The sequence below is a fragment of the Bufo gargarizans genome, chromosome 7, assembly GCF_014858855.1.
Source record: "Bufo gargarizans isolate SCDJY-AF-19 chromosome 7, ASM1485885v1, whole genome shotgun sequence".
Lineage (NCBI taxonomy): Eukaryota > Metazoa > Chordata > Amphibia > Anura > Bufonidae > Bufo > Bufo gargarizans.
The window spans coordinates 84,377,571-84,449,659 of NC_058086.1; the positions used below are offsets into that span (position 1 = coordinate 84,377,571).

Below are 72,089 nucleotides of genomic sequence, written 5' to 3' on the forward strand. Positions count from 1 at the left end.
AAAAATGTGCGGGTGCGTTGCGGAAACACCCGCGATTTTTCCGCGCGAGTGCAAAACATTGTAATGCGTTTTGCACTCGCGTGAGAAAAATCGCGCATGTTTGGTACCCAAACCCGAACTTCTTCACAGAAGTTCGGGCTTGGGATTGATGTTCTGAAGATTCTATTATTTTCCCTTATAACATGGTTATAAGGGGAAAATAATAGCATTCTGAATACAGAATGCTTAGTATAATAGCGCTGGAAGGGTTAAAAAAAAATAAAAACGTTAACTCACCTTATCCCCATGATCGTGTAGTTCCCGGTCGGTCTCTTCTTTAGCTGTGGGCTTGGGCTGAATGACCTTTGGTGATGTCAGATCACATGCTCCAATCACATGGTCCATCACCATGGTGATGGAGCATGTGATCTGACATCACCACAGGTCCTTTAGTCACAGCTAAAGAAGAGACCGACCGGGAACTAGGCGATCATGGGGATAAGGTGAGTTAACTTTTTTATTTTTTTTAACCCCTCCAGCACTATTATACTATGCATTCTGTATTCAGAATGCTATTATTTTCCCTTATAACCATGTTATAAGGGAAAATAATACAGTGAATAGACTGTCACCTAGAACCCATGCGTGAAAATCGCACCGCATCCGCACTTGCTTGCGGATGCTTGCGATTTTCACGCAACCCCATTCATTTCTATGGGACCTGCGTTACGTGAAAAACGCAGAATATAGAACATGCTGCGATTTTCACGCAACGCATAAGTGTTGCGTGAAAATCACCGCTCATGTGAACAGCCCCATAGAAATGAATGGGTCAGGATTCAGTGCGGGTGCAATGCGTTCAACTCACGCATCGCACCCGCACGGAAATCTCGCCCGTGTGAAAGGGGCCTAAGAGTCAAACTATGGAATGCCTAACCCTAAGAGGTAGTACTGACAGATACAATGTCAGCATTTAACCCTTTCCTGATGCAGAGATTTTCAGTTTTTCACTCCCTGCCTTCCCAGAGCCATAACAGCTTTATTTTACCATTAACATAGCCATATAAGGGCTTGTTTTTTGTGGGTCAAGTTGTACTGTCTACAGAAATGGGTGAGGGCTCAATTTTTGCGGGACAATATTCCATTATGGGGTGCATCTCTCCTTTTGATCACTTTATATTAAATTTTTTGGGGCGATAAAGTGACGCCATTCACTGTATGACAACTTTTTCGATATTTTTATAGTACGGCCATTTTCGCACATGGCGATGCCCATGGCGTCATTTTTTAATTGTTTATTTGAACTTTAGGGAAAGGGATGTGATTTTAATATTTTTTTTTTTTTTTACTTTTTGTTAGGTCTCCAAGCAGACAACTTGCACTCATCAGATTGCAACTTGTACGGAATAGAATTTGCTCATTATTCTGTACAGAAATCAGGGTCCAACTTACATCAGCATTGCCAATCAGTTGGTTTCATAAACTGTGCCTCTGACACAGGACTACATATCTCCATCCACTGTGTACTGGTTACAGCAGCACCATTCCCATTCTGCATGGAAGTCCTAGATCTCGGTATCCATTTGGAAGTTACTTTAACACATACTATCAGCCAAAACACTGTAGAACAAGTAAACCAGTTCATGAAAACGGTATTACTTATTAGTATAATATCTGATCTGTTAAATTACAATACAAACTCAGAGCGAGGTGACAAGTGTTGAAGTACACTGGGAATACATAAAACTAAAACAAACAAAAAAATACCTAGTGTATTGCAGAAGAGCCTGGGAAGAAAGGGATGCAAATGATTTCTTAACAAGCTTTGCCTCTAAGGCCACTAGAAGTAAAGGAGTTATCCTATAAGTCAATGTTCAACCCTTTAAATAGGCCTTGAGACATGACTGATAAGAAATAAACCAGCACTTCATCTGCAGACAGCTGTTTCAGGGTGATTGTCCCCCCCATCAGTGCAGAGTGTACTGGCATAAGTGGGTGAGGCCTAAGTTAGAATTTGGGGGGTACAATCTCTCCTTGTGCAGAACGTCTTAAATCGGTACGAGGAGGCTTATATGCCACACATGCTCATCTGGTATTCTGGGAAAAAAGGGATGCAAATGAGCCCTTAGCAGCTCTGCCACACAGATGAAGGCACTCTCCCCAAGGAGAGATAGTACTCCCCAAGTCCTGACTCATGCCTCATGAGGTGCAGCTCTTTCCCTTATAGGCTCCAATCCTGCTTTTGGCTCACAATCACTGAACAAAACACTGATGAGTGGATGAGGCTTTAGGCCTCTCACTCAGTTAAGTCCATACTCTCTGCACTGATGAGGGGCAATCACCCTGAAACAGCAGTCTTAATTAATACCCAAGTCATGTCTCAATGCCCATTTAAAGGGTTGAACAATGACTTATAAGATAGCTGCCTTACATCTGGTGGCATTAGAGGAAGAGCTTGCCAAGAGGTCATTTGCATGCCTTTCTCCGCAGAATGCCGGAGGAGCACGTATCGCCTATAAGTCTCCTTATGCCGATAGATATGGTACCCCACAAAAAGCAGAACAGCTTATCATGGACTTGTAGCATACATTCGGGTGTTATGCTGTAGCAGTTACAATGGGTATGCAACTTTATAGCATATGAATGCATGTGGTGGTGTTACACATGCACCTCAAAAATGACATGAATAGAGCCTTACAAGATGATGAACCAATGTGGATAACGAAGAGGGAATTTTCTTATTGTGTGGAATTCTTAACTGTGAAGTATTTATTATACTCACTTATAGCTGTACTATATTCCACAGCTCTGTACAGACGTTAGCATCACGCAGTCCCCAATGAGGCTTACAATCTAAGGTCCCTATCAGTATGTCTTTGGAGTGTGGGAGGAAACCGGAATACCTGGAGAAAACCCACACAAACACGGGGAGAACATACAGACTCCATGCAGATGTTGTCCTTTGTCAGATTTGAACTTGGACACTAGCGCTGCAAGGCACCAATGCTAACCACTGAGCCACTGTGGTGCCCAGTATGAAGTAAACTACAACAGAACTGGAAGCTGTAATGATGGGTTTACTGTATAAACGTTTTATGTTTTGGAGAAGCCCCTTGTCAATTAAGGTCGATAATTAAAAAGTAATATGTCCGCTGGCATCTGCAGTCAGTGTGGAAGTTGTTCTTTGTGCCAGGTGGTGATACAAGTCTGTATGAGAACAGATATATTACAGTACACAAATGGATTTCAATAAGGGCGGAACTTTCTCTGAGCTCGCATCAGTGCAATCTTCTGCTTATCTTCTTCAAATTTTTTACGTAGTTCTGCCAGGTCTGCAAAACACAAAACCAGGATGGTTACATAATCAACCGAGATAGGATTTTAAACATGTTTAATTTCAACTTTATATTACAGCAAGATTTCAGATTATCATCATCAACAGTCATGTAATGCACATTTCTATGAAATTTAAAACGAAAAATATGCTGCTGTACTTGTCAGCCAAGAGAAAATTTAATTTTGTTTTCAAAAGTATTATGACTGACTGCTGTTAAAGGGGGTGGCAATGCAATTTGTCAAAATGCACTGCAAGCATCCATTTGCCATTCAGTGCCTGCGCTAACTAGAATATATCCAGCAACAACGAGAGGAAGTGGTCACCGTCATCTTGCAGCTCATGGGCATGGAGGACGTCAGGTGAGGTTTCCTTCACTGAAACAAGGGCAGTTGGGGGACAATGTATAGTCATGTATGTGTGTATGGAGCGTACATGACTGTATCTGGCATTTTGACAAGTTACACTGGAAATCGGCCAACCCCTTTAAACTAGTCATACTATCCATTTAACCCCTTAGGGACCGGGCTCATTTTCACCTTAAAGGATAACTGTCACATCTAGACCTTAAAGAGGACCTTTCACTAATTTAAAAAGTAAAAACTAACTATATCAGTGGGCAGAGCGGCGCCCAGGGGTCCCCCTGCACTTACTAGTATGTCTGGGCGCCGCTCCGTTCGCCCGGTATAGGCTCCGGTGTCTGCAGCTCCCTCTGTTGTACTGGGCGGAGTTTTTATATTAGGGTTGTCCCTTGCTGCAGCCCTGGCCAATCGTAGCGCACAGCTCATAGCCATCTTACATCACAAAAAGTGTAATAGCAAGCGATCAAAAAGTCACACGCACCCCAAAATAGTGCCAAACAGTCATCTCATACGACAAAAATGAGACCCTACCTAAGATAATCGCTCCAAAACGGAAAAAAAAACCTATGGCTCAGAAAATGGAGACACTAAAACATGAGCTTTTTTGTTTCAAAAAAAAAAAAATCATTGTGTAAAACTTACATAAATAAATAAAAAAAAAGTATACATATTAGGTATCGCCGCAATTTGGTCTATAAAACTACCACATGATCTAACCTGTCAGATGAATGTTGTAAATAACAAAAAATAAAAACGGTGCCAAAACAGCCATTTCTTGTTACCTTGCCTCACAAAAAGTGTAATATAGATCAACGTACCCTAAACTAGTACCAACAAAACTTCCACCCTATCCCGTAGTTTCTAAAATGTGGTCACTTTTTTGGAGTTTCTACTCTAGGGGTGCATCAGGGGGGCTTCAAAATGGGACATGGTGTAAAAAAAAAAACAGTCCAGCAAAATCTGCCTTCCAAAAACCGTATGGCATTCCTTTACTTCTGCGCCCTGCCGTGTGCCCGTACAGCAGTTTACAACCACATATGGGGTGTTTCTGTAAACTACAGAATCAGGGCCATAAATATTGAGTTTTGTTTGGCTGTTAACCCTTGCTTTGTAACTGCAAAAAAATATTAAAATTGAAAATCTGCCAAAAAAGTGTAATGTTGAAATTATATCTATTTTCCATTTATTCTTGTGGAACACCTAAAGGGTTAACAACATTTGTAAAATCAGTTTTGAATACCTTGAGGGGTGTAGTTTCTAGAATGGGGTCATTTTTGGGTGGTTTCTATTATGTAAGCCTCGCAAAGTGACTTCCCATTTGATGCACCCCTAGAGTACAAACTCCAGAAAAGTGGCAGGGTGGCAGTTTTGTTGGTACTAGTTTGGGGTACATGATTTTTGGTTGCTCTATATTACACTTTTTGTGAGGCAAGGTAACAGGAAATAGCCGTTTTGGCACAGTTTAGTTTTTTTTGTAATTTACAACGTTCATCTGACAGGTTAGATAATGTGGTATTTTTTATATAGCAGGTTGTCACGGACGCGGCGATACCTAATATGTATACTTTTTTTAAATGTAAGTTTTACACAATGATTTCATTTTTGAAACAAAAAAAAAATCATGTTTTAGTGTTTCCATATTCTGAGAGCCAGAGTTTTTTCAGTTTTTGGGCGATTATCTTGGGTAGGGTATGATTTTTGCGGGATGAGATGACGGTTTGATTGGCACCATTTTGGGGTGCGTATGACTTTTATCACTTGCTATTACACTTTTTATGATGTAAGGTGTCAAAAAAATGGTTTATTTAGCAGTTTTTATTTTTTACGTTGTTCTACTCCCCCTCCCCCCTATATTTTACCTTTTTTTTTTACTTTATTTGTGGGAAATGAAGTCTTTATTTGTTGTCCCACTTTGGGACTTCAACTTTTGGGGGTCTAATCCTTTACAATGCATTCCAATACTTCTGTATTGGAATGCATTGGCTGTATGAGTAATACAGTGTGTATTACTCATACAGCTTCCGGCCTTTCAGATCCAGGGGCCTGAATCTCACAGGCTCGTCACCGGAAGGCAGCGCCCGTGCCTCAGGAAGGCATCGCGCTTCCTTCCATGCCATTGGGTCCCCCCTACAGCCCCACGGGGACCCGATGGCACCACCGCCCGCCGCCCCATACGCCCTAAACAGGTTAAATGGCTTATCCCATGAATCATTTTCATAGCTGTATAATTGTAATATTCAATCTTTTTAGCATAAATACAAACACCACATTTTTGCCTCCATGCCTCCCTTGGTGCCGTTGCTAATCTGTGCTGCCGAGGATGGGCTCTAGGCTGAATCAGTCGCCTTCATCCACTTGCAGCTTTTAACTCTGCTTGTAGATTGGTAACATGGGATCCCAAGTGGATATATACTGTGAAAACCATAGTATGCAGTCTTTTGGTACCAATTAGGGATGAGCAAATAGACTTTGGATGAAACATCCAAAGTTGATTTGCATAAAACTTTGTTTCAATACTGTACAAAGAGCGCTCCGTACAGTATTAGAATGTATTGGAACCGAACCCGAGTGCGGGAAACGTTTTTTTTTTTTTTTTACAGTAAAAATCTACTTGGAGGCTTAAACGGGTTGTCTGGTTTCCAATACTGATGGCCTATCTTCAGGATCAGCAGGGTTCCAAAACTTAGCGCCCCTACTGATCATCTGTTTAGAGAGAACACAGCACACTCAAGAGCGCTATATTCTTTTCACCATTTACCTGCTCGCTGCCGACATAGACATTGTTTAATTGCAGGTTTAATTATAACTACAACTGCTCCTGCCCATTCAAATGAGTAGGATAGAGGAGCTGTAATTACACTGCTCGCCTCTGCAATGCCGAGCAGGTAAACCGCGAGAACAGCGTTTGCAGGAACACTGCATTATTTTCAAACAACTGAGCAGGACCCCCACCAATCTGATATGGATGACCCCTTTAAGCAGAGGCACAGCAGAGTGTACAGTTTGAACCACTCCCTCTATGCCACCTCATTGGGCATAGCAAGATTCCTCTTGGCTACTTTCACACACTCGTTTGGTGAGGATCAGTCATGGATCTGCACAAATGCATCCGTAGCGCATGTTTAACATAGCCTTGAACACCATTGAAAATCAATGGGGGACAGATCCGTTTTCTATTGTGCCATATTGTGTCAGTGAAAACGGATCCGTCCCCATTGACTTACATTGTGTGTCAGGATGGATCCATTTGGCTCCGTTTCGTCAGACAGCTGAGCATGGAAAAAATAAGACCCTTACGTTCTTTCTTTTTATTACGGTGCTGCCAAGCATAAAAGTTTAGAAGTTCTTTCTGGGCTCTCTTCTTCTTTTCCTTCTCTAACAGTCGATGATTCACTGCTTCAGTACGTGCTACACCTGGGTGTCGGCCCTTTCTTGTCACAGTTATCCAGCCATCCTCATCTGGCACCCCTTCTTTTTGCTTAGCTTTGTCCTCTTTCTGTTGAAGTAGAAAAAAAAAAAAAAAAGAGTTTTCCATGTACATTTTTACATACAAGTGTTCTGTTAATAATCTGGATGTTTACAATTAACATATATTACTAAACATATTGGGGGAGATTTATCAAAACTGGTGTGAAGGATAACTGGCTTAGTTGCCCTTAGCAACCAATCAGATTCCCCCTTTTAATTTCCAGAGCTCCTTTGAAAATTGTAAGGTGGAATCTGATTGGATGCAATGAGCAACTAAGCCAGTTTTCCTCCACACCAGTTTTGGTAAGTCTCCCCTATAATGTATCGGGTCCCCATGGGGCTGTAGGTGGGACCCGATGGCATGGAAGGCAGCGCGATGCCTTCCGGTAACGAGCCTGTGATTAGACCCCCAAAAGTTCAAGTCCCAAAGTGGGACAAAAATTAAAAGTGAAAAAATAGGTTGAAAAAATAAAGTTTTCCCCCCAAAAAATTAAAAGTTAAGTAAAAACAAACCAACCCAAATAAAGTTTAAAAAAAAAAAGGTAAAAAAATAGAAAAAAAAAAAAAAAAAAAAATATACATATTGGGTATCGCCGTGTCCGTATCGACCAACTCTATAAACGTATCACATGACCTAACCCCTCAGATGAACACCGTAAAACTTAAATAAATAAAATAAAAAAGTATACGTATTTGGCATCGCCGCGTTCGTATCGACTGGCTCAATAAAAACGGTGCTAAAAACTGCTAAATAAAACATTTTTTGTCACCTTACATCACAAAAAGTGTAATAGCAAGCGATCAAAAAGTCATATGCACCCCAAAATAGTGCCAGTCATCTCATCCCGCAAAAAATTGAGACCCTACCTAAGATAATTGCCCAAAAACTGAAAAAACTATGGCTCTCAGAATATGGAAACACTAAAACATGATTTTTTTTTTTGTTCAAAAAAAGAAATCATTGTGTAAAACTTACATGAATAAAAAAATGAAGTATACATATTAGTTATCACCGCATGCTTGACAACCTGGTCTATAAAAGTATCACATGATCTAACCTGTCAGATGAATGTTGTAAATAACAAAAACGGTGCCAAAACAGCTATTTCTTGTTATATTGCCTCACAAAAAGTGTAATATAGAGCAACCAAAAATCATATGTACCCTAAACTAGTACTAACAACACTGCCACCCTATCACGTAGTTTCTAAAATGGGGCCACTTTTTTGGAGTTTCTACTCTAGGGGTGCATCAGGGGGGGGGCTTCAAATGGGACATGGTGTAAAAAAAAAAAAAAAACAGTCCAGCAAAATCTGCCTTCCAAAAGCGGTATGGCATTTCTTTCCTTCTGCGCCTTGCCGTGTGCCCGTACAGCTGTTTACAGAAACGCCCCATTTGTGGTCGTAAACTACAGAATCAGGGCCATAAATATTGAGTTTTGTTTGGCTGTTAACCCTTGCTTTGTAACTGGGAAAAATGGATAAAAATTGAAAATTTGCCCCAAAAATGTGAAATTCTGAAATTTCACCTCCATTTGTCAATAACTCTTGGGGAACACCTAAAGCGTTAACGAGGTTTGTAAAATCTGTTTTGAATACCATGAGGGGTCTAGTTTCTTAGATGGGGTCACTTTTATGGAGTTTCTACTCTAGGGGTGCTTCAAATGGGACATGGTGTCAAAAAAAAGTCCAGCAAAACCTGCCTTCCAAAAACCGTACGGCATTCCTTTCCTTCTGCGCCCTGCCGTGTGCCCGTACAGCGGTTTACGACCACATATGGGGTGTTTCTGTAAACTACAGAATCGGGGCCATAAATATTGAGTTTGGTTTGGCTGTTAACCCTTGCTTTGTAATTGGAAAAAAATTAAAATGGAAAATCTGCCAAAAAAGTGAAATTTTGAAATTGTATCTCTATTTTCCATTAATTCTCGTGGAACACCTAAAGGGTTAACAAAGTTTGTAAAACCAGTTTTGAAATAACTTGAAGGGGGTAGTTTATAGAATGGGGTCATTATTGGGTAGTTTCTATTATGTAAGCCTCGCAAAGTGACTACAGAACTGAACTGGTCCCTAAAAATTGGGTTTTTGCTAATTTCAGAAAAATTTCAAGATTCGCGTCTAAACTTCTAAGCCTTGTAATATCCCCAAAAAATTAAATATAATTCCCTAAATTATCCAAACATGAAGTAGACATATGGGGAATGTAAAGTAATAACTATTTTTGGAGGTATTACTAGGTATTATAGTAGTAGAGAAATTGAAACTTGGAAATTTGCAATTTTTTTAAATTTTTGGGTTAATTTCTTATTTTTTTTATAAATAAAAATCTTTACTTCATTTTACCAGTGTCATGAAGTACGATATGTGACGAAAAAACAATCTCAGAATGGCCTGGATAAGACAAAGCGTTTTAAAGTTATCACCACATAAAGTGACGCTGGTCAGATTTGCAAAAAATGGCCAAGTCCTTAAGGCCTGCGTTACGTGAAAAAACTCACAAAATAGAGCATGCTGCGATTTTCATGCAACACAAGTGATGCGTGAAAATCACCGCTCATGTGAACAGCCCCATAGAAATGAATGGGTCGGGGATTCAGTGCGGGTGCAATGCGTTCAACTCACGCATCGTATCCGTGCGGAATACTCGCCCGTGTGAAAGGGGCCAAGCACTAATTCAGTTACAAAGTGATTTTGAGGGGCTTACGTAATGGAAACCACCCATAAAATGGTTTAGAAAACTACACCCCTCAAATTATTCAAAACTGATGTTACGGAGGTGAAATTTCATTTTTATTTTGTGGATTTTTTTTATGTCAATTTTCTTGCAACACAGGAAGGGTTAACAGCAAAATAAACCTCAATATACATTACTTTGATTCAGCAGTTTACAGAAATACCCCATATGTGGTAGTAAATTGCTGTCAGGGCACATAGCAGTGGTCAAAAGGAAAGGAGTGCCATATGATTTTTGGAGGCAGATTTTGCTAGAATGGTTTTTGGGCACCATTTTGTATTTGAAAAGACCCTGACGTACCTCTACAGTGGAAACCCTCAAAAAGTGGCCCTATTTTGGAAACTACACCACTCAAAGAATATATTAAAGGGTGTACTGAGCACTTTGACGCCCTAAGTGTTTCCAAATTCTGTAAAACACTTGGCTGTGAAAACGAAAAGTTTAATTTATTTTTCCATAAAATGTTGCTTTAGCCCCAAATATTTCATTTTCACAAGGGGTAACAGGAGAAAAAGCACCCTATAATTTGTTACCCATTTTCTCCTGTATACAGCAACACCCCATATGTTGTGGTAAACTGCTGTGGGGGCACATGGCAGGACACAGAAAGGAAGGAGCGCTAGATGGCTTTTGCAGCACAGATTTTGATGGATAGGTTTACGGGCGCCATTGGTTTTTATTTTTTCAATGATTGTCTTGTGTGGGGGTTCATTTTTTGCGGAATGAGGTGAAATTTTCATTCGTATCATTTTGGGGTATATATGACTTTGATAACATGCATTTTATACGGCAAGGTGACAAAAAAATTACTGTTCTGGCATAGTTTTTATTTATTTTTACAGTGTTTGACAGAATATATCAAGTGATATTTTTATAGAGCAGGTTGTTACGGACACGGCGATACCTAATGTGTGTATTTTTATTAAGTTTTACACAGTGAAAGCATCTTTGAATAGCATAAAATCTTGTTTTCGTGTTGCCATGTTCCGAGAGTCATGTTTTTTTTTTATTTTTCTGGCGATTGTCTTAGATAGGGTCTCATTTTTTGCGGGATGAGATGACGGTTTGATTGCTACCATTTTGGGATACATACGACTTTTTGATTGTGTGGTATTACACTTTTTGTGAGGCAAGGTGACCAGAAAATGGCTCATACATATATATATATATATATATATATTATGGCATTCACCTGACAGGGTGGATCGTGTGATACTTTTATAGAGCCGGTCGATATGGACGTGGCGATAACTAATATGTCTACTTTTCTTTTTTCCCCTATTTTTAAATTTTGGGAAAAGGACAGTTTTAAGTTTTTCATTTTTGATATCTGTATACACAGTAATACACTAACAACCTGCTTGCCTGTGAGACCCAGGGGACAAAGATACCTCACGGTCAGCCATTAGTGACTGCAGGGCCCCTGTCGCTGATCGGGTGGGCGCAGCTCCTGCACCTGCCAGATGCGTGCGCCGTAGCTATACGGTGCTGGGATTTAAAGGGATTCTGTCACCTCGTTTTCGGTTACAGAGCTGCAGACATGCACGGCTAGATCGTCACTAGCATGTCGGCAATATACCTGTCCTATAGGGCTGTGTCCTTTTATTTTGTTAAAAAAATTATTTTAGATATATGTAAATGAGCTTTGTAAGGAGCCCAAGGGGCTGCACTAACCTTCCTGGTGCCCAGCCACGCTCCCCTGTGAAGGAGCCCAGCACCGCCTATGTCCTCCGAATCTCCTTCTTTCGTCAGTTAGATTGCTGTAATCTCGCGATGCGAGAGCTCGCGCATGCGCAGTGCCGGTATAGTGTTCCTTCCCTGTGCTGGCATCAACTTCAGGGAAGGAACTGGTCTGATTGGTTCCTATAAGCAATTAAGCCAGTTTCCATAAATCTCCCCCAAATTTCATACAGACAAATGAATCACTTTGTATGAATCAATTTGTTCATCCCTAAAATAATTGTACAAGCTATCACAGGTTCAAATCCACGTCAGACCATACAAAAAAAAAATGTAAATAAAGAATTGAATGTCAACCCAACCATTTATCACAAAAATAAAAAAAATAAAGTCGACGGACTATGGCACCCCAAAAATAACATTTTCTATTAGAGCTGTCTTTTTTGTGCAGAGGAGCTAAATCATGACAAATAGTGCAAGGATGACTAAAAGGGGTATTCCAGTTACTACAAGTTATCCCCTAACAACAGGGAAAACCTAAGTGATTGGTGAGCTTCCGAACACTGAGAACCCCACAATCCCGATGGGACGGTAGGTCATGCCTGTACTCTGTATATTCGGCAGTCTCAGACATCATCAATCAGGACCGGGGAGGTGGAAGGTTACAGGACCCCTATTCTGCAGATCATTTGGCGTTCCAAACTTGTAGTAACAAAAAAAAAAATCCTTTAAGTGACAAAAGAGGTCTGGTCATTAAAGAGGACCATCACCTCTTCTGATATGCCTATTTTAGCAAATTCTTGTATTCTTCATTAAATAGTTCTACACCATAATTGTGTGTTTTAACTGTCACTCCTAGAAATTTATGAACAAACAGATAATTGAGTGTTACCATTTCCCTTATAAAAAAGGACATGCCCTACACAGTCTGGACTGCACTAATTGGTCAATTTGCAGGGACACACCACCACTGGTAACACAATTGTCTATTTATATTTCAGTTTCTAGGAGGAATAACAGAGGGATGGCACAGCATTGAGTTGTATAGAAAATATGCACTAAGATTGTAGTTTTGTGGGATATACAGTTACTAAACAAGTCCAGAGAGATGGCAGGTTCTATTTAAAAGGGGTTGTCTCACTTCAGCAAATAATACATAATAAATGCTAATACAAGGCACTTACTAATGTACTGTTATTCTCCATATTTCTTCCTTTTCTGGCTGGATTCGCTTTTCCATCACATTATACACTGTTTGTTTCCATGGTTACCATCACCCTGTAATCCAGCAGTGGTGGTCGTACTCGCAAACTATAGGAAAAAGCACCAGCCTATGTGAGCTACCACTGTCCCAGTCACCAGACATGCTGGTCCTTTTTCCTAGCATACAAGCATGACCACCTCTGGACTGCAGGGTGGCCGTAACCATGGAAACAAGCAGTGTATAATGTGATGGAAAAATGAATACAGCCAGCAAAGGAGGCAATAAGGAGAACAACAATACATTAGTAAGTACCTTGTATTAACTTACTCTATATAATAAATGCTATTTGCCGAAGTGAGACAGCCCTTTAAGGAATTAAAACAAAAATCATGAAAAAAAATAAAAATAAATCCATGTCTCCATTGATACATAAAACCATTATTAATCAGAACTGTTTTACCTTTGCCTCTTTCTTATCATATTCCTGCATATAGTGATCAATTTCAGCTTGAAGAGCAGCAACATCAGTAAAAGACTTTTCATAATCCTCTATCCACTCTGAGGGGGGAAAAAAAGTCTCAGAATAGGTAACAAATCCAGTGTTATAGAGCAGGAGGATCAGATATATAGTTTTGTGGAAATATTCAGCAAAACGCGTCATTTATATCATCGCTATTTCTCAAGTGACTGACAGTTAACTCTGTATATACAGCGGGATATCACCGATAAGAAGGCCCCCAGGTACAAGTGAGCTTAGAAAGATGAACAAATGACACGTTTTACTGACTTTTCCCACAAAACTATATGTCCATCTGATCAGCAACATGCTTCCTGTACAGCAAACAGCATTTTTTATTTTCAAGGCAGCTGAACCTGCCGATTTCGGCGGGGACAATCAATCATCTAATGTGTGGGGGGAGTGGCCTGACTGGGGATGTGAGTGAACGTGCAGAGCTAAGCTCCCGGCTAAACGGGGGGCGAGGCCAGACTGGGGATGTGAGTGGACGTGCAGAGCTGAGCTCCCGGCTGAACAGGGGAGGGGCGTGGCCTGACTGGGGATGTGAGTGGACGTGCAGAGCTGAGCTCCCGGCTGAACAGGGGAGGGGCGTGGCCTGACTGGGGATGCGAGTGGACGTGCAGAGCTGAGCTCCCGGCTGAACAGGGGAGGGGCGTGGCCTGACTGGGGATGCGAGTGGACCTGCAGAGCTGAGCTCCCGGCTGAACAGGGGAGGGGCGTGGCCTGACTGGGGATGCGAGTGGACCTGCAGAGCTGAGCTCCCGGCTGAACAGGGGAGGGGCGTGGCCTGACTGGGGATGCGAGTGGACCTGCAGAGCTGAGCTCCCGGCTGAACAGGGGAGGGGCGTGGCCTGACTGGGGATGTGAGTGGACGTGCAGAGCTGAGCTCCCGGCTGAACAGGGGAGGGACGTGGCCTGACTGGGGATGTGAGTGGACGTGCAGAGCTGAGCTCCCGGCTGAACAGGGGGGGGGGGGCGTGGCCTGACTGGGGATGTGAGTGGACGTGCAGAGCTGAGCTCCCGGCTGAACATCCTGTAATCCATTCTTCTCCCCATCCATCTGGGGCTGTAACGGCTCACCGATACAACAAAGTGCTTCCCCAGGGGTCCTGCTACCATACCGCTCCGTCAAAAGGCCAAAGAGAAGGAGGGAAAGGACGGTGAAAGAGCCACCCCAGCAAGGCAAGATGGCGCCGGACAGTCAGTGAAGCTGCTGGATGTGGCAGCGCGACTGGAAAAGTTTGCTCACACCACTGAATCTGTTCATCCTGCGCCAGCCCTGAACGCATACGCTGCCGCTGTTAAGAGGAATCCTCCAGTGCCTCCATCGCAAGATGACAACATTTCAGAGGATTCTGAGGTCAGTGATCTTAATGGCAAAATGGCCACCTCTGCGCTTGAGCCTACTATCAAGGATGTCTTTTCAGCGGTGATACAATGCAATAATGCAATCACTGCGCTTACTACCAATGTGGGTGGCCTGAAAGAGGATATAGGGCTACTAAGGCAAGACATGAGGCAAGTCAAAGAGCGTATGAGTGAAATGGCGGGCTGCTTAAGTGATTTGGAAGACCAAATGCCGCCAGTTAAAAGGGACATGCAGCGGGCGAGTCACAATGTCACTATGCTTATCTCCAAAACCGACGACCTGGAAAACAGGCTGCGGCGAAATAATTTGCGCATGATTGGTGTGTCAAAACGTACCGAAGGAACAGATGCTGTTACATTTGTGGAAAAGTGGCTAACAAAAAATAGGAAAGGAAAAGCTGTCTCCTCTGTTTGCACAGGGTGCCGTTTCACCCCCCCCCCCCCACCACCAGGTGCACCACCGCGCCCTTTATTGCTTAGAGTCCTCCATTTTTGTGACCGGGGTGCCATTTTGAGAGGAGCAAGAGACTGCAGTGATCTGACGGGATGGATGGGAACCGGATCTCTTTGTTTCCTGACTTCTCACCTGACGTCCAAAAGAAGAGTGCACGTTTTAGTGATGTTAAACGCAGCCTGCGACTATTACAGCTTCCATATTTTATGCTCTATTCTGCGAAACTGCGAGCCGTGGCGAAAGATAAAACGCACTTATTTGAGGATCCGGGTACGGCATGTCAGTGGTTGGAATCCACTGAAAAGGATTTAAGGGAGGGCACCTAATCTGCTGATTGCCACAAGTTATTCTGCTGTCACCTTCTCCCTTTTGTCTATATGGACAGTTGATAAATGCGGGGACATGTTGTTGGTTAGATGCCTGTAAATAATAATGGGGGGGGGGCAGACTGAGTGCTTGAGTCAAGGCTCTACCCAGTACTGGAGACGGCCTTTATTAATGTTTGCACTTTGTCCTTTTCATCAGTTGGGAGTGTTATACTAAAGGGGGAGATCTGATATATGCTAGCATAGCCGGGAATGTATGCCACTTGCTAGTCTTTAACGTTCCCCTTGTTTGCTATTGCATATTTGTTTGTATTCCCCAAGTTCAGGAAATTATTTTCTCCAGGGTTTCACGTGTATGTGAAATGTCTTTATTTGTTGTGTATGGGTTGGGACTGTGAGACCTTATTGACTAGACACCAGTGGTTCTATGTGTATGACCGGGGCGAGGCTGCTTACAGTCCTGTACTGCTATGGTTTAAAAACATAAATGAGTACCCTTAGAATAATTGCCTGGGATGTGAGGGGGCTGAACCAACCTGCTAAACGCAATGCAGTCTTTTATGCCTTGCAATCGTATAAACCGGCAATTCTGTGCCTCTCAGAAACTCATCTCACTTCTGAGAGAACACATCTTATTCATAACGCAATCGAGAGGGGTGAGCCTGTTGGTGCATAGAAAGGTTCCCTTCATATCAAGGGAGGTACATGTGGATGAGGAGGGTCGCTTTATATGTATTAACTGTTCTGTGTTTCATTACCAAATGATACTAGTGGCCGTTTATCTACCTCCCCCATATTCCTGTGAAGTTCTCAAAAAAGTATTATCCTTCACTTCCAAATTTCCAGATCTGCCAGTTCTCGTGATTTTAACATGTTCTTGGACAAATCCCTAGATAAATTCCAATCTTCTCTATCCTCATTAGCCAAGACGCTCGCTGAAATAGACTTGTATGATTTGTGGAGGTCCAGAAATCCCGGTGTGAAGCAATACTCCTGCTACTCGTCATCACATCGTTCTCTTTTTAGGATAGATCTCGCTGTGGGATCTAAGGGAGTGTTAGATAAGGTCCAGGATGTTAGGTATTTACCCAGCAGTATTTCTGACCACTCAGTTATCGGTAGTACTGGATTTAGGGAGAGAGCTACTGGGTCCGAGACAACCATGGCGACTAAACCCTTTTTGGATCCAGTTAGTTGATACTGGTACTGTGATATCTGCTGCTCTGACTGACTTTTTCTACCAATAATGAAGGTTCAGCTAGTCACTCAATTATCTGGGATACAATGAAAGCTTATATTAGAGGGCTATACATTAAACAGATTAGTTCCCATAAAACAAATCAGGGGACCTTACGACAGAACTACTGGATAGAGTTCAGACTATGGAAGCTAAATACATCTCTGACCCCTCCCTAGAAAATTCCTCGGACTGGACGGAGGCGCAAGATCTACTGAAGGAACATTTGATTAGTAGGGCTGGGGACAAAATTTTTTTAGACTCAACATTATTTTATGGAAGGGGAATGTACGGGCCACCTACTAGCTACTATTATCAAGACCCAATCGGGCCCATCTTGTATATTGGGAATCACTAATAAAATGGGCGTACAGGTACCGGGAGATGATAACAATGAACATATTCCATGAGCTCTATGCAGAAGTCTATAAGTCCAGACTAGGGATTGACTGTAGCGACAGAGCAATATCTGCATAATATCCAGATGCCCAGCCTGTCTGATCAGAGGTTACTACTTGATGGGGACATTAAAATTGGAAGAGATGGTATTGGCGGTGCAGTCGCTTCCTAACGGAAAAGCACCTGGGGGAGATGGTTTGCCTGGGGAATTCTACAAAAAACATCAAGAAGTTTTGCTCCTGCATCTCCTACAGGTGTTTAATGAATCTTATAGGACAGGTATTTTACCTAGCTCTATGAGAGAAGCATTGGTGGTGGTTATCCCTAAACCTGATAAGGATCCCAATATGGTGGATTCATATTAGGGCTGTAAAGATTAATCAACGTTATCGATAATATTCGATAACTGGATTCGTTGTCAACGAATCCAGTTATCGAAAAATCGGCCGATTCGTTGCTATGCGGGCGGGAGGTCAGGCGCTATGCCTGCGGGTCCTTGAACTTTAGATCACCGCATCTTTATTACCTTACAATGAAGCTCCAGTAACAGGCAGAGCAGGCAGCGGCGTAACGTCACTTACTCACGTGACGCGCATGCTCCGCCTGCTTCATTCATAAAGTGGGCGGAGCAGGCATGTCACATGAGTAAGTGACGTTACGCCGCCGCCCGCTCTGCCTGTTACTGGAGCATCATTGTAAGGTAAAAGAAGATGCAGCGATTTAAAATAAAAGTTACTGCCGGTTAAGGAATACTGCTGAGAGTGGCGGGATCGGGGCTGTTATGGGGAGGGGGATCTGTGTATGACACATATAGCATAAGATTCTTAATAGCGCCATCCACCGATCGATCCCAACCCCCCATAACGGCGCCGTCCACCGATCGATCCCAACCCCCCATAACGGCGCCGTCCACCGATCGATCCCTCCCCATAACAGCGCCATCCACAGATCGACCCCCCCCCCATAACAGCGCCATCCACAGATCGATCCCCCCCCATAACAGCGCCATCCACAGATCGATCCCCCCCCCATAACAGCGCCATCCACAGATCGACCCCCCCCCATAACGGCGCCGTCCACCGATCGATCCCCCCCCCCCATAACGGCGCCGTCCACCGATCGATCCCCCCCCCCCATAACGGCGCCGTCCACCGATCGATCCCTCCCCATAACAGCGCCGTCCACCGATCGACCCCCCCATAACAGCGCCATCCACAGATCGACCCCCCCCCCATAACAGCGCCATCCACAGATCGACCCCCCCCCATAACAGCGCCATCCACAGATCGATCCCCCCCCATAACAGCGCCATCCACAGATCGATCCCCCCCCCCATAACAGCGCCATCCACAGATCGATCCCCCCCCATAACAGCGCCATCCACAGATCGATCCCCCCCCCCATAACAGCGCCATCCACAGATCGATCCCCCCCCCATAACAGCGCCATCCACAGATCGATCCCCCCCCCCATAACAGCGCCATCCACAGATCGATCCCCCCCCATAACGGCGCCATCCACAGATCGATCCCCCCCCCCCATAACAGCACCATCCACAGATCGATCCCTTGCTAATAGGCTCCTGAATGTTATCTCCCACATTATACATGAAGATCAGTGCGGGTTTATGCCAGGAAAATCCACGTCATTAAACCTTAGGCGTCTGTTCCTCAATATTCAGATGGGGGGAACAGAATGGGATGTGGGATGCCCTGCAGTGGTCTCTTTAGACATTGCAAAGGCCTTTGATAGTGTTGAATGGGAATACTTATGGGCGGTTATGGCAAAACTAGGATTCGGCCCTGGAGACATTAATTGGGTAAAACTGCTCTATAGTCAGAGAGCTAGGCTGCGAATAAATGGTAAGCTATCCCCAATGATGACACTGGAGAGAGGCACCAGGCAGGGATGCCCTATGGCACCCCTCCTGTTTGCCATTGCTATTGACCCCTTGGCTAGTATTTTTCGTTCTACACCACTGATTCGAGGTATGGAGGGGGACGGTGGAGGAAAGAGTCTCGCTATATGCGAATGATATGTTATCATATGTGCGTGATCTGACATCAATAGACCCCATTATATTGTTAATCTCAGACTTTGGAAAACAGTCTGGTTTTACAAGGATTTTGTAAAATGATATTGTTTATTTTTACAAAATAATAAAAATGTATCCGATAAAAAAAAAAAAAAAAAAAAAAAAAAAGAACATCTAATGTGTATGGTGGTGTCCAGACTTTCCCCCACATCAGATGTCAGGAGAAAGATGGATAAAGATGTTAACTATTGAAATGTGGAAATGTGTATGAAGATAGAAACTCACTGTGAATTCCAGCTTTTACAAAATCGTCTCTTTTTGATATGACCGATGGTGTCCAGACTTTATTGGACTTGAATTTTTGAATTCCAGAGGCCTTTTTGAACACAACATAGGCCACTCTGAAACCCTGTAAAATATAACAGGTCGTAATTACTGACATTACCAAAAACAAAATGATATTCTAAAATGAAAAATGTACAATAAAGCAAGTTTTTAATCATTTAGACTAGAACTAAATATTATTGGGGTTGTCTCATCTGAGACACTGGTGGAATATTGCTAGCATATGCCACCAGTCAGATAGGTGCGAATTTTACAGTTTATTTTATAACTATTTCCCCCCTTAGGGGCTAGAACCTGGGATCTTTTGATCCCTTGTCCTATTCACCCTAATAGATCTCTATTAGGGTGAACAGGATCTCACACTCTCCCTGCTGCCCTGTGCATAGTACACAGCAGCAGGGAGATTACCATGGCAGCCAGGGCTTCAGTAGCATCCTGGCTGCCATAGTAACCGATCGGAGCCCCAAGATTACACTGCTGGGGCTCCGATCGGAAGCTGCCACCAATGAGGGAGAGGGGACCCGACCCTGTGGCCACTAAGAATGAGAAGGGGAGGGGACCCTGTGGCCACTGCTACCAATTATTTTAATGCTGGGGGGAGGGTTGAGGGGGCGGGCGCACTGCGCCACCAATGATGATTAAAAATTGGCTGTCTCACAGTCATAAGCATCAGTTTTTACTATTCTATAAAAAACATTTCACATAGACGACCTATATAAAAGCAAACCAGCAGCTTCCCTATAGTTTGTTCATTCTGAGCGTGTGATTGATACTGTTGAATAGTATACTGTTGTACTAACTTTGTTGTTCGCTCCTTTTGTTCAGTAACATTTATTGCATCCTCTATTGCAGGGATCAGCAACCTCCGGCACTTTAGCTGTTGTGAAACTACAATTCCCAGCATGCGTCGTTCATTTCTACGAGAGTTGTGAGAAGAGCAAGTATGCACGCTGGGAGTTGTAGTTTCACAACAGCTGGAGTGCCGGAGGTTGCCTACTCCTGCTCTATTGAATGGTTAGATTGTGCCCATATGGGTGGTCTAGTCAGGCTACTTTCACATTAGCGTTCGGGGCTCCGCTTGTGAGTTCCGTTTGAAGGCTCTCACAAGCGGCCCCGAACGGATCTGTCCAGCCCTAATGCATTCTGAGTGGATGCGGATCCGCTCAGAATGCATCAGTCTGGCACCGTCTGTCCTCGTGTCCGCCTGACCGTACAGAGGCAAACGGATCCGTCCAGAGTTACAATGGAAGTCAATGGGGGCGGATCCGATCGAAGGTGACACAATATGGTGCATTTTTCAAACGGATCCGCCCCCCATTGACTTTCAATGTAAAGTCTGGACGGATCTGTCTGAATACAAATTGTACTTAGACTTTTTTAGTAAAATATAATGCAGACGGTTCCATCTGAACGGATACCATCGTTTGCATTATAGGAGCGGATCCGTCTGTACAAATACCAGACGGATCCGCTCCGAACGCAAGTGTGAAAGTAGCCTTAGATGAACACGCATACTTATAGACTTAACCACCTCCGGACCGCCTAACGCGCCGATGCGTCCGGAAGGTGGTTGCTTTTCTCCTCCTGGACGCATCGGCGCGTCATCTCGCGAGACGCGAGATTTCGCCGCAGCCGGCCCGCACATGCGCATCGCGGGCCGGCATTTCTTCGAGAAGCATTTCGTCAGGACCTGCCAGCCAGCGATCATTGGCTGGCAGGTTGCTGATTTTCAAAAAAGCCAATCACAGAGCAGTATAGCAGATCATATTAGTAAATATGATCTGTTATATGGCTGCCTGCTCCTCTGCTGGTTCTTTTCGTCGGTTGGATCCAGCAGAGGAGCAGGCTTCACAGTGAGTACACCAACAGTACATACTTAGCCCCAGATCACCCCCCTGAACCCCTATTAACCCTTTGATCACCCCTTCTAGCCCCTGTCAATCACTAGTGAAAGGAAAAAAAGTGATCAGTGCAAACTGTCACTTTTTTTTTTCACTGGTATTGACCGTTAGGTTTTAGGTATAGTTTAGGTCCCTTGGTTAGGTAGTTAGGGATCAGTTAGCGCCCAGCCCACCGCACCGCAGTCCGTTATTCGCTGATTAGCGTATCGCTAATCAGCATTTGTACTTTTATAGTATCTGGAAGTGATCAAAACTGATCACGGTCAGATCTATAACTGTATTAGTGTCACTTTAGGTTCGCCCTCCACCCAAAACGCAGTGTTTGCCCGATCAGGCCTGATCGGTCGCCCACACGTGCGTTCGCCCACACCCGCCCCACCGCAGTGACAAAAAAAATTTTTTTTTTGATCGCTGCACATCCACTTTACACGCACTGCGGCGATAAAAAAATCACTTTTGATATTTTTTATCAACCGCAGCGGCCTCCGGTACTTCGCTAGCCTCCCCTTTGTAAGACAGGCTTGCTTTTTTTACCTGGGTAGTCTCAGGGAATACCCCTAAATTTAGTTGCCCACATGTCAAACAGGGGGTATTCCTCTGAAGAGGCCTACAGGCTTCTGACCCAGTCGGATGAGGAGTGGGAACCCTCATCTGATGAATCCAGCGGGTCAGAATACGAACCTGTAGAAAGCAGCGGCTCTCTGACCCAAAGTTCGGACGAGGAGGCTGAGGTCCCTGATAGAACCAGGCGTACCCGGCCCCGTGTTGCTAGACCGCAGGTTGCGCAGGATCCGCTTCAAGAGCATCAGAGTGGGGCTGGTGCTGCCGGATTACGTGGTGAGGCATACACCAGCAGCCCAGCCCATCCTGGACCTAGTACCAGCACTGCCGTACAACCTGGTGAAGTAGCGAGCACCAGAAGGGCAGTTGAAGCTGGTACGGTGGCACGAGCAGTAGTGACCCCGTCGCAGCCACCGCAAAGACGTGCCCGTAGAGCCCCTAGAATCCCAGAGGTGCTGGCAAACCCTGATTGGCAGCCCCCAACTTCAGCCGCACCTGTAGTTCCCCCTTTCACCGCCCAGTCTGGAGTTCGGGTTGAGACGGCTCAGATCGGTTCGGCCCTGGGATTTTTTGAGCTGTTCTTGACTGCGGAGCTTTTAGACTTAGTCGTGGCAGAGACAAACCGGTATGCCACACAATTTATAACCGCTAACCCGGGAAGCTTTTATGCCCAGCCTTTCCGGTGGAAACCAGTCCAAGTTTCCGAATTTAAAACTTTTCTGGGCCTCCTCCTCAACATGGGCCTGACAAAAAAACATGAATTGCGGTCATATTGGTCCACGAACCCAATTCATCACATGCCCATGTTCTCTGGTGCAATGTCCAGGACACGATTTGAGACCATCCTGCGTTTCTTGCACTTTAGTGACAACACCGCCTCCCGTCCCAGAGGCCACCCTGCTTTTGACCGGCTCCACAAAATTCGGCCCCTCATAGACCATTTCAACCAGAAATTTGCAGATTTGTATACCCCTGAGCAAAACATCTGCGTAGACGAGTCCCTAATACATTTTACCGGGCGCCTTGGCTTCAAGCAATACATCCCAAGCAAGCGCGCCCGGTATGGGGTCAAATTGTATAAGCTCTGTGAAAGGGCCACAGGCTATACCCACAAATTTCGTGTCTATGAGGGAAAAGATCAGACCCTGGAGCCGGTCGGTTGCCCTGACTACCTGGGGAGCAGTGGGAAGATAGTTTGGGACTTGGTGTCACCCTTATTCGGCAAGGGGTACCATCTTTATGTGGACAATTTTTACACAAGTGTGGCCCTCTTTAGGCATTTGTTTCTAGAACGGATTGGCGCCTGTGGTACCGCGCGAACTAGTCGCGCGGGCTTCCCCCAACGGCTCGTTAGCACCCGTCTTGCAAGGGGGCAGAGGGCCGCACTGTGTAACGAAGAACTGCTCGCGGTGAAATGGAGAGACAAGCGTGACGTTTACATGCTCTCCTCCATTCACGCAGACACGACAATACAAATTGAGCGAGCAACCCGTGTCATTGAAAAGCCCCTCTCAGTCCACGACTATAACCTCCACATGGGAGGGGTCGACTTCAATGACCAGATGTTGTCTCCGTATTTAGTTTCCCGCAGAACCAGACGCTGGTATAAGAAGGTGTCTGTATATTTGATTCAATTGGCGCTGTATAATAGTTTTGTTCTCTACAGTAAGGCTGGGAGAACTGGATCCTTCCTCAAATTTCAGGAAGAGATCATTGAGAACCTCCTGTATCCAGAAGGTTCCGTGCCCCCATCCACCAGTGTAGTTAGCCGTCTACACGAGCGACATTTCCCCAATGTCGTTGCTGGTACCTCAACCCAACCGTCACCCCGAAAAAGATGTCGTGTCTGTAGCAGGAGTGGAATAAGGCGTGACACCCGGTATTTCTGTCCTGACTGTCCCGACCACCCTGCCCTATGCTTAGGGGATTGTTTCCGAAAGTACCACACACAGGTACACCTAGCATAGGGATCATCTCACCAGGATAGGCACACAGGGCTATTAGGGCCCATTCACTCACACAGCTGCTGCAAACGTCTCCTTTCACATGGGACAAAGTGCATAACGCACTTCGCCACATCTTTGGGCGATTTGCGCTTTGCACATTGACCCATGGGGGAGGAGAGGTTTGTTCTATAAAGGTAAAAAAACAAAAAAAAAACAAAAAAAAAAAACAGGTAAGCAAACAGGTTAATGTTTAGTTCCAAAAGTTAAAGTTAAATGTTCTGTTCCAAAGTTAATAAAATTATTGCGTTGTGGCCTGGTTTTTTCTTTTTTTTTTTTTTTGTCTTTTTACCTTCCAGGTGGACCAACCGATGAACTAGCTGCAGCACCGATGTGCATTCTGACAGAAGCATTGCGCTGCTGTCAGATTACACGCAAGTCGGTGTATGCGGCGCTGCAAGACGGGATTTTCTCCTCTGCAGTGACAGATACGTTTGCCGAAGCATACGAGCTGAGGAGGAGGCGGCGTTCCTATGCTTTGGCAAGCACTTTGTATGTATATATATATATATATATAAAAAAAAAAATCCCGGCAATGATTTATTCATCCACATCGATTGATGCGAATGGAGAAATCTGGTTTGCCAGGGCATACGAGCTAAGTGGGTATGGATGTAGGGCGGAGCTCCTATGTCCTGGCAGACGCCTTTCCCCTCCATTTTTTTTTTTTGGCAGAGATTTTTTCATCCACATTGATCAATGCGAATGAAGAAATCTGTGCCGTTCATTTTTTTCTTTCAGCCCAGAGGCTGAACGGAAAAAAAAATCTCATTACCTGTATGCTCAATATAAGGAGAATAGCAGAAACTCCTAATGCTGGCCATACATGTAATGATTGCGGAGACCCTCAAATGCCAGGGCAGTACAAACACCCCACAACTGACCCCATTTTGGAAAGAAGACACCCCAAGGTATTTGCTGAGGGGCATATTGAGTCCATGAAAGATTGAAATTTTTGTCCTAAGTTAGCGGAAAGTGAGACTTTGTGAGAAAAAACAAAAAAAAATCAATTTCCGCTAACTTATGCGAAAAAAAAAAATTCTATGAACTTGCCAGGCCCCTCATTGGATACCTTGGGGTGTCTTCTTTCCAAAGTGGGGTCACATGTGGGGTATTTATACTGCCCTGGCTTTTTAGGGGCCCTAAAGCGTGAGAAGAAGTCTGGGATCCAAATGTCTAAAAATGCCCTCCTAAAAGGAATTTGGGCCCCTTTGCGCATCTAGGCAGCAAAAAAGTGTGACACATCTGGTATCGCCGTACTCAGGAGAAGTTGGGGAATGTGTTTTGGGGTGTCATTTTACATATACCCATGCTGGGTGAGAAAAATATCTTGGTCAAATGCCAACTTTGTATAAAAAAATGGGAAAAGTTGTCGTTTGCCAAGATATTTTTCTCACCCAGCATGGGTATATGTAAAATGACACCCCAAAACACATTCCCCAACTTCTCCTGAGTACGGCGATACCAGATGTGTCACACTTTTTTGCTGCCAAGGTGGGCAAAGGGACACATATTCCAAAGTGCACCTTTCGGATTTTGCAGGGCATTTTTTACACATTTTGATTGCAAGGTACTTCTCACACATTTGGGCCCCTAAATTGCCAGGGCAGTATAACTACGCCACAAGTGACCCCATTTTGGAAAGAAGACACCCCAAGGTATTCCGTGAGGGGCACGGCGAGTTCCTAGAATTTTTTATTTTTTGTCACAAGTTAGCGGAAAATGATGATTTTTTTTTTTTTCTCTTTTTTCATTACAAAGTCTCATATTCCACTAACTTGCGGCAAAAAATAAAAAATTCTAGGAACTCGCCATGCCCCTCACGGAATACCTTGGGGTGTCTTCTTTCCAAAATGGGGTCACTTGTGGCGTAGTTATACTGCCCTGGCAATTTAGGGGCCCAAATGTATGAGAAGTACCTTGCAATCAAAATGTGTAAAAAATGCCCTGCAAAATCCGAAAGGTGCACTTTGGAATATGTGCCCCTTTGCCCACCTTGGCAGCAAAAAAGTGTGACACATCTGGTATCGCCGTACTCAGGAGAAGCTGGGGAATGTGTTTTGGGGGGTCATTTTACATATACCCATGCTGGGTGAGAAAAATATCTTGGTCAAATGCCAACTTTGTATAAAAAAATGGGAAAAGTTGTCTTTTGCCAAGATATTTCTCTCACCCAGCATGGGTATATGTAAAATGACACCCCAAAACACATTCCCCAACTTCTCCTGAGTACGGCGATACCACATGTGTGACACTTTTTTGCTGCCAAGGTGGGCAAAGGGGCGCATATTCCAAAGTGCACCTTTCGGATTTCACCGGTCATTTTTTACACATTTTGATTGCAAAGTTCTTCTCACACATTTGGGCCCCTAAATTGCCAGGGCAGTATAACTACCCCACAAGTGACCCCATTTTGGAAAGAAGACACCCCAAGGTATTCTGTGAGGGGCATGGCGAGTTCCTAGAATTTTTTATTTTTTGTCGCAAGTTAGTGGAAAATGAGACTTTGTAAGAAAAAAAAAAAAAAAAAAAAATCATCATTTTCCGCTAACTTGTGACAAAAAATAAAAAGTTCTATGAACTCACTATGCCCATCAGCGAATACCTTAGGGTGTCTACTTTCCGAAATGGGGTCATTTGTGGGGGTTTTCTACTGTCTGGGCATTGTAGAACCTCAGGAAACATGACAGGTGCTCAGAAAATCAGAGCCGTTTCAAAAAGCGGAAATTCACATTTTTGTACCATAGTTTGTAAATGCTATAACTTTTACCCAAACCATTTTTTTTTTGCCCAAACATTTTTTTTTTATCAAAGACATGTAGAACTATAAATTTAGCGAAAAATTTATATATGGATGTCGTTTTTTTTGCAAAATTTCACAGCTGAAAGTGAAAAATGTCATTTTTTTGCAAAAAAATCGTTATATTTTGATTAATAACAAAAAAAGTAAAAATGTCAGCAGCAATAAAATACCACCAAATGAAAGCTCCATTAGTGAGAAGAAAAGGAGGTAAAATTCATTTGGGTGGTAAGTTGCATGACCGAGCGATAAACGGTGAAAGGAGTGTAGTGCCGAAGTGTAAAAAGTGGCCTGGTCATGAAGGGGGTTTCACCTAGCGGGGCTGAAGTGGTTAATTAGTCACAGATTTAGTTAGTCAGCAGCTTGTTTCACTGCTACACGCAATCGCGCGTTACTCACGGTCCCCGCTGATATATGCGCTCTCTGTGGCCTGCCAATTCGGCTCTGCCTCTTCCCAGAGCGTATTTGCTGGCACATGTGTCGTTTGCCCGCTGGGACGCCAACCTGTTACTGGAGTTCATCGCGGTATACTTTTGTTCACACCGTCCGTTCTTGAGCTGCTCACCATTCGCGTTTCGGAACTGTGCAGTTCCTTCCTCAGTGGTATAAAGAATGATGAATTGTGATGAATGTTGATTCATCATTCTTTAAGCTAACTAAATCTGAAACTAATCAAGTCTAGAAGCATGCATGTTCATCTAACGCAAATATAACCAGCCCACCCATATGGGCACAACCTAACCACTCACTAGAGGAGGCAATAACAAAGTTAGTACAACAGTATACTATTCAACACCATCAATCACACGCTCAGAATGAACAAACTATAAGGAAGCAGGTTTTTTTTTCATTCATTATTTTAAATCATTTTTTGCGTGAGCTCCGCTTTTAAAGGGCCAGTATATAAAATTGATGTCCATTTTGCTTTATATGGGTGGTCCATGTGAATGTGAAATGTTTTTTATAGAATAGTAAAAGCTGATGCAAATTACTGTGAGCCAGCCAATTTTGTATTATTTAAATCCCCAGAAACCCCTTTATACACAACCTGTCACCATAGAATGCTTTGCAAAATACAGGCAGCCTGTTACAGAGCAGAAGGAGCTGAGCAATTTATATCATTTTTTGTTTTTAGAGAAAAACATTCAGAAAAACTTGTAATTTATACATTTACATTTCTGCTCTGAGCTGGGCTGTCCATGTGGGCGGTCTTATCAGTGAGTGACAGTTATATCTATACATACACTTACATGGGGAAATGTCAATCACTGATTAGGACTGTCTACATTGTTACTACACTCTGAAAAAGCACAAATTTAAATTTGAGATTGAGTTTTTGCTGAATTCTTACCCGCTGCCATTTCCATATCCTATGAATCTGCTCTATAACATGCTGCCTGCAGATTGTTCACCGGCCACAGTGGTGAGGTGAGCGTACATCACTGCTGAGCCAGGAACATGTGGCCGCAGACAAAACATCACATCTCAGGGGTCAGACCACCCCTTTAATAAACTGCATCAATGTCATTAGCCTCACCTTAATTGTCTTCTGGTTAAAAGACATATTTCCCTCCATATTTTTTTTCAAATAAGGCGCTGATTTGTCAAGTAGTTCCACAGATTGCACATGACCACAAGAAGCGAAGATCTCTGATAAACCTTTCTAGAGACAATGATTGTAACGAAAATGTTATCCGAACAGTGCACCGCGCGCCCCGCCAGCAGACAGCTCGCTCGCGCGCGCCCCGCCAGCAGACAGCTCGCTCGCGCGCGCCCCGCCAGCAGACAGACAGCTCGCTCGCGCGCGCCCCGCCAGCAGACAGACAGCTCGCTCGCGCGCGCCACCGCCAGCAGACAGACAGCTCGCTCGCGCGCGCCCCGCCAGCAGACAGACAGCTCGCTCTGCGCGCGCCCCGCCAGCAGACAGACAGCTCGCTCGCGCGCGCCCCGCCAGCAGACAGACAGCTCGCTCGCGCGCGCCCCGCCAGCAGACAGCTAGCTCGCTCGCGCGCGCCCCGCCAGCAGACAGCTAGCTCGCTCGCGGCGCGCCCCGCCAGCAGACAGCTAGCTCGCTCGCGAGCCCGCCAGCAGACAGCTAGCTCGCTCGCGCGCGCCCCGCCAGCAGACAGCTAGCTCGCTCGGCCGCCCCGCCAGCAGACAGCTAGCTCGCTCGCGCGCGCCCCGCCAGCAGACAGCTAGCTCGCTCGCGCGCGCCCCGCCAGCAGGACAGCTAGCTCGCTCGCGCGCGCCCCGCCAGCAGACAGCTAGCTCGCTCGCGCGCGCCCCGCCAGCAGACAGCTAGCTCGCTCGCGCGCGCCCCGCCAGCAGACAGCTAGCTCGCTCGCGCGCGCCCCGCCAGCAGACAGCTCGCTCGCGCGCGCCCCGCCAGCAGACAGCTCGCTCGCGCGCGCCCCGCCAGCAGACAGCTCGCTCTGCGCGCCAGCGCACCCCCCCCCGCCAGCAGACAGCTCGCTCGCGCGCGCCCCGCCAGCAGACAGCTCGCTCGCGCGCGCCCCGCCAGCAGACAGCTCGCTCGCGCGCGCCCCGCCAGCAGACAGCTCGCTCGCGCGCGCCCCGCCAGCAGACAGCTCGGCTCGCGCGCGCCCCGCCAGCAGACAGCTAGCTCGCTCGCGCGCGCCCCGCCAGCAGACAGCTAGCTCGCTCGCGCGCGCCCCGCCAGCAGGACAGCTAGCTCGCTCGCGCGCGCCCCGCCAGCAGACAGCTCGCTCGCTCGCGCGCGCCCCGCCAGCAGACAGCTCGCTCGCTCGCGCGCGCCCCGCAGCAGACAGCTCGCTCGCTCGCGCGCGCCCCGCCAGCAGACAGCTCGCTCGCTCGCGCGCGCCCCGCCAGCAGACAGCTCGCTCGCTCGCGCGCGCCCCGCCAGCAGACAGCTCGCTCGCTCGCGCGCGCCCCGCCAGCAGACAGCTCGCTCGCTCGCGCGCGCCCCGCCAGCAGACAGCTCGCTCGCTCGCGCGCGCCCCGCCAGCAGACAGCTCGCTCGCTCGCGCGCGCCCCGCCAGCAGACAGCTAGCTCGCTCGCGCGCGCCCCGCCAGCAGACAGCTAGCTCGCTCGCGCGCGCCCCGCCAGCAGACAGCTAGCTCGCTCGCGCGCGCCCCGCCAGCAGACAGCTAGCTCGCTCGCGCGCGCCCGCCAGCAGACAGCTAGCTCGCTCGCGCGCGCCCCGCCAGCAGACAGCTAGCTCGCTCGCGCGCGCCCCGCCAAGCAGACAGCTAGCTCCGCTCGCGCGCGCCCCGCCAGCAGGACAGCTAGCTCGCTCGCGCCGCGGCCCCCGCCAGCAGGACAGCTAGCTCGCCTCGCGGCGACCCGCCAGGCAACAGCTAGCTCGCTCGCGCGCGCCCCGCCAGCTAGCCAGGCCGCTCGCGCGCGCCCCCGCCAGCAGCACAGCTAGCTCGCTCGCGCGCGACCCCGCCAGCAGACAGCTAGCTCGCTCCGCCGCGCGCCCCGCCAGCAGACACGCTAGCTCGGCTCGCGCGCGCCCCGCCAGCAGACAGCTCGCTCGCTCGCGCGCGCCCCGCCAGAAGACGCTCGCTCGCTCGCGCGCGCCCCGCCAGCAGACAGCTACCGCTCGCTCGCCGCCCCGCCAGCAGTACAAGCTAGCTCGCTCGCGCGCGCCCCGCCAGCAGACAGCTAGCTCGCGCGCGCCCGCCAGCAGACAGCTAGCTCGCTCGCGCGCGCCCCGCCAGCAGACAGCTCGCTCGCTCGCGCGCGCCCCGCCAGCAGACAGCTCGCTCGCTCGCGCGCGCCCCCGCCAGCAGACAGCTCGCTCGCTCGCGCGCGCCCCCGCCAGCAGACAGCTAGCTAGCTCGCTCGCGCGCGCCCCGCCAGCAGACAGCTCGCTCGCGCGCCCATGGGTCTCACCTCGGTGACGTATCCGGGGATGTTGATTACGAACAACATCCGATCCTGGGGATGGGCTTTCTCGGCCTCTCCTCTGAGCCGGGCTTCTTTGGCATACAGGCAGTGGTGTACCGGCCGCTCCTCCGAGAACTGCACCGGAATGGCTAGAGACAAGTCCAGTCACTCCATTAGTCACCCTCATGTGGAGCCTCCCAGTCAAACACTTCAAAAATGCAGAGTGGGATACATTTATCATGCATTGGAATAAAAAGGAGAAATGCAATTGCTTAGGGAACAACTCAACAGGACTCCAGCTGGAGCCACCGCTGATTCTAGTCCCAATAGCTGAGCCACACTAACAGACCATGCGGTACCGCACATAGGACCAGACGTCTCCTTACACAAGTAATACCTGTGTATCCAGTCGGGGCTGCAAACGTGGGTCCCTCTGTGTACGGCGCCATGTTAGAAGTGACGTCACACGAGAAGGGAGTTCTGGGAGCCGTAGCGCAGAGGATTATGGCGGTTACGTCAGCTGTGGTCACATGACCAGAACGGCGGTATTTAGATTTTACTTTCGGGAGATTGTACCTCTTCCGAGTAGGATCGTCCATCGCTAATGGACTGCACAGAGAAATCCGGTGTTCCGTTAGATTTCCCTACGGTAATGGCTAAATACTATATTCGGGCAGGACCTGCTGACGTCATAACATCACGTGGCACTCCTAGATCACGTGGTTTGGAAACAGGAGAGCCGCGCTCTTTTTCACATGTAATCATAGGTTGGGGAAATAGCCAGCTCTCTAAGAGCTACATGGTACGGACCTTTTAGCCCCCTAGTGGACGGGTCCGGAACAGAGCTAGTGTTTAATCAGCTCACATTGATTTTGTCGAACTCCATGCCCGGTACGGGCCTGGTCCTTACTAACTATGGGGAATAGCCACTCTATCGTTGCTGTCTATTCCCCATGCCTAGTACGGACCTCTCAGCCCCCTGGTGGTCAGGTACGGGACTATGATGGGATTTAGCTGATTCAAAGTGAATTGGCTAAACTCCATACTCCGTAAGGACCTTCTTAACCCTTTGTGGTATGTGATCCATTACAATTAATTTTGCCAAATAAAGTTGAACAGATGAGTGGTAGAAAATCAGTTTTTTAAAGGCCTCCTGCAGAAGACAAGGATGGTTTTGCGGTCCGTTTTAAACAGATCCGTTTTAACTTTTTTTGTTTGTTTCAGTACTGTCTCAGTTTCCATTCCGTTTTTCTGTTTGGTTTCCGTTTTTTGAGGAACGGAAACAGAAACAAGGCATATACAGTAATTACATTCTAAAATTCGTCTGGGCATAACATTTTCAATAGAGGGTTCCGCAAAAAATGGAGCAAATAAGGAAAACATACGGATGCATTCTGTATCCGTTCATTTTACAGCCCCATTGACTTGAATGGAGCCACTGGACATGATTTGCGGGCAATAATATGACCTGTTCTATCTTTGAACTGAAATGAAAAATGGAAACTGGATGCATACGGAGTACATTTCCTTTTTTTGCGGACCCGTGGAAATGAATGGTTCCATATATGGAACTGAAAAAGCTTTCTGCCAAACGGAAACAAAAAACATTTGTGTGCAGGAGGCCTAACTGTTCAATATCACCATAAAATATGAACCCATATCATGGAAACACTTCACCCCGAGTCCTGTGAGAACAGGGGGTAAGCTCAGATGATGCTGCAGATGAGCCTCTAATCACTGAGAAATGTCCGCCTTCCAGTGTACAAGAAAACTAAAGTATCGGCTCAAATTTTCTATTCATCAAGCGTTATCTGTGAAATGTTCCCATCAAAGCATACATTCAGATTGCAATACTCTGGCGGTAACCTGTGATCTCGCCATCATCACGGTCAAAGGAAAGCTCAGCATGTTTTCCCATCAGTTTTCCTTCAGGTGAAGTCCTCTTCAGGCATGGAGTTTAGCCTTCTAACAGTGTAACCTACAAAGGAGGACTTAGAACATTCGGTCTTCCGCCTCGAGCAAACTTACAAATCAGAGATGGAGGTACTGAAGGGGGAGATTGTACATTTGGGTCACCGGGTGGAGGCCTCTGAGAAAACGCAGGAGGCTGTCTTCGATCACCTTGCAGATCACCAGCAGGTGCTTTCTGCCCACTCCCTGCAGATATCCCAGATTTTATCTCACATTGACAATAGTCACTGTAGAAATAACCTATGGATAAGGGGACTGCCGGAATCCGTTACGCCGACCGACTTGGAGGCCTCTGTTCAGGAGTTATTCAGCTCCCTGCTAAAGGGCTTGAACAATACCCCCATCGAGCTGGACCGGGTCCACAGGGCCCTAGGGCCTAAATCGGCTGACCCTAACAGACCGCGGGACATTGTGTGCCGGGTACATTTTTTCAGAGTCAAGGAGGACATTTGGAAGGCAGCGCGCCAGTCCAAGGACATGTTCTATCAAGGGACCCAGATTCAGATCCTGCCTGACCTATCAAGGAGAACACTGCAGTTACGTAGAGCGGTGCGCCCTATTCTCGCCCTGCTGAAAGAGAGGGACATCATATACCGCTGGGGCTTTCCGTTTCAGCTACATGCCAGGAAGGACGGCAAGACAGCGACGTTCCGAGACCTGGAGGATCTTCCAAAATTCCTGGAGACTTTCTCGCTGCCCAAAGTTTCTCTCCCAGATTGGCCAGTGCTGCCATCCCCTGCACAGCTGCCAGACAGAGTACAGTGGACACAAGTTTCTCCGCGGTCCTCAAAGCCTAAGAAGACGCCGTGATTTCCGTGGCTAGTCTCCTTATGTTGGCCTATTCCTAGTCCATTTATTAAGTGGACCTCTACACCCGTTTTGTATTCTTTGGGCCCACGTACTCAGTTTTTCTGTCCATTGTTCCATCTAGTCTATTCTGACTGTTTTCGGTTCTCATTTATACTCGCCTATGAGTGTTTCCTGCAATATTGTTAGTGCTGGCCGCGCCTTGGCTCCCATTTGGGGACTAATACATGGGCAGTACTATGTTAACTATAATAGCTTTATGCCTGTTTTCCGTTTATTATGAATGGCGGGAGGGTGCCAGCTCACCCTGGGCTTCCACCGCTCCTTCCGACAGAGTTTGTGTGGCAGAGACTCCCCTGAGATGCCGCCTTCTCAGACTGTTTGCCACTGGTTCTTACCTTATGTGCTGAGTGTGAGTTTGTGTTGTCCACCCTGTTTTGTCCTGTCTCCCTTGTCGTTATTCCCCTCCCCCTTTTGCTCCTGACACTGGTGTACTTAGGTCTCTCATACTTACGAGTAGATGGCATCTGTTATAATCAGTTCCTATAATGTGAATGGATTTAATGAACCTGCTAAGCGCAATCAAATCTTGTATAGCATGCATAAACAAAGAGTCTCGATAGCCCTTTTGCAGAAGACACACTTTAAAACTGGTTATGTGCCCTCCTGCAAAAATAGGTATTACACGACCTGGTCGCATTGTACACATTCCGAGTCCAAATCTCGGGGCGTGTCCATTGCTGTCCACAAATCAGTACCGTGCAAAATTTTAGACACAGTTTCTGATGTCTCTGGCCGTTTCCTCTTTATTAAGGTGTCCCTATTGTCAAGAATCTTGATAATCGCTAACGTTTACTTTCCTAATGCAGGGCATTCTCGTTTTGCATCCAAGATGTTCTCCACCTTGATCGACTTCGTGGATGGCCTGCCGATCGTCCTGGGAGGAGATATTAACTTTCCCCTGGACGTATCCCTGGATGCCTCCTCTGGTAGGTCCTCTATCTCCCCTGGGGTAGCCCGTGGCTTCAAGAGACATCACAGATCCCTTAAACTAGTAGACGTGTGGCGAATTTTATTCCCTACCACGAAAGACTACACGTACTTTTCTGTATCTCATAACACATATCACCGCCTGGACTATATATTTATCTCCCACTCCTTACTCGACTCACGCCCAGTTGCAGGGATTGAACCTGCATTATTTTCGGATCATTCCATGACATGGGTGGCCCTTGACATTGGTGACCCCTCCAGGTCATTCGGTTCCTGGAAACTCAATGACAACATACTTAGAGATCCTGTCTGCGCTGCCGACATACGATCCGCCCTCACCGACTTTGCCTTAAACCACGAATCTGACCCTTCTAGTCCGACCATTCAGTGGGAAGCCCTGAAGTGTGTAATCAGAGGCAGACTCATCTCACACGCTTCCAGACTTAAGAAAATTAGAGCTGGGGAAGTTAAATCGTTATTGATAAAACTAGCGGACCTGGAGCAGAAACATAAGGGGTCACTCTCAAATGAGGCTTTCCAGGAGCTATGTGAGACTCGCACAGCTCTCAGGAAAATAATTGATCAAAAGTACCTGGGCGCTAGGGATAGGTTACAAAAACTCTTCTATGGTCACGGTGATAAAAGTGGCAGACTGTTGGCGAGGATGCTGCGGCCGAAATCGAATGCTTCTTATATTCCTTCCCTGAATCGCAGATTAGGAGGAAAAATACACACTACAGGGGACATACTCCAAGAATTCCGTTCCTATTATGAAGAATTGTATAACATTAAGGGGAAGTTTGCGGATTTACCCATGGAAACTAAAACTAAAAAGATCAGGGACTATATGTCCAATTTGCTTGGCCCAACATTATCCGCTGAACAGAGGGAGGAATTAGAAGGTGAAATAACGGAAATGGAGATCCATAAAACAATTAAGGGTTTGACGGTCGGTAAAAGCCCAGGACCAGACGGCTTCACGCCTCGTTTTTATAAGAACTTTCTGAACGAGATCTCATCCCCCTTTGCTAGAATGTGTAACTCCTTGGCGGAGGGCTCGTCTTTCCCTCCTCAGGCTTTAATGGGCCACATATGTGTTATTCCGAAACCGGGGAAAGACCCGTTAGTATGTGGCAATTATCGTCCTATTTCTCTGATCAACGTAGACATGAAGATCTACGCAGAAATATTAGCAGATCGAATGAAGCCCCTTATTCCATCTTTGATTCATGTGGACCAGGCGGGCTTTGTCCCGGGGAGGGAAACACGTGACAACACCATCCGTACCATGGCCATCATTGACTATGCTAGCAAAGGGGGATCTCCTCTGTGTCTCTTGTCGATCGACGCAGAGAAGGCATTCGATCGAGTAGATTGGTCCTTCCTATCTGAATTCCTAAAAGCGTTCGGTTTCAGCCCTGGCATGATCGATAGGATTCTAGCATTGTACCGTGACCCTAGCGCCCAGGTCCGTGTTAACGGATCATTATCGACTCCCTTCCGTATCCATAATGGAACCAGACAAGGGTGTCCACTTTCCCCTCTGCTATACATTATGGTTATGGAATTTCTAGCTAGAGCTCTACGGGCCAATGACTCCATCAAGGGCCTAAGTACGGGTGATTTGGAGTCAAAGATTGCCATCTATGCAGATGACCTCCTAATCTTTTGCACAGATCCGCTAGTCAGCTTCCCTAACATTCTGAAGGAATTCTCGACCTTTGGTGACCTCAGTAATTTTAAAGTAAACCTTCACAAGTCTGAGGTCCTTAATATTACTTTGCCCCAGGAACTGGTCAATAGCTTACAGTCCTCCTTCCCCTTTCGTTGGGCCCGCGGCCACATATCTTATTTAGGTACGGTCATTCCCTTTGACTTGGCCAACCTCTTCTCCTTGAATTTCATTCCCCTTATTGAGGAGGTCCGTAGGGATTTGAAGGACTGGAGGGGGTTGCCATTGTCCTGGTTTGGTAGGATTCACACATTTAAAACGAATATTCTCCCTCGAATACTATACCTTTTTCGCACCGTACCAATACCCCTCCCGAATACCCTTTTCAGGACTCTGAGATCTATGATCCTTAAATTTATCTGGGCAGGATCCTCCCCTAGGTCGGGGATGAGATTTTTGGTGCGCAGCAGGTCAAGCAGAAGGTGCGGGGGTTCCGGATTTACCAAATTACCATAAAGCGGCAATCCTTTCATACATATTGGATTGGTTCCATAACGGGCAATCTAAAAGATGGGTCCAGTTCGAGAAGCAGGTGGTGGGATTCCCATCCCAAAATCTACTTTGGATTTCTAAATCCAAGAGGCCCTCACGACTCCCCCTATTGACCTTGGGTATCCTGAAATTTGGGATAGAATAGCAATACCATTAGGTCTCACTCAGTCCCCCAGCCCTTTGGCTCCCCTTCTCAACAATCCTGACTTTCCTTTGGGCTTAGGTTGTACGTCCTTTCTGGGTTTGGACCGCGCAGACAATCCTACTGTATCTATGGTTTTGGTGAGGGGATCCCTTCAGCCAATTTCCTCCTTCCCAGGAGGGTCAGCTAGAGGGGCATGGCTTAAGTATATCAGCTTAAGAGACTTTTTGTCCTCTCTAGGCCCCAATAACCCAATAATGCACCCAAACATCCCCCCCCCCCCCACGCATTTAGTGTCTCTGATTTACGGGCTACTCCAGGGGAGAGATGATACCATCTCTGACCTTCCCTTTATAAGGGCTTGGGAAAGAGAACTGGGAAAATCTTTCTCTCCTAATATATGGGAGAAGGCCTTCGAGATATCTCATAAGTCGTCAATAAGCAGTAGTCTTCAGGAGAAGAATTTTAAGATTTTGTCCAGATGGTACAGGACCCCGGTCCTGCTGCACTCTTTCTTTCCTTCTTTTCCTAGCACTTGGAGATGCGGCCATGAGGAGGGTAGCATGTCCCATATCTGGTGGTTCTGCAGCAAAATCACTCCTCTTTGGGAGGCTATTAATGATCTGTACGACATGGTTTGCGGTAGTTCCTCCAGATGGACTCCTGAGGACGCTTTGCTCTCCATGTTCCCTAGCTCTATCTCTGCTCTGAAAAAGGGTCTTCTGAGATTCTTTGTTCAAGCAGCACGTCTGGTTATCCCTAGATTCTGGAAGTCCACATTCGCCCCTCTCCCTAGGGACTGGCTTACCACCTTTGAAAAAATTTACAGAATGGAGGAGCTCTGGGCGGAGGACATGGGCAACTCTACTAAGTTTTTGAAAATTTGGACTCCTTGGATCCTGTTTAAGGGGACTCCTGATTTTATCACGTGGCTGAGCAGAGGGGTCGCCGGTCCCTAGGGAGACTGCACCTTCCATTTAGAATTTTATTCTTTTTGCCTCATCGATGGTTGCGCCTAAGTTAGAGTATATTCCACCTGCATTCTGCACGCCTTAATAGGATATATTTTGCATTGTTCTTTTTATCTCTACTTGTCTTGTCAGGGATTCCCCTTCTCCTTCCCCTATGTGGTCCTGTCCTTGTTTGTCTTCTATTGTTGTGTAATTTAAGTGGGAGCTTTCTATACCTCCATACCCGTAACTGGGGCTATGAGATTCCTTTACTTTGGATGTTGGGATCACATGTTATTTTTTCCATATCCATGTCTTCAAATGTATTTGCTTGCAATTAATATGACCACCTATTTGTACGCTAATATTGTACACAGCCCCGACTTGGAATCGGGCTGTTTTCAATGTAAAGTGATAATTTTGGCTCTTGCTAATAAAAGTATTTGAACAACAAAGGTCTTATCGAAGGGCGGATCCTGGAGGCCGCTGAAAGAAACCTTTTTACCCAAGGATGAAGGACCAACTATACATCGAAAAAGTAACTCAAAGCCGCCAGCTGAACTCTCAGGGTGGAAGCCTTAAGCCCCTTGTCCAGACCAGCTTGTAGAAAGTCTAGGACTCTTGAAACATTTGGAGGAGAGAAAGGGTCAGGACTGATCTCTAAGAAAGAGGAGAAGACTTTCCAGATCTTATTGTATTTCCTAGCCGTAGTAGATGTCCTACTTCCCAAAATGGTGGTAACTACCGACTGGGAAAGGCCCCGACCTAACCATATCCCCCTTTCATTCTCCACACTGCCAGTTGCAAGATTTTTGGATTGGGATGCAGAATTGGGCCTTGATACAATAGATCCTCCCGAGGAGGCAGAATCCAGGAAGGGGGCTATCGCTAAGTTTATGAGGTTGGATCTTTTCGGCCATACTGGGGCAATCAGGATAATTATCGCTTTCTCCTTCTGGACTTTCTTTAGGGCCTGCAGAATTAGGGAAAAAGGAGGGAAGGCATAACCCTCCTCCTGAGACCAATCCTGTTCCAATCCGTCTAGGGCTGTTGGATTGTCCAAACGATTCAGGGAGAAGAATCTCTCTACTTTTTTGTTCTTCCTGGAGGCAAATAGGTCTACCGTGGGGAGGCCAAATTTTTTAGCTAACTGGGAGAATACCTCTGGGTTTAGACACCAATCTCTCTGTTTAAGTTGGACACGGCTCAGAAAATCAGCCACTATGTTCTCCTTCCCTTTTATGTGTACTGCCGACAGGGACAGATGTTTCTGTTCTGCCAGCTGGAAAATCTGCTGACAAAGTTTTGCCAGAGAGGGTGACCTCGTTCCACCTTGATGGTTGACATATGCGACTGTTGTTGAGTTGTCCGAGTATAGAATTTATTTTCTTGTGGGATATGCCCGGAACTACAGATTTTAACGCCATTTCCACTGCCTTTATCTCTTTGAAGTTTGAGGTGGCTTTCCTGGTGTTCAAATCCCACCTCCCATGCCAGCCTTTGTTCTCGGAGTGAGCCCCCACCCCCATGGGCTGGCATCCGTAGTTATTAGTATCGGATCCTGAAAAGACCAGGGTACCCCTGCTGAAAGATTCTCTGGCACCGTCCACCAAAGGAGAGACATCCTTGCTTCCGAGGATAAATGGAAAGTCTGATCTAACGACTGTTTGCAACCGTCCCATTGATGCAGGATGCTGGACTGTAGTTTCCTCGTATGGGCCTGCGCATATGGGACCGCCGGAATTGTTGCTGTCAGGTGGCCCAGTACTGCCATCGCCTTTCTGAAAGAGCAGAGGTAAGACCTGAAGAGATCCCAAATGTGTTCCCTGATGGAGATGATCTTGGTAGATGGAAGGAATGTTTTTTTTTTTTACCCGGGAATCTAATAGGATGCCTAAAAACACACAGGTCTGAGATGGTGACAGGCAAGACTTTTTCCAATTTATTTTCTAGCCCAGGTTTTTTAACAGGGAGCAGGAAACACTGATGTTTTGGTTTAATTTTTCTTTTGTTTGGGAAATAAACAGGAAATCGTCTATATATTGTAGCAACGGAACCCCTGACAATCTTAGAAAGGAAGCCACCTCCGCAATCACTTTCGTAAAGATTCTGGGGGCTTGCAAAACCCCAAAAGGTAGGGCTTTGTACTGCAGGTGTAGACACTCTCCCTGAACCCAGACCGCCGTTCTTAAAATTTTTGGGGAGGACGCATGAATTGGCACATGGTAATATGCGTCCGGCAAGGGGTTAGCCGTCTACACGAGCGACATTTCCCCAATGTCGTTGCTGGTACCTCAACCCACCCGTCACCCCGAAAAAGATGTTGTGTCTGTAGCAGGAGTGGAATAAGGCGTGACACCCGCTATTTCTGTCCTGACTGTCCTGACCACCCTGCCCTATGCTTAGGGGAGTGTTTCCGGAAGTACCACACACAGGTACACCTAGCATAGGGATCATCTCACCAGGACAGGCACACAGGGCTATTAGGGCCCATTCACTCACTGCTGCTGCAAACGTCTCCTTTCACCTGGGACAAAGTGCATAACGCACTTCGCCACATCTTTGGGCGATTTGCGCTTTGCACATTGACCCATGGGGAAGGGGAGGTTTGTTCTATAAAGGTAAAAAACAAAACAAAAAAACACCAGTAAGCAAACACGTTAATGTTTAGTTCAAAAAGTTAAAGTTTACATGTTCTGTTCCAAAGTTAATAAAATTATTGCGTTGCGGCCTGGTTTTTTCTTTTTTTTCTTTTTTTACCTTCCAGGTGGACCAACCGATCTACTAGCTGCAGCACTGATGTGCATTCTGACAGAAGCATTGCGCTGCTATCAGATTACACGCAAGTCGGTGTATGCGGCGCTGCAAGACGAGATTTTCTCCTCTGCAGTAACAGATACGTTTGCCAGGGCATACGAGCTGAGGAGGAGGCGGCGTTCCTATGCTTTGGCAAACACTTTGTATATATATAAAAAAAATAAAAAATCCTGGCAATGATTTATTCATCCACATCGATTGATGTGAATGGAGAAATCTGGTTTGCCAGGGCATACGAGCTAAGTGGGTATGGATGTAGGGCGGAGCTCCTATGTCCTGGCAGACGCCTTTCCCCTCCTTTTTTTTTTTTGGGCAGAGATTTTTTCATCCACATTGATCGATGCGAATGAAGAAATCTGTGCCGTTCATTTTTTTCTTTCAGCCCAGAGGCTGAACGGAAAAAAAAAATCTCATTACCTGTATGCTCAATATAAGGAGAATAGCAGAAACTCCTAATGCTGGCCATACATGTAATGATTGCGGAGACCCTCAAATGCCAGGGCAGTACAAACACCCCACAACTGACTCCATTTTGGAAAGAAGACACCCCAAGGTATTTGCTGAGGGGCATATTGAGTCCATGAAAGATTTAAATTTTTGTCCTAAGTTAGCGGAAAGTGAGACTTTGTGAGAAAAAAAAATAAAAAATCAATTTCCGCTAACTTATGCGCAAAAAAAAAAAAAATTCTATGAACTTGCCAGGCCCCTCATTGGATACCTTGGGGTGTCTTCTTTCCAAAGTGGGGTCACATGTGGGGTATTTATACTGCCCTGGCTTTTTAGGGGCCCTAAAGCGTGAGAAGAAGTCTGGGATCCAAATGTCTAAAAATGCCCTCCTAAAAGGAATTTGGGCACCTTTGCGCATCTAGGCTGCAAAAAAGTGTCACACATCTGGTATCGCCGTACTCAGGAGAAGTTGGGGAATGTGTTTTGGGGTGTCATTTTACATATACCCATGCTGGGTGAGATAAACATATATACAACTTTGTATAAAAAAAATTGGAAAAGTTGTCTTTTGCCAGGATATTTCTCTCACCCAGCATGGGTATATATAAAATGACACCCCAAAACACATTCCCCAACTTCTCCTGAGTACGGCGATACCAGATGTGTGACACTTTTTTGCAGCCAAGGTGGGCAAAGGGGCACATATTCCAAAGTGCACCTTTCGGATTTCGCAGGCCATTTTTTACACATTTTGATTGCAAAGTACTTCTCACACATATGGGCCCCTAAATTGCCAGGGCAGTATACCTACGCCACAAGTGACCCCATTTTGGAAAGAAGACACCCCAAGGTATTCCGTGAGGGGCATGGCGAGTTCCTAGAATTTTTTATTTTTTGTCGCAAGTTAGTGGAATATGAGACTTTGTAAGGAAAAAAGAGAAAAAAAAAAATCATCATTTTCCGCTAACTTGTGACAAAAAAAAAAATAATTCTAGGAACTCGTAGTGCCCCTCACGGAATACCTTGGGGTGTCTTCTTTCCAAAATGGGGTCACTTGTGGCGTAGTTATACTGCCCTGGCAATTTAGGGGCCCAAATGTGTGAGAAGTACCTTGCAATCAAAATGTGTAAAAAATGGCCTGCGAAACCCGAAAGGTGCACTTTGGAATATGTGCCCCTTTGCCCACCTTGGCAGCAAAAAAGTGTCACACATCTGGTATCGCTGTACTCAGGAGAAGTTGGGGAATGTGTTTTGGGGTGTCATTTTACATATACCCATGCTGGGTGAGAAAAATATCTTGGTCAAATGCCAACTTTGTATAAAAAAATGGGAAAAGTTGTCTTTTGCCAAGATATTTCTCTCACCCAGCATGGGTATATGTAAAATGACACCCCAAAACACATTCCCCAACTTCTCCTGAGTACGGCGATACCAGATGTGTGACACTTTTTTGCTGCCAAGGTGGGCAAAGGGGCACATATTCCAAAGTGCACCTTTCGGATTTCACCGGTCATTTTTTACACATTTTGATTGCAAAGTACTTCTCACACATATGGGCCCCTAAATTGCCAGGGCAGTATAACTACGCCACAAGTGACCCCATTTTGGAAAGAAGACACCCCAAGGTATTCTGTGAGGGGCATGGTGAGTTCCTAGAATTTTTTATTTTTTGTCGCAAGTTAGTGGAATATGAGACTTTGTAAGAAAAAAATAAAAAATAAAAATCATCATCATGTTCCGCTAACTTGTGACAAAAAATAAAAAGTTCTATGAACTCGCTATGCCCATCAGCGAATACCTTAGGGTGTCTACTTTCCGAAATGGGGTCATTTGTGGGGGTTTTCTACTGTTTGGGCATTGTAGAACCTCAGGAATCATGACAGGTGCTCAGAAAATCAGAGCTGTTTCAAAAAGCGGAAATTCACATTTTTGTACCATAGTGTGTAAGCGCTATAACTTTTACCCAAACCATTTTTTTTTTTTGCCCAAACATTTTTTGTTTTATCAAAGACATGTAGAACAATAAATTTGGCAAAAAATTTATATATGGATGTCGTTTTTTTTGCAAAATTTTACAGCTGAAAGTGAAAAATTTCATTTTTTTGCAAAAAAATCGTTACATTTTGATTAATAACAAAAAAAGTAAAAATGTCAGCAGCAATAAAATACCACCAAATGAAAGCTCTATTAGTAAAAAGAAAAGGAGGTAAAATTCATTTGGGTGGAAAGTTGCATGACCGAGCGATAAACGGTGAAAGGAGTGTAGTGCTGAAGTGTAAAAAGTGCTCTGGTCATGAAGGGGGTTTCAGCTAGCGGGGCTGAAGTGGTTAACTGAATTTGGGATAAAAAACTTCCTGTCAGGATTTTTCCATTCCTTTTTAATTAACGCTTGGAGGTTTTCATGAATGGTGAAAACCTTATGCTTCCTGGGGCCTAATCCCTGAAAAGCTAGATCTGCTGTTGACTTAGGCTGTTTCACATCCTCAAGTTGCATTGTCGCTCTGACAGCTTTAAGTAGGTTTTGGGTGTCCTCAGGTGAAAATAGGCAACTCCCTGCTTCCTCATCTTCTGACGATGTAGCGTCGTTAGAAAATAACTGACCTGCTTCCCTTTCTTCCACGTCCGAGAGGTCTATATCAGAATCCCTAACATCCGGGGACTTGTCTGGTGACCTATGGCGGCCCTTATTAACTGATTTTAAGGAGGCCCTGACCTCGGATCGTATTAAGGACCTCTTGTTTCTGGAGAGGCTCTGAGACTCCTCCGCCACCAATTTATCGATACACGGCGTGCATAATGGCTTAGAATAAGAAGATGGTAGGACCACTCTGCATCCCGCACACTCCTTATGCTTTGTTTTTGAAGCTGCTTTTTGGGGGGTCTTTGCAACCTAAAACAAGTCAAAACAACACCCCATTAATAAAAAGATCAACCTCACCACTGATCTTTGTCCCCACTCCTCAGGACCGGTACCGGACTAGCGGGCCTCAAGGGTTCTAGGGAATCGGTGCGTCCATCTGCTGGCTCTGTCGACTTAAAGGAATGGAACCTCTTCAGCACAGCACTGTGTTCTACATCAGCTGGCTGGATTCCCCCGCAGCCCCATTTATATTTTAAAAGACACGCCTGGGCTATTCCGGTGCTTTTTCCCCTGCTTCCGGGTTAAGCCCCACCCCGCCGCGCCGGAGGAGCGCGCAGACGCCTCCCTGACACCGACAGGAAACCGGGCAAAACGCCATACAGCATGAGGGAAGCCACTTGAACACGGCCACAGCAGCTCCCTCGGGATCGGCTCCGAAATGCAGGGGAAGGCAGACTTTAGACAGCAGCTCCGGAGAGCTTTCAGACGCCTGGGGAAGGCCTCCCACCGGATCAGAACCTGGGCCTCCCCCCAGCTGCAGGTGAGAACCATCTTCAAACTTCCCAGGAACTTCCTAACCGGAGGACAGGAATCCTGAACTGGTGCGTGGTGGGGGTGTGAACCTTTTATCTTCTCAGGTTTCCTGTCCCAGATGGGAGGTCCCTGCTCGCATGGGGTGCCGTCATGGGTGAGGGGAAAAAGTGATGCAGAGCTGGAAAATGGTTAAAAAATCAAAAAGGGCATGGACCAAACGGTGTCCGTAAAAAAAGGATGGGGGGGGACGGGGACAGAGGGATCTGGAACAGCTGCAAATGAAATAAAATATTGTGTAGCTATTCCAGATGTTGTTGTTCTTTCTTCTTTTCAGCAGCAAAGGCGTTACATTCGTAGTGGTGGTACAGCACAAGTCCCAGCAAGCCACAGCAGCACAGAACCTATCTGCAAGCAGTCACTAGCTAGAATGGCTGCATGCAGGGACGTTATGCCTCTTCCTGTGCAGCTATAGCGCTTCCATTGGCTGGAGCGTTGTTTCAGCCAATCGAAGCGCTGGCAGGGGACCCAAAACACTGGTGTCCCCTGCCTCACCTCGGATGTGCCACTGTCCCATGACCTCCTCCCGACCCTCCCCGCAGCTGCTGCCAGCTTCCTGTGCTGCGATGTGACCGACACATTGATCATCCAATCGCAGCACTTGGAGCTGCAGGGGAGTGGAGCTGCACCATGCTGCTCTTTCCCGGCATAGCTGCCTGCCGGTAAGAGCAGCCATGGTGCAGCGATTCCACCCCGATCTTCCCCCAGACCTCATGAAGTACATGTACGTCATGGGTCTTTAAGTCCCATCAAGATATGACGTACATGTACATCATGGGTCCTTAAGTGGTTAAAACAGCACCCAGCAGCTATGGTGCTCACGAGCGGCCGCCATATTTAAATACCCACCCACTGAGGTACAGTCCTGATCAAAAGTTTAAGACCACTTGAAAAATGGCAGAAAATCATATTTTAAATTGTTGGATCTTAACAAGGTTCCAAGTAGAGCTTCAACATGCAACAAGAAGAAATGAGAGGGAGGCAAAACATTTTTTGAGCATTCAATTAATTAAAAATAACGATTAAACTGAAACAGGCTGTTTTTCAGCTGATCCAATTTTTAGGACCACATGCCTTTAGACCTCTTTCACATGGGCGTTGCGGGAAAAGGTGCGGGTGCGTTGCGGGAACATGCGTGATTTTTCTGCGTGAGTGCAAAACATTGTAATGCGTTTTGCGCGCCCGTGAGAAAAATTTGGCATGTTTGGTACCCAAACTCGAACTGGATCGGTGTTCTGTAGATTGTATTATTTTTCCTTATAACATGGTTGTAAGGGAAAATAATAGTATTTTTAATACAGAATGCATAGTACAATAGCGCTGCAAGGGTTAAAAATAAATAATAATTTAACTCACCGTAATCCACTTGATCGCGCCGGCTTCTCCTCTGTCTTCTTCTTTGCTGTGTGCAGGAAAAGGACCTGTGGTGACGTCACTCCGGTCATCACATGATCTTTTACCATGGTGATGGATCATGTGATGACCGGAGTGACATCACCACAGGTCCTTTTCCTGCACCCAGCAAAGAAGAAGACAGAAGAGAAGCCGGGCTGCGCGATCAAGTGAATTAAGGTGAGTTAAATTATTCTTTTTTAACCCCTCCAGCCCTATTGTACTATGCATTCTGTATTCAGAATGCTATTATTTTCCCTTATAAACATGTTATAAGGGAAAATAATAATGATCGGGTCTCCATCCCGATCGTCTCCTAGCAACCGTATGTGAAAATCGCACTTGCTTGCGGATGCTTGTGATTTTCACGCAGCCCCAGTCACTTCTGTGGGGCCTGCGTTGCGTGGAAAACGCACAATATAGAGCATGCTGCGATTTTCACGCAACGCACAAGTGATGAGTATAAATCACCGCTTGTGTGCACAGCCCCATAGAAATGAATTGGTCAGGATTCAGTGCGGGTGCAATGCGTTCACATCACGCATTGCACCCGTGCAGAATACTCGCCCGTGTAAAAGGGGCCTTTAAAGGCGAAATCTGTGCAAAGATGTGGATTCATTGTCATTTTCTGTCAGGTAGTCACACGTTGTGATGGCAAAGGCAAAAAAACTCTCCCTTTTTGAACGTGGTCGGGTTGTTGAACTGCATAAACAGGGTCTCTCACAGCGCGCCATCGCTGCTGAGGTGGGACGCAGTAATACAGTCATTTGGAATTTCTTAAATGATCCTGAGGGTTATGGAACAAAAAAAGTCAAGTGGAAGACCCAAAAACATTTCACCAGCACTGAGCCGGAGGATCCAATTGGCTGTCCGTCAAGACACTGGACGATCCTCGACCCAAATTAAGACCCTTACTGGTGCTGACTGCAGCCCCATAACCATCAGATGGCATCTGAGACTGAAGGGCTTCAAAAACAAAAAACGTCTTCAAAGACCCCGTCTCCTTGAACGCCACAGAACTGCTCTTTTGGCCTTTGCAAGAGAGCACCAAACATGGGACATTCAAAGGTGGAAGAAAGTTTTATACTCTGACGAGAAAAAATGTAACCTTGATGGTCCTGATGGTTTCCAATGTTACTGGCATGACAAGCAGATCCCACCTGAGATGTTTTCTACGCTCCACAGTGGAGGGGGCGCCATAATGGTCTGGGGTGCTTTTTCCTTCAGTGGAATAATAGAGTTTCAGGAAGTGCAGGGGCGTCAAACGCTACAGTACACAATGCCCGAAGGACAAGGAACTTCTTCCAGGAGAAAAACATCACTCTTTTGGCCCATCCTGGTGTTCTCCTGATCTAAATCCTATTGAGAACCTTTGGGGATGGATGGCAAGGGAAGTTTACAAAAATGGACAACAGTTCCAGACAGTAGATGGCCTTCGTGCGGCCGTCTTCACCACTTGGAGAAATGTTCCCACTCACCTCATGGAAACGCTTGTATCAAGCATGCCGAAACAAATTTTTGAAGTGAAAAACAATAACGGCGGAGATACTCATTACTGAGTTCATGTTTGGAAGTTGGATTTCTGTTTTTGGGGGGGGGGGTTTAGTTTTTTGGGGGAGGTGTGGTCCTAAACTTTTGATCAGCTGAAAAACAGCCTATTTCAGTTTATTCGTTGTTTTCATTAAATTGCATGTTCAAAAAATGTTTTGTCTCACTCCCATTTCTTCTTGTTGCATGTTGAAGCTCTACCTGGAACCTTGTTAGGATCCAGTCATGCTAAATAGGATTTTGTGGTCTTAAACTTTTGATCAGGACTGTATATTTGCGTTGGGTGGTCAGAAAGTGGTTAAAGCATTGTACAGGTAGTCCCCTTGTAGCAGAAAATGCTGCTCCTCACAAATCAGCAGGGTGGTGAAATGTGCGCGTCCGTTAGGCCATTGTCGGTGTCAAGGGCAGTGAGCGTTGGAGGCTTCAACCAAAGTCGCTTTGTTTAAAACTTTGGATTAATACTGTACAGTGATTAGTCTACGTACAGTCTTAGAATGTATGGGCTCCGAGGAGCTGAAGTTAATTATTCATGAAGTTGCGCGAGACTCCATTGAATAACTCAGGTAGTTGATTTTTAAAGTGGAAAAACACTTTAAAACTTGAAACCGAACTCTGCTTCGGTCCCGTCTAGAACCTCATACATTCTAAGACTGTACAGAGACGAATCACTGTATAATATTACTCTTAAGTTTTGAATGAAGCATCTGAAGCTCGCTTCACGCAACACTGACCATTATAGACGTCTGCGCCTGTCTCTATGCACAGCTTCAAGCGCCGAGAATACAGAAGAACTGCAATAAAAAAATAATTAATAAAAAAATTGAGAAATGAACATAAATATATAGAATACATTTTTTTTTTGGGTTCAACAATAAGTTTTTATTGAAAACTGTAAAACCTGCAGCTTTCACTTTGACTTGTACAGTAGAAAATATATAAGAATAAATATCCGGTGCGGAGAAGATGAAAACCTGTTCTATTCAGTAAAACATGTGACATACGACGTGGCCTCCCCAGATAGCAGCCCGCAAACAAAATCACACTGTGTCCCCCCCCCCCCACATACCAAATCACACAGCACCCCCCCTGCATCCAATATTACACGGCCCCCCATCATACAATCTCACACCGTAGTCCCCCAATCCCACATAGTCCCCCCATCATACAATCTCACACCGTAGTCCCCCCAATCCCACATGGCAGCCCCCCCATCATACAATCTGTAACGGACCGTTTCAGCAGACAAGGGGTTAAAATCCGTTTAGGGGATATGCCCCTTTCTGAGAGACAGGCACAGCTACTGCAGAACACCAAACTCCCGAACTGGATACAAAATAGCACTCCAAACTGGAACCTCGCGAATAGCTGCTAGCAGACGAACAGGAAAAGCATACAATCAGCTTACACTCCTGGCAATCAGTCTCTAACAGCCTACAGGGAATCCCCCCAATAACGAGACAAGGCTCCTTGTTGAGGGTCAAGCAGTGGTCTGACTGTACTTCAAGTACAGCCTCTTTTATTCATAAAAAACAAACATAGTACTGCCCACAGGGTTTGGAAATCCAACCAATCAATATCTTACAACACACACAATGCAAGTACAGCAACCAATCGTTCACGCCCCCTAGGGGACCAGAAGGGAGACTGCGACACAGAACAGATACAACACATCCCCACATTGCATCATGGTTTCCTCCTCTCTGTCCTGGAGACAACCGAAGAGCAATCCAATTATCTCTCAGGACAAAGGGAAATCACCAATACACATGTGGAGACAACAGGACAGACATCCTCATTTAAACACACAATGGGACAAACACACCCAGCATTTTCCTCCCCTCTGTCTATCCACCCAACTGTCTCCCAAGCTGACAAGTTACACAAACATATAAACGCTTGGTTCTTTAAAGTGGTATACCCATATGCCCTAACATCATACGTACAGGAATTACTGTATATAGTGGCTGGGTTTGCCACAGGGCCATAATCCGAGGCAAGAGGCTTTTAAACAGGCCTCTCCAAAACCCAGTGGCGAGGTTGGTTTTGCCACACAATCTCACACCGTAGTCCTCCCATCCCACATGGCAGCCCCCCATCATACCATCTGACACCGTAGCCCCCCATCCCACATGTCAGCCCCCCCATCATACAATCTCACACCGTAGTCCCCCCATCCCACATGGCAGCCCCCCACCATACAATCTCACACCGTAGTCCCCCCATCGTACAATCTCACACCGTAGTCCCCCCATCCTACATGGCAGCCCCCCATCATACAACCCCCCACACCATAGTGCCCCCCCATCCCACATGGCAGCCCCCCATCATACAATCCCACACAGCAGCCCCCATCATACAGACTCACACCGTAGTCCCCCCTCCCACATGGCAGCCCATCGTCATACAATCCCAAACCGTAGTCCCCCATCCCACATGGCAGCCCCCCATCATACAATCTCACACCGTAGTCCCCCCATCCCACATGGCAGCCCCCCATCATACAATCCCACACCGTAGTCCCCCCCATCCCACATGGCAGCCCCCCATCATACAATCTCACACCATAGTCCCCCCCATCCCACATGGCAGCCCCCCATCATACAATCCCACACAATAGCCCCCCCATCCCACACAGCAGCCCCCCATCATACAATCCCACACAATAGCCCCCCCATCCCACACAGCAGCCCCCATCACACAATCTCACACCGTAGTCCCCCCCATCCCACATGGCAGCCCCCATCATACAATCTCACACCGTAGTCCCCCCATCCCACATGGCAGCCCCCATCATACAATCACACACTGTAGTCCCCCCTTTATCCCACATGGCAGCCCCCCATCATACAATCACACACCGTAGTCCCCCCCATCCCACATGGCAGCCCCCCATCATACAATTCCACACGGCAGCCCCCCATCATACAATCCCACACAGCAGCCCCCCATCATACAATCTCACACAGTAGTCCCCCCCATCCCACATGGCATCCCCCCATCATACAATCTCACACCATAGTCCCCCCATCCCACATGGCAGTGTGGGTATAGTCTGGGGGTACATGGGGGACCAGTGGGGTGCTGGTAACGGCGTGGGTGTAGTCTGGGGGTACATGTGGGACCAGTGGGGTGCTGGTAACGGCGTGGGTGCACGGCCGTCTTTACCAAAGGGCAGCTGCCCCGGGCCCAGTTGCTCCTGGGGGGCCCAAGGCAGCTGCCTCTTGAGCCCTGCTATCTACTGTCCCGGGTGTCAAGCTGTCAGCTACACAGGCATCTACTGTGTTAAAGTTGTTAAAGATCTAGGACCTTAGATGACATCATCACCATGTGACCAGTAACCTAGCAATTACTGGTCACATGGCTATGAGGTCATCACAGGTCCTAGCAGGAGTGTTGCAGAAGTTAACTGTGGAGCTTTTTTGTGTGAAGATTACATCAGAAAAAGGTGACAGGGGCTGTTATGTTAATATACTGTAAACTACTGTATAGTGGGGTGCTGTGTACTGTGTGGGGGCCTGTATACTGTGTGGTGGGCTGTATACTGTGTGGTGGGCTGTATACCTTGTGGGGGGGCTGTGTATACTGTGTGGTGGGCTGTATACTGTGTGGGGGCCTGTATACTGTAGGGGGGGGGCTTATACTGTGTGGTGGGCTGTATAGTGTGGGGGGCCTGTATACTGTGGGGGGGGGGGGCTGTATAGTGTGGGGGGGCCTGTATAGTGTGGGGGGCTGTATATTGTGGAGTGCTATACTGCTGTACTGTATACTGTGGGGGTCTGTATACTGTGGGTGCGGTATAGTGTGGAGTGCTATACTGCTGTACTGTATTGTGTGGGGGGCTGTATCGTGTATAGTTTGGGGTGCTGTATACAATGAGGTGTTGTGTTGTATACTGTGGGGTGCTGTATACTGTTGGCTGCTATACTGCTCTACTATATACTGTGGGGTACTGTATAGTGTGGGGTGCTATACTGCATACTGTGTGGTGCTGTATACTATAGGGTGCTATACTGCATACTGTGGGGTGCTGGGGTGCACTGTAACACTAGGGTGAGCCGAGCCCTGGTCTCCTTCCTGCAGAGCGGTGCCCACTTCCAGCCTGAGCCCAGCTGCCCAGAGCACTGATCCTGAGCCGCTGGAGTCTTCAGAACTGGAAGTATTCACAGTCATTCACTGGACTCTACCAGGGGTGTGGATTTTTTGTGTGTGTGTTGTGGTGGAGGCCGTGATTGCCTGCTATGGTGTGGGAAGGCGGGATCCAGGGGGCCCAAGTAAATTTTTGCCCAGGGTCCAATCAATATTAAAGACGGCCCTGCGTGGGTGTAGTCTGGGGGTACATGGGGGACCAGTGGGGTGCTGGTAACAGCGTGGGTGCAGTCTGGGGGTAGATGTGGGACCAGAAGTGTTAGAATATTGCCACTCCTCTGTAGAAGATTACAAATCGAGGACATGGGCAAGGTGACATTGGGTTTTGCGGTCCCCAGTGCATGGAACGGGCGGCACATATGTGCATGAGCCCTAAAAGTCAAAATTTCTCAATATGGGAGCATCTCACCAGATAAATAAAAGGTCCTTTTTTACGTGCCCTACAATGCTGTTTAGTTTACTATTTTAATCCTGATGACTTTTTTTTTTTTTATATATATAGGGATAACCATAATTTGTGCTTTAAATGAATGTTATGTTTTAGATGAATAAAATATGTAAACATTTCAAATAATTGTCGTCTTTTTTTATTTTTTATTTAATTAGCCAATTTTATTTATTTGTATTTAAATAACTATATACTTTGGGAAACTGTAGCCGTGCATGTGTCTGTGATGGCACACTTATGGGGGAATTGACCATGAGGAGAATATTTGAAGTCAGTTTTGCTTGAGTCTGTGTTGGAGAACTTTATTCCACATTCATCACATGTTGTCTGATAATTGTGGCTTGTTCTTATACCCAACACTTTTCCTCCAGTTTTTCTATTTTTCCCTCCTGGAGTGAGATTGTGACTGTGACTTTTTTAAAAAGTCTCAATGATAAATCTGGAGTAATAATCATTAACATAGCTAACCACACCCACTTTTCCATCCTTATTACATAACTGGCATGAGTTGTGTAAAAATGCAAAAAGTCGCAAAATTTGGTGCAATAATGGCAAACAATCAGAAAGAGGCTTCATCGGAGAATATGACTTTGCCCCAGTCCTCAGCAGTCCATTCACCATATTTTCTGCAGAAGATCAATCTGTCCCTGATGTTTTTTTTGGAGAGAAGTGGCTTCTTTGCTGCCCTTCTTGACACCAGGCCATCTTCCAAAAGTCTTCGCCTCACTATGCGTGCAGATGCGCTCACATATTGGGATACCACATAGCAGAGCTGAGTGTTGGATATTGGTGTCACCACATAGCAGGGCTGAGTGCGGAATATTAGGGGATACCACATAGAAGAGCTGAGTGCTGGATATTGGGGTCACCACATAGCAGAGCTGAGTGCTGGATATTGGGGTCACCACATAGCAGAGCTGAGTGTGGGATATTGGGAAATACCACATAGCAGAGCTGGATATTGGGGTCACCACATAGCAGAGCTGAGTGCGGAATATTGGGGGATACCACAGAGCAGAGCTGAGTGCTGGATATTGGAGTCACCACATAGCAGAGCTGAGTGCTGGATATTGGGGTCATCACATAGCAAAGCTGAGTGCTGGATATTTTGGGGTCACCACATAGCAGATCTGACTTCTGGATATTATGAGGTCACCACATAACAGAACTGAGTACTGGATATTGTGGTCACCACATAGCAGAGCTGAGTGCAGGATATTGAGGACACCACATAGCTGAGCTGGATATTGGGGGTCACCACATAGCAGAGCTGAGTGCAGAATATTGGGGGATGCCACCTAATATCCAGCACTCAGCTCTGCTATGTTGTGACCTCAATATCCAGCACTCAGTTCTGCTATGCGGTGACCCCAATATCCAGCACTCAGCTCTGCTATGTGGTTACTCCAATATCCAGCACTCAGCTCTGCTATGTGGTATCCCCCAATATGCCGCACTCAGCTTTGTGGTGTCCTCAATATACTGCACTCAGCACTGCTATGTGTTGACCCTGTAATATCCAGCATACCACCATAGGGGATACCACATAGCAGAGCTGAGTGCTGGATATTGGGGTCACCACATAGCAAAGCTGAGTGTGGAATATTGGGGGATACCACATAGCAGAGCTGATTGCTGGATATTGGGGTCACCACATAGCAGAGCTTAGTGCAGAATATTGGGAGATACCACATAGCAGAGCTGAGTGCGGGATATTGTGGGATACCACATAGCAGAGCTGAGTGTTGGATATTGGTGTCACCACAAATCAGAGCTGAGTGCGGAATATTAGGGAATACCACATAGAAGAGCTGAGTGCTGGATATTGGGGTCACCACATAGAGCTGAGTGCTGGATATTGGGGTCACCACATAGCAGAGCTGAGTGCTGGATTTTGGGGTCACCACATAGCAGAGCTGAGTGCGGAATATTGGGGGATACCACAGAGCAGAGCTGAGTGCTGGATATTGGAGTCACCACATAGAGCTGAGTGCGGGATATTGGGGGATACGACATAGCAGAGCTGAGTGCTGGATATTGGGGTCACCACATAGCAGAGCTGAGTGTTGGATATTTTGGGGTCACCACATAGCAAAGCTGAGTCCGGGATATTGGGGTCACCACATAGCAAAGCTGATTGCTTGATATTGGGGCCACCACATAGCAGAGATGAGTGCAGAATATTGGGGGATACCACATAGCAGAGCTAAGTGCTGGATATTGGGGTCACCACATAGCAGAGCTGAGTGTGGAATATTGGGGGATACCACATAGCAGAGCTTAGTGCTGGATATTGGGGTCACCACATAGCAGAGCTGTGTGGAATATTGGGGGATACCACATAGCAGAGCTGAGTGCTGGATATTGGGGTCACCACATAGAGCTGAGTGTTGGATATTTTGGGGTCACTACATAGCAGAGCTGCGTGCTGGATATTGGGGTCACCACATACCAGAGCTGAGTGCTGGATATTGGGGTCACCACATAGCAGAGCTGAGTGCGGAATATTGGGAGATACCACATAGCAAAGCTGAGTGCTGGATATTGGGGTCACCACATAGAGCTGAGTGTTGGATATTTTGGGGTCACTACATAGAGCTGCGTGCTGGATATTGGGGTCCCCACATACCAGAGCTGAGTGCTGGATATTGGGGATACCACATAGCAAAGATGAGTGCTGGATATTGGGGTAACCACATAACGGAGCTGAGTGCTGGATATTTGGGTCACCACATAGAGCTGAGTGCGGGATATTGGGGTCACCATATAGCAGAGCTGAGTGCGGGATATTTGGGTCACCACATAGCAGAGATGAGTGCTGGATATTGGGGTCACCACATAGAGCTGAGTGCTGGGTATTAGGGTCACCACATAGCAGGCTGAGTGTGGGATATTGGGGTCAACACATAGCAGAGCTGAGTGTTGGATATTTTGGGGTCACCACATAGCGCTGAGTGCAGGATATTGGGGTCACCACATAGCAGAGCTGAGTGCTGGATGTTGGGGTCACCACATAGCAGAGCTGAGTGCGGAATATTGGGGGATATCACATAGCAGAGCTGAGTGCTGGATATTGGGGTCACCAAATAGAGCTGCGTGCTGGATATTGGGGTCACCACATAGCAGAGCTGAGTGCAGGATATTGGGGTCGCCATATGGCAGAGCTGAGTGTTGGATATTTTGGGGTCACCACATAGCAGAGGTGAGTGCTGGATATTGGGGGATACCACATAGCAGAGCTGAGTGCTGGATATTGGGGTCACCACATAGCAGAGCTGAGTGTTGGATATTTTGGGGGATACCACATAGAAGAGCTGAGTGCTGGATATTGGGGTCACCACATAGCTGAGCTGAGTGCAGAATATTGGGGGATACCACATAGCAGTGCTGAGTGCTGGGCTGGATATTGGGGTCACCACATAGCAGAGCTGAGTGCTGGATATTTGGGGGTACCACATACAGCCTTTTTTTCACAGGTGAACTTTCTCCATGCTGGATACCAGACTTTTCTCAGCCAGTTTCCAAATTTAGATTTTCATCTTTTTCACTATACAAATGAAGTCTAAACTGCATATTAACTTAGAAGATATAAAGTATATTTATTTGCTATGTCAGGCACTGCTAACATCAGGTCCCTCCTGCGCACACATTTTGGCTTCCCAACGGAAAGCAGTAACTCAATGCTTTTCTATAGGGTTTTTGAAGATGCTGGTTGTCCTCATGCAAAGCTTGAAGCTGTCCAGTGTCATTTCACGTAGTTGGACTCTGTTAAGGACCTGAAGCTCCTGTAGTGGCTGTTTGGTACACCCCTGTCCTCACCTTAGGGTATCTTACATTGCACCTAACCAAAAAATTAAAACACAACGTTTATATTTACATTATGGTATATTATTTTAAAATGCCATGGAATATGTATTTTCACATTTTCGGACTAATTAAACCTCTTGGGGTCACATGACGTACCGGTACATCATGTGTATTTCCGATCACCGCCGCGCGGCGGGCGGTGTTCAGAGCTGGGTGCCTGCTGAAATCAATCAGCAGGCACCCTGGGACAATACGCGGGGGAGGTCCTGTGACCGATCTGGTGATTGGGCGGCGAGTGCAGTGGCCATCGGGTCCCCGTGCTGCTGTGATGGGGACCCAATAGCAGGGAAGGCAGCGTGATGCCTTCCTTAGGTATCGGGGCTGCCTTCCGGTGAAGAGCCTGTGAGATCCAGCCCCCTGGATTTCACAGGCAGGAAGCTGTATGAGTAATACACACTGTATTACTCATACAGCCAATGCATTCCAATACAGAAGTATTGGAATGCATTGTAAAGGGGATCAGACCCCCAAAAGTTGGAGTCCCAAAGTGGGACAAAAAATAAAGTGAAAAAAAAGTTTAAAAAATAAAGTTTTCCCCCCCAAATTTTTTTTGTTTCAAGTAAAAAAAAAAAAAAAAAAACACGTCATTTTCCCAAAATAAAGGAAAAGAAAATTGGTAAAAAATAGAGGGAAAAAAAAAAGTTTACATATTAGGTATCGCCGCATCTGTATCGACTGGCTCTATAAACATCAGCCATCAGAGACGTTATTGAAATTTTCCATTTACTCTATAGCTAGAGGGTTCAGTGTCGTGCGATTACTGAGAAGATGCATATAAAGCACAGAGATGATAACCCTCGGACCCTGCGACTTTAGTATGCCTATTAAAGGATATTTAGAAATACCTTGCCCTCGCTCCCCAAACGGGGCCCTTAACGCATGTCTCAGTTGCAAATATCTAAAAAATAGGTTGCGGGGTAGCCCAAACTTCTCCTGCATGTGCGAAAAGGAGCACAAGATTCCTCTGGCGTAAAGGTCTCGCAGAATGAGTACGCCATGGCGCTTCCACACAGATGATCCCTCCAGCCCTTTTAAATGAGCAAACATAGGGTTATCCCAGATTGGAATTGCATCTGGGAGGTCCTTAAATGATTGCATCTTGGCAGCATTCCACATTTGGTGAGCCAACCTATGTAGAGGAAAAAGATGTGAGGAAGCACACCGCGCCCCCTCCAGTACCGGCCACAGAGTGGACATGTACAGGTATTCCTGAAGATAATATTCCGCATTCGACAATTCTAGCTCTGAAAACCAAGGGGATAAAAATTTCAGCTGACTGGCCAAATAACATAAGAAAACATCTGGCAAGGCAGCGCCCCCATCAAGTTTAGATCTCTGCAGCACATTAAGGGAGAGTTTCCTCCTGGCCTTCCTCCAGACAAAGTTAGCCACCAGTGCATGAAACCGGCCAAAGAAACCCCAAGATATAGGTGCGCATGCATACGCCAAGAGATAAAGGCCCTTAGGCAAAAGAATCATTTTGAACAAGTTTAGTCTTCCCATGATTGATAACAGCAGGGACTTCCATGTTCTAAATTTCTCAATAAACAGGGGTTCTAAGGGTGCTATATTTTGGGAGTATGACAGATGGGGGTCTTTGGTAATCACAATTCTTAAGTATTTGAAATGATCAACAACTGGCAAGTTGTAATATTGCGGGGGCCACGTATAGGCCCATAGGGACATAATTGCCGACTTCGTCCAGTTTATGTGAAAGCCCGAATACCTCCCTAAATTTCCTATTATTTCAATGGCTCTAGGAAGCGTAGACTCAGGCTTATCCATAAAGAGAAGAAGGTCATCCGCATATAGTCCTACCTTGTCTACTCTGCCCCCATGCTGACACCAGTAAAGATCTGATCCTGTCTTATCCTAAGGGCAAGCTGTTCTATCGCCACCGCAAATAGTAGTGGCAACAAGGGGTATCCCTGCCTTGTGCCTCTGTGAAGTCTAAATGAGTCCGACTGAGTCCCATTCACTAATATGTTAGACTTGGGTAGTTGATATAGTATCTCGATCCATTTGATCAATTTAAGGCTAAAACCAAAGTTCTGCAACACCGCCAGTAGAAACATTCACTCCACGGAGTCAAAAGCCTTGGCTGTGTCCAGCGATGCCAAGGCCCAATGCTTATCCTCCGCTACCCCTATCTGCGCTATGGCTTGCGCTCTCCTAATATTATCAGATGTCGATCTACCCGGGATAAATCCAGACTGATCCCTATGTACTATGGTGGCAATTACCTTATTTAATCTAGTAGCCAAAAGTCTTGTTAGTATTTTGTAATCTAACTTCAGTAGCGAGATTGGTCGATACGATTCGATTCCCACTCCAGCAGGCCAAAATGTACACCAATGCCTCATTCAACATCCAGCATAGAGGCAGGGCAGAGTGCTGGTTGCAGAGTGTGATTGCATTTGTGTTTTTTTCTAATAGATTCCTGTTCTCTTCACTAAGCTGGGGATGCAATACCTCCATCAGATAATCAGATAATCACATAATTCTTGAGATGTATATTGAACTGCGGATTCATACAGATCTTAATAAAATCTCTTGAAGCATTGTAGGATACCCTCCACTGTTTCCACCATCACATCCTCAACAATCTTTATTCGGATGACCGGGGGGGGGGGGGGGGGGGGGGGCATGGTGTTATTTTGTAGAATATGAGCAAACAATTTATCAGCCTGATTACCCGTCTCAAAGGATTGCTGTTTTACCTTAAGGTGCATCATATATAACCTGCATCTAAACATCCACTCCCTTCTATTCGCCTCAGAGGGATCAGACTTAAATGAGCTCTCTGCTTCTTTAAAACTTGCGTGTAATTCTAGTTGTTTACGCACTGAATCTTTCTTGACATAAGAGATAGATGATTTGAGACACACCCTCATGTAGGCTTTCATCTTCTCCCAGAGCAACAACTCATCTGTCATCTCATCCTGCTCCTCCAGAAACATCTGAAGCTGATCAAGGATTCTCTCATTCATAGTCATGAGGGATAACCAGAATGGGTGAATACGCATTTTATTGCTCTGTTTGACAACATCAGATACCCTCAGTTTTGCAAAAAAACGGGGCGTGATCCGAGGGTCCCTGTGATCCATACCCTATATCTGCAAGACTAGTGTATACTGTGGCGTTGCCGAGGAGGTAATCAATCCTGGATAAGGTACCCCTGGCAGGAGTAAAACATGAATATTCCCTCTGGAGCGGATACTTAAGTCTCCACATATCAAGCCATCGCAGCTCTGCAACCGCTCTAGAAAGGGTGGTGTCAGAGGGGGACCGACTGTCCCGTCTTCCCATCGGGTGTAATCTGTCCATATCATCATGCATTACCAAATTGAAGTCTCCCATACAAAGCAATTTAGCATTGGGATATTGCGCAACAAAGCCAATCACCGCTTGGAATATGGACATAGTGGCCGGGGGGATTGTATATATTAATCACCACATAAGGATTGCAGTTGATGAACGCATACACAAAGACATATTGCCCCTCCGGATCTACCACAGATTGTTGCACCTCCCATCTAAGATTCTTATGCACAAGTATAGCCACTCCTCTAGAATGTAACGACCCGTACGCATTCAAAGACCACTGAACCCACGGCTTCCTGATTCTACCCCCTGTCTCTGGTGTTAAATGAGTCTCTTGCCTACCCAGTATGTGGGGGTTGTACTGACATAAATGGGAAAATACTGCGATCCTCTTTCTTGGATCACCTAAACCTCTCACATTCCAGGATACTACATTTAGATATGCCATCTGTAACTCTTTAGCTCCCCTACTGCATGAGTCAGCTCCCCTGTTTCAGAGAGGCAATGACCCTTTCTCCTAAGCTGTCTCGCATATGCCCCCCCCCCCCCCCCCAGAGGAAGCATAGATAGTGTACCTTAAACAGGATAAACTGTGTGAAGCAAAACTGTGATATAACAGACAGTTGAGTGAACATATAAGTAATAAAATCAATGCCATCCTGTGATGTGGCTGGATTTCCGGAGACCTGCATAGTACAGTAAGATGGTAAACCTATGGCGGTATCTGATCGGTCCCCGTGACATTAAAATGATTTGACATACTACGAGCACACAGAGACAGAAATGGATAGGAAGGCCCATCTACTATCAGGATAAGGCTACATTCACACGACCGTATGTAATCCTTTCTGTTTTGCGGATCCGCAAATAACGGATCCACATGTCCGTATGTCATCCGCTTAGTGGGTATCTTGTGCCTTGCTGGTATTCGATTCTTACTGTTTTCTGTGGGACAACCATGGCAAATTACTTTGAACGTGAACTGCTTCTACGCTGGCTCCTTTCTCGGCGCTTTGGAAGTAATTCGCAAATGCTGGAAGAAGAACCAAGGAGGAGACGGAGGCAATGGGTGCATCCTATTGTCTCACAAAGGCTCCAGAAGAGACACTTTTATACGTTATATGCAGACCTGCGGCAGGACCCTATGAAATTTCACCAGTTTTGTCGTATGTCTGTGGAATCTTTTGATCGCCTGCTTGCATCTCTTCGTCCGTACCTAACCTTTCAGGATACGAACATGAGGCGCTGCATTGGACCTGAAGAAAGACTCATTGTCACTTTGAGGTAAATCAATTTTTTTTCAATTATGTTATATTAATTAATATAGTATTTTATATTCGTTTAAATTTTTATTCATTTTTTTAATAGTTATAGGTTTATGATATTATACGTTTATAATATTCTTAGGGTACCGTGCATTCTTAGTGTACTTTCACAGAGTGATCCAGAAAGCAGTTCATTTGCTGGAACTGGCTGCTGGATCCCGCAATCAGCTTGCAGACACAAAGCATTTGTAGACGGATCCGGATATGGATCCATCTCACAAATGTATAGCAAATGCGGACCCGTCTCTCCGCTTCTCATGTGGACAGATAGATCAGTCTACATATTTTTTTAACACATGCCAGATCTGTCATTGTGGTTTGTTTTTAATGTGGCATCTGGCACTGCCAGGGGTCACATAAATTTAAATTATGATGTTATGTAGCCCGAATGTGTAGTCTAACAATGCCTTCTTTTTTGTAATGGGGTTTTCACTACTCAGACAATGTGGGCATATAGCTAGGATATGCCCCCATTGTCTGGTGGGTGTGGATCCCACAGCTTGGACCAACAACTATATCGAGAACATAGCCCACAAAGTGAAGGAGGGCGCACAGCGCATGTGCAGCCACCATCCATTACTTTAAATGGTGCAGACAAATATAGCCAAGCCCAGCTCAGCTATTTCCGTCAGCCTCTTAAAAATTTTAGGAGCATGGGTCACACGCTCCAATTCAGTTTTATGGGAAAGACGGGGATAAGCGCTTGGTGGCGGACAGACCCCGTCAACTCTGGGTCCTCAAGCTACAGCTCTCCCTGATCCTTTCTCGATATAGGCGTGGTTCCAAGAGGTGGGATCTGCACCTATCATACTATGAGATGAGAATAGCCCTTAATACTTTATCACACAGTATTTGACATTACATTTATTTTTATTTTTTTATATCACAGATTCCTGGCAACTGGAAGTAGATAGAGCTTAAATGGCTGTATGGTGTATCCACCCCCATGGGACGCTACCTTTAGCGTCCCATGGGTGTGGATACACCATACAGCCATTTAAGCTCTATCTACTTTTCACTTATTTCTTCCACGGCAACTTGGTAAGTGTCTTTTGTCCTCATGGGGGCACCCGGTTCTATCTCTTATATTCTCATATGCATAGTTATTTGCTATATAAATATTCTGTACCTATTTCTTTGTACCTGTATATTAATGATTACTGACATTATGTATGTAAGGTCTCTCTAGAACCAGACCACATTAGGTGACATGCATGCAAAATTGTTTGATGCTGCCAAGTACATTTATATTTTGTTTCCTTATTGTCACGCAGTGTTTGATAAAGGTCTTACGACCGAAATGTCACAAAGTGAAGTTGCCCTACAAAATAAAATAAACAATCGGAACAGAAGTTCTTTACAAAGTGCTGTTGTTTATTTCGTCATTGTATGATTCTGGCCAGGAAGCCAGCACAACTAGCACCACCACTACGATAGACAAGAGTGCCACGTCTTGTCTATAACAGGTACTTTAATTAAAAACAGTACTTTTCTGTGGTGCTGTTAGCCTTGGCTGACAGTAATTACAGGTTTGGGGCCTATGGAAGTACATCAGACTTCCGCATCTTTTGTGCCTCCAGAATGGTTGAGCGACTTTGCGCCAATAAGTTAGCCCTACCAGAGCCAGAACACTACCCGGATCAGCAGGTCCCCCGGTTCCATTAGCAATTGTGGCTGATGAAGGGTTTGCATTATCACCCAATATGATGCGGCCCTTCCCCAGACGCGATTTAGACAACCGAATGCGCATATTCAACTACCGACTGACTCGTGCCCGTCAGTTTGTTAAATGCGCATTTGGTATACTTTCTGCTAAGTGGAGAGTATTTATGTCGTCAATGCAAATTAATCCGGAAAATGTCACCCTGGTAATCCAAGCTTGTGTAGTTTTACACAATTTCACCAGGATCCACGATGTGACCTTGGATGCTGAACTGCTTCAAAACTTGACTACCACACCAGTCAATTTTGAACAAGTCCGACATGGAAGACCTGGAACAGCTGGACTAGCTGTCCGGGAACGCTATGCGGACTACTTTTGCAGTCCAGAGGGAGCATTGTCGTGGCAGATGGATGCCATCCGTGCTGGTCGTTAATTTCATCTGGTCTCTGGGATAAAATTTAACAAATGAAAATATTTTTTTTAGTTAGTTAGTTCCTTGTTTATTTTTTTGTGATAGTTTAGGGACTCGCAAGGTAATGTGGACCATTGACGTGGGCTTGCGAGCTGGGGTATTATTTAAAAAAATGTAAATTTAAAAATGTATTAAAACTTTTCATGGCCTATATGCACTTTTTGAAATAAAATAAAAATAGACCATGAAATATTTTAATATAAATTTACTGTAATATTTAGAGATTAAATTTTTAAAAATTTAAAAAATACCCTCTAATATCACATTTAACTTATCCAATATTTTAAATATTTATTTGCAAAAATAAAAATACAAATTTGGATTTTAACCACCTCCGGACCGCCTAACGCAGATGTGCGGTCCGGAGGTGGCAGCCCTGCGCACGACGACGCATATACGCGTCATCTCGCGAGGGCCGGGATTTCCTGTGAACGCGCGCACACAGGCGCGCGCGCTCACAGGAACGGAAGGTAAGCGAGCGGATCTCCAGCCTGCCAGCGGCGATCGCTCGCTGGCAGGCTGGAGATCCGAATTTTTTAACCCCTAACAGGTATATTAGACGCTGTTTTCATAACAGCGTCTAATATACCTCCTACCTGGTCCTCTGGTGGTCCCTTTTGTTAGGATCGACCACCAGAGGACTCAGGTAGGTCAGTACAGTCGCACCAAACACCACACTACACTACACCCCCCGTCACTTATTAACCCCTTATAAACCCCTGATCACCCATGATCACCCCATATAAACTCCCTGATCACCCCCCTGTCATTGATCACCGCCCTGTCATTGATCACCCCCCTGTCATTGATCACCCCCCTGTCAGGCTCCGTTCAGACGTCCGTATGATTTTTACGGATCCACGGATACATGGATCGGATCCGCAAAAAGCATACGGACGTCTGAATGGAGCCTTACAGGGGGGTGATCAATGACAGGCGGGTGATCACCCATATACACTCCCTGATCACCCCTTGTCATTGATCACCCCCCTGTCATTGATCACCCCCCTGTAAGGCTCCATTCAGACGTCCGCATGATTTTTACGGATCCATGGATACATGGATCGGATCCGCAAAACACATGCGGATGTCTGAATGGAGCCTTACAGGGGGGGTGATCATTGACAGGGGGGTGATCACCCTGATCACCCCCTGTCATTGATAACCCCCCTGTAAGGCTCCATTCAGACGTCCGCATGTGTTTTGTGGATGCGATCCATGTATCCATGGATCCGTAAAAAATCATGCGGATGTCTGAATGGAGCCTTACAGGGGGGGTGATCAGTGACAGGGGGGTGATCACCCTGATCACCCCCCGTCATTGATAACCCCCCTGTAAGGCTCCATTCAGACATCTGCATGTGTTTTGTGGATCCGATCCATGTATCCATGGATCCGTAAAAAATCATGCGGATGTCTGAATGGAGCCTTACAGGGGGGGTGATCATTGACAGGGGGGTGATCACCCTGATCACCCCCTGTCATTGATAACCCCCCTGTAAGGCTCCATTCAGACGTCCGCATGTGTTTTGTGGATCCGATCCATGTATCCATGGATCCGTAAAAAATCATGCGGATGTCTGAATGGAGCCTTACAGGGGGGGTGATCAGTGACAGGGGGGTGATCACCCTGATCACCCTGATCACCCCCTGTCATTGATAACCCCCCTGTAAGGCTCCATTCAGACGTCCGCATGTGTTTTGCGGATCCGATCCATGGATCCGTAAAAATTATACGGACGTCTGAATGGAGCCTTACAGGGGGGTGATCAGGGAGTCTATATGGGTGATCACCCCCCTGTTATTGATCACCCCCCTGTCATTGATCACCCCCCCCCCCCTGGTAAGGCTCCATTCAGACATTTTTTTTGGCACAAGTTAGCGGAAATTTTTTGTTTGTTTTTGTTTTTTCTTACAAAGTCTCATATTCTACTAACTTGTGTCAAAAAATAAAATCTCACATGGACGCACCATACCCCTCACGGAATCCAAATGCGTAAACATTTTTAGACATTTATATTCCAGACTTCTTCTCACACTTTAAGGCCCCTAAAAAGCCAGGACAGTATAAATACCCCACATGTGACCCCATTTCGGAAAGAAGACACCCCAAGGTATTCCGTGAGGGGCATATTGAGTCCATGAAAGATTGAAATTTTTGTCCTAAGTTAGCGGAAAGTGAGACTTTGTGAGAAAAAAACAAAAAAAAAATCAATATCCGCTAACTTATGCAAAAAAAATAAAAAATTCTAGGAACTCGCCATGCCCCTCATTGAATACCTTGGGGTGTCTTCTTTCCAAAGTGGGGTCACATGTGGGGTATTTATACTGCCCTGGCTTTTTAGGGGCCCGAAAGTGTGAGAAGAAGTCTGGGATCCAAATGTCTAAAAAATGCCCTCCTAAAAGGAATTTGGGCCCCTTTGCGCATCTAGGCTGCAAAAAAGTGTCACACATGTGGTATCGCCGTACTCAGGAGAAGTTGGGGAATGTGTTTTGGGGTGTCATTTTACATATACCCATGCTGGGTGAGAAAAATATCTTGGTCAAATGCCAACTTTGTATAAAAAAATGGGAAAAGTTGTCTTTTGCCAAGATATTTCTCTCACCCAGCATGGGTATATGTAAAATGACCCCCCAAAACACATTGCCCAACTTCTCCTGAGTACGGCGATACCACATGTGTGACACTTTTTTGCAGCCAAGGTGGGCAAAGGGGCACATATTCCAAAGTGCACCTTTCGGATTTCGCAGGCCATTTTTTACACATTTTGATTGCAAGGTACTTCTTACACATTTGGGCCCCTAAATTGCCAGGGCAGTATAACTACGCCACAAGTGACCCCATTTTGGAAAGAAGACACCCCAAGGTATTCCGTGAGGGGCACGGCGAGTTCCTAGAATTTTTTATTTTTTGTCACAAGTTAGCGGAAAATGATGATTTTTTTTTTCTCTTTTTCTCCTTACAAAGTCTCATATTCCACTAACTTGCAACAAAAATTTAAAAATTCTAGGAACTCGCCATGCCCCTCACGGAATACCTTGGGGTGTCTTCTTTCCAAAATGGGGTCACTTGTGGCGTAGTTATACTGCCCTGGCAATTTAGGGGCCCAAATGTGTAAGAAGTACCTTGCAATCAGATAACTTTTCCCATTTTTTTTATACAAAGTTGGCATTTGACCAAGATATTTATCTCACCCAGCATGGGTATATGTAAAATGACACCCTAAAACACATTACTCAACTTCTCCTGAGTACGACGATACCACATGTGTGACACTTTTTTGCAGCCTAGATGCGCAAAGCGGCCCAAATTTTTTTTAGGAGGGCATTTTTAGACATTTGGATCCCAGACTTCTTCTGGCTCTTTAGGGCCCCTAAAAAGCCAGGGCAGTATAAATACCCCACATGTGACCCCACTTTGGAAAGAAGACACCCCAAGGTATTCAATGAGGGGCCTGGCGAGTTCATAGAATTTTTTTTTTTGGGCATAAGTTCACGGAAATTGATTTTTTTTTTTTTTTTTTTCTCACAAAGTCTCACTTTCCGCTAACTTGGGACAAAACTTTCAATCTTTCATGGACTCAATATGCCCCTGAGCGAATACCTTGGGGTGTCTTCTTTCCAAAATGGGGTCAGTTGTGGGGTGTTTGTACTGCCCTGGCATTTGAGGGTCTCCGCAATCATTACATGTATGGCCAGCATTAGGAGTTTCTGCTATTCTCCTTATATTGAGCATACAGGTAATGAGATTTTTTTTTCCGTTCAGCCTCCGGGCTGAAAGAAAAAAATGAACGGCACAGATTTCTTCATTCGCATCGATCAATGTGGATGAAAAAATCTCTGCCAAAAAAAAAAAAAAAAGGAGGGGAAAGGCGTCTGCCAGGACATAGGAGCTCCGCCCAACATCCATACCCACTTAGCTCGTATGCCCTGGCAAACCCGATTTCTCATCAATCGATGTGGATGAATAAATCATTGCCAGGATTTTTTTATATACAAAGTGTTTGCCAAAGCATAGGAACGCCGCCTCCTCCTCAGCTCGTATGCCTTGGCAAACGTATCTTTTACTGCAGAGTAGAAATCTCGTCTTGCAGCACCGCATACACCGACTTGCATGTAATCTGACAGCAGCGCAATGCTTCTGTCAGAATGCACATCAGTGCTGTAGCTAGTCGATCTGTTGGTCCAAATAAAAAATTTAAAAATTAAAAAAAACAAAAAAAAAACAGGCCGCAACGCAATAATTGTATTAACTTTGGAACAGAACATATAAACTTTAACTTTTTGAACTAAACATTAACCTTTTTGCTTACTGGTGTTTTTTTGTTTTTATTACCTTTATAGAACAAACATCTCCTTCCCCATGGGTCAATGTGCAAAGCGCAAATCGCCCAAAGATGTGGCGAAGTGCGTTATGCACTTTGTCCCAAGTGAAAGGAGACGTTTGCAGCAGCTGTGTGAGTGAATGGGCCCTAATAGCCCTGTGTGCCTGTCCTGGTGAGATGTGATCCCTATGCTAGCTGTACCTGTGTGTGGTACTTCCGGAAACACTCCCCTAAGGATAGGGCAGGGTGGTCAGGACAGTCAGGACAGAAATAGCGGGTGTCACGCCTTATTCCACTCCTGCTACAGACATGACATCTTTTTCGGGGTGACGGGTGGGTTGAGGTGATGATGGATCCTGTCTTATCTGCCACTCGAATCCTGCCTGTAATAGTATAGATAAGCAGCTAACTGCGGTAAAGTGATCTATAAAGACCAAGAAGTGGAGCCTATTATTAGGCTTAGTAGCCAGTGTGAAAACTGTAGGATTTTATGATTTTTTATAGATAGTGACATGGAAAATTAAAAATAGCATCAAAAATTCTTTAAAAATGTGTTAAACATAAAAACGTTATTTGAACAACAGTTTATTTTTTGACGACACATTTTCTTTAACCCCTTATGGACCGGGCTAATTTTCACTTTACGGACCAGGCCATTTTTTGCAAATCTGACCAGTGTCACTTTATGCATTAATAACTCTGGTATGCTTTTACCTATCATACTGATTCCGACATAGCTTTTTTGTGACATATTCTACATAAAGTGAGGGTAAATTTTTACAAATACTTACCTCATTTCTTTGTGAGAAATTCCCAAATTTCATGAAAAATTGGAAATTTTCCATTTTCTAACTTTGAAACTGTCTGCTTGTAAGAAAAATGGGCTTGCCAAATAAATTATATATTGATTCACATATTAAATATGTCTAATTTATGTTGGCATCATAAAGTTGACATGCCTTTACTTTTTGAAGATGTTAGAGGGCTTCAAAGTTGAGCAGCAATTTTCCAATTTTTCATGAAAATTTCAAAATCAGATTTTTTCAGTGACCAGTTCAGTTTTGAAGTTAATTTGAGGATCTTTATGTTAGAAATCCCCCATAAATGACCCCATTATGAAAACTGCACCGCTCAAAGTATTCAAAATGACATTCAGAAAGTTTGTTAACCCTTTAAGTGTTTCACAGGAATAGCTGCAAAGTGGCGGAGAAAATTCAAAATCTCCTTTTTTACACTAACATGTTCTTGTAGCCACTTTTATTTCATGTTAAATGGAGAAAAAGCAACAAATTAATAAAGAGCTGGGCACTCACGCTTATCTGGAGTAGGTGGTCTTTTATTTTGACTTAAAAATAAAGATTAAAATAAATAAATATCATATACTTTTAAAATGCATGCGATTACATATAAAAAAGCCCTTGATAAAAGGATGATCAAGTAGTCTGGCCAGACTCTAAAAGGGCTATCAATCCACCAAAAGCAGGGACTAGGCATGGATTTATCACATACAATCGGTTATATGTCTGAACCAGTCCACCATGTGACAATTCACACTGATCTAAAATTATTCATATAGTTCGTCCATCCAGCCAGTGCAAAATCGCAACTCAGAAAAATAAATCGCATGTGGTAAGTCAGTCTATCAATTACACTTCCACAATACTTGTAACAGAAAATTGTCCGTAATATTCCAAGTTTAAATACCTTAGAACTTTGTCCACACAATTGTCGACTCAGTACCAAAATTTGTAAGAACATTAAGGAACGAGCATCAAACCCAGCAAATCACTTGAACATTCCTCTAGATCGTACGGTATACTCACAAACAGGCTCTTTCACGGGCGGGATTTGGTGCATGCTCCATGGCGTCCCGCGTGGTATACTGCACCAGGCCCCCCGCTCATGTTTACTCACATGAGTGCTGATGTGGGTTGTCAAAGGCGGAAATCGAGGATGTTGGTTCGTAATGTGATGTCTCGAACAACTGTTTTCTGTTAGTCCATATAGTCCTTACCGGCATCTGTTGTATGCAGATAATTTTGTAATTGGCGCTGATACTTGTGCCAGTAACTTCAAATCACAGGTCACCACGAACTTCAAAGTTTTCTTTAAGAAAAGGTCTTATTAGTTGCGATTTTCTATACTTTCAAATAGAGGATCTAGACCAAACGAGTTTCGGGACATTAAATGGTCCCTTCCTCAGTGGTTAACTGTCCTCCATATTTACTCCCTTATATATAGATCTCGGTATCATCCAAAATGTGGGATGGATCACAAATCTCCTCTAAAATATTTCCATTAAAACCTATATGCAAATATTCTCATGTTAAATTTTCTGACATAATAATAAAATAGTTAGCAAAACATTCCACCAAAAAAACGCAAAAAACCTACCCTGTGGTATTGATGCATTTTTGTTGCGATTTTTAAAGCATAACTGTCACACTTAGACCCTAATTTCTATTTTCATATATGTAGTTGTATATGTGATATGTACAACTACATATATGAAGTTTTATGCAGACTGGTTGCTAAGGGCTAAATCTTATTAAATATGGGGTAAGTCAGTCTAATAGTAACTGATACTGAAATATCATGTGATATGTACTAATCACATGATATTTCAGTATCAGTTACTATTAGACTGACTTACCCCATATTTAATAAGATTTAGCCCTTAGCAACCAGTCTGCATAAAACTGCTATTCCACTATTCAGTTAAGATGGCCACCACTGCCCTTACCCTGAGGCTAATCCCGCCTGCCCTAACTAGCCAGTAACAATAGCCCCCCAAAAGTGTCAGTAACCAGAGCCCTCCCCCCTAAAGGGGTAATCTCCTGCAGCACAAAGGCGTCCTCTTACCACATGTTGCTTTCATTTATACACTGAGCAGACGGGAGATCTCCCTTCCCTGGTCTGCGCTGATTCAACTCTACAGGGAGTGCAGAATTATTAGGCAAGTTGTATTTTTGAGGATTAATTTTATTATTGAACAACAACCATGTTCTCAATGAACCCAAAAAACTCATTAATATCAAAGCTGAATATTTTTGGAAGCAGTTTTTAGTTTGTTTTTAGTTTTAGCTATTTTAGGGGGATATCTGTGTGTGCAGGTGACTATTACTGTGCATAATTATTAGGCAACTTAACAAAAAACAAATATATACCCATTTCAATTATTTATTTTTACCAGTGAAACCAATATAACATCTCAACATTCACAAATATACATTTCTGACATTCAAAAACAAAACAAAAACAAATCAGTGACCAATATAGCCACCTTTCTTTGCAAGGACACTCAAAAGCCTGCCATCCATGGATTCTGTCAGTGTTTTGATCTGTTCACCATCAACATTGCGTGCAGCAGCAACCACAGCCTCCCAGACACTGTTCAGAGAGGTGTACTGTTTTCCCTCCTTGTAAATCTCACATTTGATGATGGACCACAGGTTCTCAATGGGGTTCAGATCAGGTGAACAAGGAGGCCATGTCATTAGTTTTTCTTCTTTTATACCCTTTCTTGCCAGCCACGCTGTGGAGTACTTGGACGCGTGTGATGGAGCATTGTCCTGCATGAAAATCATGTTTTTCTTACCTTGCAGACTTCTTCCTGTACCACTGCTTGAAGAAGGTGTCTTCCAGAAACTGGCAGTTGAGCTTGACTCCATCCTCAACCCAAAAAGGCCCCACAAGCTCATCTTTGATGATACCAGCCCAAACCAGTACTCCACCTCCACCTTGCTGGCGTCTGAGTCGGACTGGAGCTCTCTGCCCTTTACCAATCCAGCCATCTGGCCCATCAAGACTCACTCTCATTTCATCAGTCCATAAAACCTTAGAAAAATCAGTCTTGAGATATTTCTTGGCCCAGTATTGACGTTTCAGCTTGTGTGTCTTGTTCAGTGGTGGTCGTCTTTCAGCCTTTCTTACCTTGGCCATGTCTCTGAGTATTGCACACCTTGTGCTTTTGGGCACTCCAGTGGTGTTGCAGCTCTGAAATATGGCCAAACTGGTGGCAAGTGGCATCTTGGCAGCTGCACGCTTGACTTTTCTCAGTTCATGGGCAGTTATTTTGCGCCTTGGTTTTTCCACACGCTTCTGTTGACTATTTTGAATGAAACGCTTGATTGTTTGATGATCACGCTTCAGAAGCTTTGCAATTTTAAGAGTGCTGCATCCCTCTGCAAGATATCTCACTATTTTTGACTTTTCTGAGCCTGTCAAGTCCTTCTTTTGACCCATTTTGCCAAAGGAAAGGAAGTTGCCTAATAATTATGCACACCTGATATAGGGTGTTGATGTCATTAGACCACACCCCTTCTCATTACAGAGATGCACATCACCTAATATGCTTAATTGGTAGTAGGCTTTCGAGCCTATACAGCTTGGAGTAAGACAACATGCATAAAGAGGATGATGTGGTCAAAATACTCATTTGCCTAATAATTCTGCACGTAGTGTACTTCTCCAGCTCTACTGACTGAGGGAGCGTCTGCCAAGCGCAGGGACAGGGATAAGTGCACACAGCCCAGGCACTGTTATAAGCTTCTGGGGAGGACCTGGCTTTAATCATTTACTTACAGTCCCTGGCCGTCAGTACTGTGACCTTGCACGCTGCGTGCTTCTGCGTCCTCCGTCCTTTAACAGATAGACGGACCATGCCTAGCAACACTATTTTAAGCACAGGTAAAAGTAGGCAGTACAGGGAACAAAAATGTGGAATTCAGGGGAAATTGAATACACAGTGAAAAGTTGAAATAGGGCCACCAAGGAGATATTAATCACCACAATCCAATACTCCAAAAAAAAATAAAAAAAAAATATACGACAGTTATACTTTAAATAAGTTTTATAAAATGGGTGTAAATACTTTCTAACTTATAAAAATATAATTGGGATATAAAAAAATTCAATAAAAAACTAAATTATGTAATCGTCACCAAGAGACAAAAAGTGCGAAATACTGAGTATATTATAACTCATTTCATTTATAGGTATTTTTATAACAAAAAGTATAAGATTTTGATGTTCATCTTCTTTTCAGAATTGGATAATTCAAAATCTTAGTTTTAGCATAAACGTTTTGATAAAATAATATATATAATATTCTTTATTGGCACATGTTATAACAAGGTATTGATATAAATATATTCTTGATGCCATGTGTATCCCACAAAAAAAAAAATATTCTTAG

At 45.4% G+C, this 72,089-nt stretch overlaps 1 protein-coding gene across 2 annotated transcripts; it reads right to left on the reverse strand.

The window, feature by feature from the left end:
- Positions 1-1,302: 1,302 nt before the first annotated feature.
- Positions 1,303-31,140, reverse strand: RRP7A (ribosomal RNA processing 7 homolog A). 2 transcript variants are annotated; one of them, XM_044301294.1, is made up of 7 exons: positions 30,978-31,140; positions 30,587-30,729; positions 28,244-28,369; positions 19,382-19,505; positions 13,221-13,318; positions 6,973-7,171; positions 1,303-3,311 (listed from the first exon to the last, which is right to left on the reverse strand). In XM_044301294.1, exons 1-7 carry the CDS (start codon positions 31,027-31,029, stop codon positions 3,226-3,228), a joined length of 828 nt encoding a protein of 275 aa, XP_044157229.1. In that variant the 5' UTR covers positions 31,030-31,140; the 3' UTR covers positions 1,303-3,225. The 2 variants fall into 2 exon arrangements, with proteins under 2 accessions (XP_044157229.1, XP_044157230.1); XM_044301295.1 differs by having other exon boundaries at positions 30,587-30,788; positions 30,978-31,057.
- Between the last annotated feature and the right edge of the window lie 40,949 nt (positions 31,141-72,089).

Excerpts from the sequence above, each read along its gene's own strand:
- RRP7A (XM_044301294.1), bottom strand. The coding sequence starts at position 31,029 with ATGGCGCCGTACACAGAGGGACCCACGTTTGCAGCCCCGACTGGATAC. Across the intron at positions 30,730-30,977 it reads AGCCCCGACTGGATACACAG|CCATTCCGGTGCAGTTCTCG; the intron begins GTATTACTTGTG and ends ACTTGTCTCTAG. Across the intron at positions 19,506-28,243 it reads TTAACCAGAAGACAATTAAG|GGTTTCAGAGTGGCCTATGT; the intron begins GTGAGGCTAATG and ends TATATTTTACAG.